This window comes from Molothrus aeneus, chromosome 5 (assembly GCF_037042795.1).
Source record: "Molothrus aeneus isolate 106 chromosome 5, BPBGC_Maene_1.0, whole genome shotgun sequence".
Lineage (NCBI taxonomy): Eukaryota > Metazoa > Chordata > Aves > Passeriformes > Icteridae > Molothrus > Molothrus aeneus.
This window is the reverse complement of record NC_089650.1, coordinates 26,480,163-26,552,251: the sequence shown is the minus strand read 5'-3', so window position 1 is coordinate 26,552,251 and position 72,089 is coordinate 26,480,163. Positions and strand designations below refer to the sequence as shown.

The window sequence follows — 72,089 nt, the reverse complement described above, 5'->3', positions numbered from 1 at the left end:
AATATCCATTGGCCCAAAACACAGCATCCCAAAAAACACATTTCCTGTCAAACCACCACAATTTACTTTTATGATCTGCCCTCATAATCCTTTCAGTCATGGATAAAGGACCAGAAAAATAAAAATGTGCCCCAAAATTTAGAGTATGGCAAAAAATTGGTATCTCAATAAAGACCTTGTTTTCCTCAATACGATATTTTACCTCATAGTGGTAACAGTGAAGTTCAGCTTGGAAAAGCATGGAATGTATCATTGTACAGAGGCTTTGCTAACCTTACTGGGATTGCTTTAGGATAAACTAAATAAGACTTCTAAGAACCCATTTGTCACATATGATAACAGCATCAGAAGAGGAAAAAAGAAAGTGTAGTGCTTCAGTTAGCTGAAAACTTTGTATGTGCATAGACACTGCAAGAAAAAAAAGAATTTATACTCTCACAACATGATAAAAATGCAATTTTTTCCTGGTATAATAAAGACTTACTGGGGTATATTAATATGCTAAAAAATTACAAGAAGGAATATCAATTGATCATTAAAGACAAGTGGAGGAAATGAGGAAGGGTGATTTTAAATCACCACATTAACCTGGTGAAAAAAGGTTAGCAATGGAAAGGGCAACAAATATGGGGACTACAGTGAAGGAGGAGGCAGATCACCATGAATACCTTCATCAAGAGGATGAAGCTTTATGTAAGCAGCCCATCAAAGAGACAGAGTCTGCTTTGGGGATTTTAGTCTCCACTTTGTCATTGGGAAAATAAACCAACATGATACAGAAAGGTGGTAATTCTGGATGTGCTGGAAGAAACGAGAAGGAAGAATTCAAGAAAAGGAAGGATGAGAATAGATGAGAATAAAACCTTGTAGGAAAATTAGGTGAAAATCAATGTGAAATTTTTAAGTTCATAATCTTTCAAAAATAAGTGAAGGAGTAGCAAAAATGCCAATGAAATTCAAAGCACTGACTTCATACATTCAGAGACTGGAAAATAGACCCCAAAAGAGACAAGAAAGAAAAAAAAAACCAAACAAACAAACAAAAAATCACCAAAAAAATCCCCACAAACAAACAATAACAACACCTCAGGAGAAACAGCACTTTACTGAGCAGGAAGGGCTTGGGCATGAGCTGTCTCAGCGTGGAGAGAGAGTGACAAGCCTAGATGGAAACCTGCTGGCTAAAATCACCGTTTTTTCAATAATCTCAAACCTATGAGTGTTACAATAAGAATGTGGAAACTAACCAGAGTAACAAGGATGAGTAGGAAAGAAGAGCACAGGCATGTGGGGACAAGAGAAGAAAGGGCTGTAAGGGGTGAACAGAGAGATGTGAGTCATAGTCATTCAGTAACAAGATCAGGAGTAAGAAGAAGATGAGAAGGTGACAGATGAATTAAGAAAACTGAAATGTTTAATCCCTTCACTGATAAGAGGTCATTGACAATCTTGTAGATACCATCTTTAACCTCAGTAACACAGGAGTGAGATCTCAGGTTAGAACTGGAAAGGAGGAGTAGGGCAGAGTATTTACACAAGTTGAATTGCTTTAGATCAACAAACTTGGATGAAATTTGCCCTAGGGGACTGAGACAACTGACTGAAACCATCCCCAGGGACATTATTTGTTATCTTATGTGATATGAGGAGAGCAGGTGTGGGTCCAGAAGACTGTAAAAGGCAAACTTTGAACCAGTTTTAGCTGGGAAATGAAAATAAATGTGACGCTAGTGGCCACAATGAAACATTGCAACTGTTTCCCTAATATATTGGCACATTTGCTATCATTTAAAATCTAATTTAACTTGGATTCCTTTTTCACAAGGTCTGCTTTAACTCAAACAGAAATTACAGGAAAATCTGTAAAATCAAGTATGTAGAATAGGGAATTCTTTATCTGGGAAACTATCAAATAGTTGGGGTGTTGCAAAAGTGGAGAGAACAAAATCAGGGCAGTAAGTAAAAGCAATGAGCTAGTCATCCTGTCTCCATAGAAACTACAGTGTTGAAGTACAAGGTACATTTTAAGATATTTATTATTGTTTAATGCAAAGAAAAGGGTAGTGAAGGGTGATTCATCAGAGATGGCAATGGAGTGATTGGAATATGTGGGCTCAGAAATGATACCTAGCATTACCTCACCCTTTTAGAGCCCCTCTTGATCTTGCAGTTGGTGACTCCACTCTTCTCCAGATAAAACACAATAACATTTTCTGTATCAGAAAACCTGAAGAAGATGGTAGATAAATAATAAATAACAATTAGGTTTTTGAAGATTAGATTTCTTCAAGTCTTTGGTACTTCTGAAATGCCATGATAAAAATTTAAAAAGTCCTTAGAATAATCTCTGTTCCTGTTTCATTAAAAAATTCTTTTTATTTTCTTTTTCAATTTTCTAAATTAGTTGTATTTTAAAATTGAGTTACTATAAGATTTCCTATTATAAACACTCATGTTTTGAAGTCCTATCTTTTCAGAATTGGCTGATTATTTACTTGTAGTCAACAGAAAATTAAAACCCAGATATCCTGTGAAATTACTTCCATACCACACAAAAAATAGAAATGATTTGGGGTTTCAGATGTAAAAGTAAAGCTTAAGCTGCAGAAATATAACTTGTTTGCTAGCTTGAGCTTTTAGCTACAGGCTACAAGTCCAAACACTCAAGTTCCACTCTTCTAAGAATGAGTCTTTGAAAAAATTAGTATTTCTCTGAAGGAACACATATTGCCTCCTCAGGATTTCCAAAAAGACTGCATTAATGCAGAGGAGTCATAGAAATGAGGAGGGCTTTATGGCAGCTACAACTGATCAGCAGAACATGTTTTCACTTTACAAACATTTCTACTCAAATCACCTTTTTCATATTGTCAAGAAATTCTGAAAGTGTTTTCAGAAAGTAGCTGGATTTTAATAGAAATGGTGTTTTGATTTCAAATTTTGAACATTCATTATAAAATAATATTCATTTTTAGGAGTCCATTTTCCTGGTACTTTTGCCCATTTTATTCAACATGTTTATTTTGTCAGAAAAATATTTTCTTCAAATAAAGACAAATTCTATTCAAGGAACAACCCATTCTTTTTTTGTTTATTCATTTGACATTACCACATTTCTTAAAAAGCAGTATCTGCGTCTTTCTGAATGTTTTAGCATTTCCCTGATCTAAAAGTCATGGAAGCTGATGGTCTTCTAAAAAGTAACTGGCTTCTGAAAGCCAGTGCTGGCAGCACACCAGAGCACCATATAACACATGCCACCAGTGAGTGCAACTGAGAATGGCCCAGAAGTGATCTGCAGCTGGTCTATACCTCTCTCCCACACTGACTTGAAAGTTCCTGTGTGTGTGTAGCCTTTTTCTGCTTGCAAGCAGCAGGACTAACTTGGTCCTCTGAAGCAGAGAAGCAAATGTGGAGGTCAGTCACAACAGCCCCCTGCCCCAGCTGTACATCTTCACCCAGCGTGTCCTCTGACAGCTCTTGGCTGCTCATCACTTGGGAGCTGGAAATGGTGTATAAGAAATTGGAAAGTTTCTTTTTTTTTCAGAAAGTGGCAAATTTTAGCCTTTTTCAAACAAACTTATCAAGTTTCAAATTTTATCCTTTTTCAAACAAACTTTCAACTTATCCTTTTCCAATCATATCTTCCCCCAAACCAGGGTGCTGTTTGTAGTCAAGGCATGGTTTAAATATGCCATCCAAATCCAACAAACCTCTTACTTTATATTTTACCTTTCAACTGCCACCTTTTGTTTCATAAGGTATTTCTCCACAGCAGAGTTCACATAAAATGTTTTATCTGGCTTAAGTAACTTTCCAACGTGTTTTTTTGTTTAGTATTAAAACCTTCTTGTCTGATAAAGGCAAATGAAAAAATCTACATGTTTGTGTGTCTTGCATTTCTTGTATGAATTTCCTTTGACTGATGTTTGTATGGCTTTATCTAATGTAAGCCAAAGGGGACATAACTCCATTATGAGAGAAAACCAACAACTGTGGAAAGAGATAGCAGAGTCCTTCCAGCAGTTTGCTTTGATTCATGAAAAAAAGCTTAAATGCATACATGCTGATCTTGGAGATATTAGCAATATCTTATTTAAGTTCAAGGTACTGCTCCATATTCATAGGAAATAAGTAAAAGAAAAATAACAGAGTTGCAAAACACAAAATCAAATTTGTAACCAGAAGATCAGCTGATCATCCTTTCCCCAACCATAGGCAATTTTCATTCACCTTAAAAAACGATATGCATAAATTCCATATTCTCACAAAATTCCTGATGTCCTTTGTCAGAATGAGATAATCTATTGACAATGGCATTGTTGAAGACTCTGAAATCAGAGTCTGAAATTGCAAGGATTTTCAAGAGATACAGGTATTTGTGACACCCCAGAGTGTTGCATCCTGGGGTGGCTTAGGCAGAAAGAAAAGCCCGAGGCTGTTCATAATACTGAGAGGGGGAAAGAGTGGTTTTAATTCTTCATCTTACCCGACAAGATAACCAGCATCTCAACAGAGCTGACCTGTGTTTTATTACTGAGAACCTGTTGCTAAGCCTCAGTTCCACAGCTCCACGTAGAATATTAGGAACCTTGCTGGTTTCCAGCATAATTTATTATTCATATTCTGAATGCCTTTATCTGTTCATTTGGAGGATTATCCAGTGCGTGGGGGTAGGGAAAGAACAAAGATGACACCTCTGAGTAGTGGGGAAATCATATTTGCCTACAGCAGCAGCACAAGTCCTGTGGGGATGCTCCGCTTAAGGGATGATGAGGGAGATAAAATATGTTTCAGATATATGACTAAGTAGGCTCTATTAGAAGAAGACCAACTCCAGAAACTGGCAGTCTTGTTATGAAGGTCTGCAAGGCCTCCACTCCACACACATGCCACTGTACCTTTTCCCTAAAGAAGGTCATTCGACACCTGTCCTTTACAATGTTCTTTTTCTTGAATAAACTGATGCAAAGGTTGTGGGCTTGTTGGTCACTCACCCATTTAGACACACCATTCCACATGGAGTTTCCAATGGGTTGACAGGCAGCTTGGTTTGCATGGGCACCAAGAGGAAGTTTCCCAGCACAGTAGGTATCACCTGAAGACACTGAATCAGCCCTTGAAGGTGCCTTTCTCCCTGCACAGATCTCTGATATCAGTATAAGAGAGCCAGAGGTCTAATTTAGGCTGCCACAATCAGCTTAATTGGGCCAGGCCCTCATGTCTCAAGCATCACAGTAATGAAATGACACAGCTAAAGTGGCAAAGGAAAATCTGGCCTAAAACCTATTGAGCAGCAACTCAGTACTCGCATACTCTTAATAACCTGTCACTTAATGAGTTGCCCAATTTTCTGGGAAGAGAGACATCCCAGTGCCTTCCCATGAGTTTACACGCTTTATATTCATAGAGTTACTCAGTCTCTTGAACCTCTCTATCCCAACAGCTAGCAAGTCCTCCTTGGAGGGAAAATATTCACCTTCAAATGCTGCCCTTCAGCCACTCTCTAAAACATATTCAGTGCTTAAAATGTAGTGTCAGTCCTCTACCTTTCCATAGATGTATCTGGGGGACATGTCACTGTTCAGAACGGGTGATGAAGCCCTGCCTTCCTGCAGGTGGCTGAACACCTGCCTGCCTCTGGGAGGTGGTGAATGAATTTCTTATTTTGTTTGGCTTGCACTCGTGGATTTTTCTTTACCTATTAAACTGTCTTGATCTCAGCTCATGAGTTTTCTCACTTACTTTTCTGATTTTCTGTTCCATCCCACTGAGGGAAGAGTGAGTGAGAGGCTGCGTGGTGCTCATACTCACCACAATTATGTACAGCTGTTGATGGCTTAAAAATGTTATTTACAAATAATCACACTCCGAATTATAAATAGAGGTAATTACCTACTTTGTAATAAAGTAAAAATGAAAAAAGAAAAATGGAAATCAGCTTTGCTTACATATAACTAAGCAAGGACTCAGACTAACCACTGTGCAATATAATTTTAGCTCATAACATTCACAAGAAGTCAACCACACTATCTTACGTGACCATTTCTTAATTTTAAATATAGAGACAGATAAAGAGTCCAACTTCTTCTTTTTTTGACCAATTAAATGAGTAAAATTCTTCAGCATAGTGTACATACAACCTTTCTGCTAAATGTCTTACACCTATTACAAACTTGGTTTTAAATTGTTGCTTTATTCATTTTCCTGAAATGTCTTTGCAGTTCATTTATGAGTCTGTTTAAATATATGACTATCCATAAAGTCAGCACAAGCATGGTGGGAAAGTGGAACCAAAGTTGTCACTGCATGAATTGACCTTTCACTGACCATTCATTACATGAATTTGTGTTTGGTTTGGAGTTTTTTGTTTTGTTTTCTAACAAATATGCTTTGGGTTTATTTTGTTTGTCTCATAGCTGCTGAGCCTTGAGGATACATGAGTCATATTTTGGTGATTTCTTTATTGCATCTGGGCAAAAATAATACTTTAAAAGAGAAAGGCAAGAAGAAAAAATGAACAAGGGTGGTTGGAAGAATGAAGAAGTGAAAAGACAGATATTGATAGATGTTGCCAAATGATCAGTGGTCCCAGCTGTTCTCAAAGTCCCATTCAAGCAATGGTAACAGAAGGCAACCTTGGACCATAGTACAGACAGGAGCAGAAAGTGTAAAAATCATAATTGCTTTCTGTTCCTTAAGTAGAGGAGCAACAGTAAACAAGGCTGAATATCAGAAGAGATTTAGGGTGGGAAGGAAAGCTGTGGCAGATCTTTCTTGCTTAGCACTATTGCCAAGCCAGGAAATTGCACCTGACATTCACCTCTCTCACCAGGAGGCAGGAAGCTCCCACCTGCCAGGATGAGAGTCCATGAAAGGTCCTTGAGACAAGACAAAGTCAGTGACCTGTTTTGTGCTTTCCCACCAGTCACAGGCAGAGAACTCTTTACCCACTGAGTCCCTGAATGCTCTCTTGTGTGTCCCCTTCTTCTTATTTCAGCATCAGCTTCCAAGGCTGGAGTTCATCTACTCGCTCCTTTTCTTTCCTTTCATTGGCCTCCAGATCCCCTGATGATGGCCTCTTTGCACACCAGGGCAGTTTTAAAATTGCAAGAAATTAAATTTAAATTTCTCACACAATGGCAGGTGCACTCTTTTCTACTCTGCTGGTGGAAGAAGACTAGCAGCTGCCCCACCAGAACAATAAAACTACTTTCCAGCTCTCTGTGACTGGCTGTCAGTGAACAGCCATGCATAAATATAATATATGGAGATCCCTGAGGTGGCATTTGTCATTCTTATCAGCTCTGCTGCACACACCAGAATTTGATAGGACACTTAGAAGGATGATAAAAGCTACTATCAATCTGTCTAAGTAGAACCATTATGAGCAATAGTAACAATATCAATAGAATTATGGAAAATCAGCAGCTATATTATTTTAATGCTCATTTAATTATTCATTTTTAAAATCTTTCCTTCTTCTCCTTAAGATAAGGACAGCTAAGATAGCATATCTGAATCTTTATATTAACCTGGCATATTAATGTCCTTTTTTATGTCTGAAAAAAGCCCAAAATATCTTCTAATTAATTTTTTAAAAAGGAAAATAAAAATGAAATTAAATATAGTCCTCCAAAGTAACCACTTGAGCCCTCTTAAACATCCACACCACAGTGCGCATTCACATCCATATCTGGCCCATCTCATTCCAATTGTTTGCAAAGCAGTAGTATACATAATAATGCTAGAATTATTTTGGGACTTATTACCATTGTAATAGTCTGGTGATCTGCCTAGTTCCATATCTTTTCTCAGGCAGTGCTCTATGGCAGATGTTCCAGAGGAAAACATTAAATTCCCTACAGTGTACTTAACACTTGTGTAATATTACTGCTTCAGGGAAAATTTAAAATTTTTCCAGTTGATAATCAGCTCACATATATTGAAGTATGAGGACAGATAATTGTTATGCTACCCAGTGCGACTGCAAATGATATTTTAATTCCTGAGCCTCCTTTTCTGAATCCTACTGATTACTTCTTTTCAGTAATACCCCGTGATTGTTAGTTCCCAGGGCTAACGTGTTGCATTTGGTTTTGTTCCTGTGGATCTAAATGAGCATGTTTCAGTTTCATCCATTTTTCTTTTCCACGTATTTCTGGGTTTCGCACAAGTAGTCAAGATGAAGATTCTAGCTGTCCTCTATAATATAAATCATAATTATGTCTCCATAATATAAATCATTTAGTATGTCTCCACAGCATCCATTTTTACCTCTTTACTCCTCAAAATAAAATGGTTGTGTAATTAAATAATTCTACTCAGAAATCCTTCTGTTGGATCTTTCCTTTCAAAACCACCAATAACCCAGAAAGGTCTGATCTATCTTTTTGCAACTGAAATGAAAGAACTATATGAGGCATGGTGTTTCATTTCCAGCTGGGCTTAAAACCAGGACATAATCCCATTCAGAGAAGCAGTAGTAGCTGCATGAGCTGGTCATTCCAATATTTTCAGAATTGGCAGTACAGGTATAAGCATCACTGCAAAGTACACAGGGAAATATGGAGTCAGTGGAAGACATCCATGTCATTTGGAAACCACTGGCAGCTGGAGGATCAGCCTCTCTTCTTCACTGTGGTGCTCGTGGAACTATCAGCAGAGACTTTCCTTGCACATCTCTCTGAGACTGTGTGACCACAGTATCTTAAACACTGAAGAGATGTCAGGAGCACTTCCAGTGAGTGTTTCCATACCATAAATATGTAATTGCTGGTCTCAGATTTCCACATGTTGAAATCCATTAACTGGAAGAGATTTCACTTGAATAGACACTTCTGTGAAAAAACTGTGCTTTGTGGACAAGGTCTGGTGGTATTTGTCCAGTAAAAAGAAAGCTTTTTAAAGCTTTGTTATCCAAATTAGTTCCTTTTGTTTAGAAGGAAAAAAAAAAAGACAGAAAAAAAAATCCCACAATATAGTTCGGTTCTTTTTATCACACAGGTTTGATGGGAAACCAAGCACTAATTCTACCTTTCAAAAGGAGAGGAAAAAAATAAGGTCAGCTCTGCAGATCTTCTTGATGTATTGGGCGAGGAAATGCGCATGAGGCTTTAAAGGTAGGAGGCAGAGTGAAGCCCCATGGGGAACAGAAGTCAGTGGGGTGCACGGATGCTTCCTTTCAGAATGCTTCCAAGGGGGTTAATGTCTGGCCTGGTGATAAAAACCTGGCATCTGTTACAGAAAACACAATGAGCATTGTTGTCATTTAGGGAATGGCTCTGTTTTTCCTGGCATGAGTTACTGTTTGGAAGCTGGTCTAAAATAGAAAAGGAAAAAAAATAACCTCACTCTCCAAACTCAAAAATAAAGGGCTATGCCAGAATCATGTTCTCCACTGTATTTCTAGGAAGTGTTATTGCTTCATTGTTCTAACACTATTTACATACCTTAAGTGCACATGCTGCTGCAATGTACAGAAACTGTACAGGCTTTGACACAGGCACCAACTATTGTGCTGATTATGGGTGTGCTCAGAAATACAGGCTAAGTCTTCCCAAAGGCTGGCTTTAGGCACAGGGCACTAGTGCTGCTGGGCTTTCTCCTTTGCCAGTGGAGAGACTGACTTCCCTCGTGCAAAATTCAAAGCACCCAAATGAAGAGCCTCTTCAGACTGTCCCTAGATAAGGTTCTCTTTTTTCCATTGGAGATTAATCCATAAATAAAGTTCATCTTTGTAAATTTCCCTTTCAAAGCATTCCAAGTATTCACATGTGAAATGGGATCACACCCTACCCTCTTCAATGACTTTCCATTTTTATGTGCTTTTTTTTCTCCAATGAAGAGACTTTGTTTGCACCTTCTTGTCTATATACATTAAGAAGATATAATATATTCTGCTATGACACAGCAGCTCAGTTTACACCCAGCTAAACCCTGCACTCACTGTTTTTGGTACCAAATGCAGGGGAAGTAGACAGCAGGCTTTTACTTTTTCCTGCTAACTGCTCCTGTTCTGTTGCTCTATGCTATTTGTTGTCTATCAGCTAAATAAACACAAGCAGGGTGAAAAGGTAAAACCAAACAGTTCTTGACCCTTGGGTAAGAACCCATTGATTTCTATGCTATGAAATTTCAGGCTTAATGAAGAAAATAATCTCTGCAGGTGATGAGCAGAAAAGACAGCATATGTTATTCCCAGGCTGCATCACTTGCTTCAGAACAATGCAGAGGATCCTGCTGGCTATGACCACAGCTTGAAATTAAAACATTGTTTTCCTTTTCATTTCAGACAATGCTGCTAGTCTGACCCAACTACAGAAAGCCTAAACTGTTCAAAAGATGCATCAAACTGCACCCTGTAGATTTTGTCAATAGCCAAGAACATAGCAGCAGCCAGTGCAATCCATGCTCCTTTAACTTCCTGGGAGGTGACAAAGGCACAGAGGAGATAACTGAGATTATGGCGAGATTCAGAGCACCAGAGAGTCTCTGCTACCACTCCTGGGTGCCACAGCAAAGGAAGTGTTGATGCAGGAAAGAGCTACTACAGAGAATCATTGAAGAATGGAATTGTTAAGGTTGGAAAAGGCCTCTAAGGTCATCAGGTCCAACTGTTTGCTCATCACCATATCACTAAACCATGTCCCGGATGCCACACCAAAACGTTTTTCGAACACCTTATCACGCACAATCTCTCCAACTGTAGTCAATGTATGCCCATGCCTCTGGTAAATCTGTCTCTGATTCAGTCAGTTCCTCAGCTCAAACTGTTTACTTTTCAAAATGCTGAGACCCACTCCATGGTTTGTTGAAGCCCTCCTCAAACGCTTTATCTAGCTCCTATATTGCCTCATATGAGAAGCAATGTAGTGATGGGTAAGTCAAGAAAAGTTCAGTGAATCTCTTTGCAACTGGAAAATGCACTTTTAATTTTCTGTAGGGTTAAAACTGAAATTTCAAATAAATTGTGGGAGAAAACAAACAAAAAAATTACAATGACTAAACCAATATAAAAACAAAACAAGTGCAAAAAAAAAAAAAAAAGAAAAACAACCAAAACCACAGAGACACCCTAAATGTTATTTTAGATTTTCTACGATGATTTATATTATAGGTACCAAATTTCATTAAGCTGTAGTGCTCTAGACAGCACAAAGAAGTAACACAGTGGCAAAAAGCCTAGTTTAAATTCATCCGGTTCTTCCAAAATAATTTTTAAATCCAGGAAGTTCAGACTTATGATTAAATATATGGAAAATTTCAAATGTCATCTGTTTCATCCATTTTTAAATGTGCAGAATGCATAAAAAAAAGCCTGGTAACCTCGAGCCACTATGGTTTCACCAGCACAGTGCCAGAGGAGGAACATTTCAATCCTTTATCTGAGCTGTACATAGATGCCTAAAGGTGCTTTGAACAGTTTGGATTCATCTGCAGATTCTCCTCTCTGGGCACCCTAACTTGCCTCTGGAAACCTGGAATCTGTTCCCTCCCACTCCATGCATCCCACAACCTCTGCCAGAAAAGCCCATCCTCATTTCAGTAGTAGTAGAGAGCTGCCAGAAAATCTTAAACTGCAGGATTCATTGGTTTCACAGTAGTGCAGAAGGGATCACAAAGCCTTTGTTGGTAAGCTGTGGAGTATTGGAAGAAAGATGTTGGCATCAGAAGTGCAATGGACTGAGTTATGCTGTCAGCTAAGGGAAGGAGCTCTGCCAGCCACGAAGCAGCCTCAGCACAAAGGTCTGTCTACCCATTACCCACCATAAGTCATGAAAAGCTGGTATCCTCTCACTCTGTACCACCTCAGACACGTCTTTTTTTCCACAGGGAGTACTTTGACTAGACCATTTTGGAAAAGGTATCCCCACGTGAATTTGTTTGTGGATGTACTTCAAGCCGTTCCCTGCCACCTGATCGTGTCTAGTAATGTGGAGCTGTGGTTTCCTGTTTGCAGCAGGTCTCCAAAGCTAGTACAACGTGGTGGAGTTCTCCAGGTAGGTAATCCAACTGATAATCCACAGTCCAAGAATTTACTGCATCCTCTGTGTAAATGACAAGAAAGTGCCAGTGAGCTTAGTGTGAGTAAGGATCTAAGCAATGTTGATTTGTTCAAGGTGTCAGAGGACTGTAACTTGCCCAAAGATATTTGCTAGTCAAACATCTTTTTTGTTTTTGGTTTTTTGATCCTTGCAAGACTCTGATTTTGTTTCTGTAAGACCTCTGTCAGAATAAGAAAAGGTTATTGGTACCCATTGGCCATTACACATGGGTTTCTCTTCACATGGGTGTTTATGGTTCATCAGAGAAAAGGCATTAAACTGCCTCCTTCTCTGGCAGCATCTGGGGCTGCGTTGGGTCTGCCAGCCCAAAAACATTCTTCTTGGCTGTGGGAATGTGCATTATCAAATAGCCATCAAATGCTCTCTTGGGCTGTATCTAACCTCTCATATGAAGCCAAAAACCAGCTTGAAGCCATATTGACATCCCTACAATGGCTCCTACACACTGGGAAGCTCCTTGTGTGAACACAGCCTCCCAGACGTGATGTCGTTAAATTGTGCCTCTAGTGAGATAACCTGGAGGGAATTGTTTAGAAGTGTTCCTATGTTTTTTCAATGCTGTTGTCCTTTATTTCTCTTTTTTTTACTTTTTTTACTTTTTTTTACTTTTTTGTTGTCCTTTTTTTCTCTTTTTCTCCCTCTTGAGGAGGGATTTGTGTGACTCTGTAAATGATTGTAGCACTATTTTCTCAGTCTTACCTGATCATTTCTTTGTGCAGTGTTCCATCCTTTCTTCCTGTGACTCTTCCCTTTGTGACAAAACCACTGTTAATTGCACAGCTTAGCTTCAAATCCAGGATCAAAGGTTTGGTGTTCAGATTTTTTGCTCTTCAGGCATTTTCTTTTCTTTCTCTAATTATGAGAAATTTGCAAAACCATTAACTACCGGATTGAACTGATTTTTTTCTTCTGTAAGTTGAGGGAAAAAGGCTAATTGGGGATATTCTTAATTGACTTTATCTCGTGGTTTGGGAGGTTGATGTGTTTCATTATATCATTAAAAATACAGTGATGGTTTTCTAGAGTGTTTACAGACACCCATGGGTGGAAGCCACACTGCTGAGAAAGAAAAGGCTGCCATTGTGTCACTTTTACCATTCACAAGAGTGATAAAACTGAACCACTCTAGGCACATAGTCTGTTTATACGCATTTGCTAGGTTAAATGAAAAGACATGTTGTGTTCCTTGTCTATCAAAAATCTGTACATGCATTCAGAGTGGACAGCTGGCATTTTGAAAAGCTGTTCTGGGCTTTTAAGAAAAAAATTGTACTTAACTGGCATGAGAGACCTCCATTTCAAACCTTGACAAAGACAGTGCTTGTGTGAATGCTTTGTTCCTCAGGGCAGCAAGGACAAGGAGGTCCATGTGCACTTCCCAACCAAGTTCAGCCCTGTTTTCTCATATTTTATTAGATTTAAAAAGAAAAAAAAAAAGGAGGGGGGAGAGGGAGCTGAGAGATATGTTTTCCTACTTTAAACCTGGATTTACTCATTTGGAAATAAATTTCATCCATGATTCAGTTTTGGCAGTAGAACTTCACAAACTGATTACAGCAACTGTTTAACATTATACCTCACTATGCTGGGCTAAAATAACCCCAGATTATTCCTGGAATAAACAGAGTTACACTGAGAGTCAACCTATGAAGTGAAAACTGTGTACATGAAAGTAGAGATTACTAATGAGGTGCTTAAAACTTTCAGCCAAGGTAAAGAACTTAATGACATGGGGGTGGCAAAGATGAAGCTAGATAAAAGAATACCTTTTCACAGCTTTATATTCAAGTCATTTTTCTTGTGTACAACCACTACAGAGCTCTCCTAGCCCTTAGAGGTAGCCAATCAAAAAAGTGCAAAAATGGCAGATGACTAAAGCATCCTTAAATACAAGCAGCATACCGTGTGCTCAGCGTCTGCATCAGCTAATTAAAACAAAGGCTGAAAGGATCAGCAGCAGATACATTACATGGCTTGCTTTTATGTAAGTTGGATTTATTTGTGTTCATGCTTACAGATAAACAGCTCATGATACAAGAAACCGCCTGTATTTCATCTGTTCATGTGATGTTTTGTTTCTTGAAAGCTTCTCATGAGTAAAAAAAAAAAAAAAAGAAAAAGAAAAAGCCCTTCCTATAGCTACATTTTATCATCAAAGACAATGGGAGTGAAGAATTATGGTTTACTCACCCACACACTGAAGAAAATTGTATTTATGTCATTCCTGCACCCTGATTGGCTGAAGATTGCAAGGAATAGATATATTTTCTTTCTCCTTTCTTTTGTTGCTTGTTTTTAGCAAAATTGAACACCCTCTTTCCTGGGGTTTCCCACTTGTCCATCCAAAACCTTTAATGGGATTTTACCTAAGGAGCTTAGAAACACTCCCAGACCATGGGAATGATTTTTTTGTTCTATTTCTGTTACCAAGATGTTTTTTAAAACACAAAAGAAGCATCTTCTTCTGGTTTTGCTTTTAAGGCAGTGAGGAAGAAAGGCATTGAACAAACACATAGCATAAAAGTAATGAAATATCCAGTGAATTTCCTCTATAAGTTTATTATTTTTTCTACTTCAGTCACACACAGCTAAGAAGCATTTAAATGATGCAAATTATTAAAAAGGATTATTACACACACCACAGTTTCATCTGCCACTTTTCTACCAGACAATGATTTTTCCCCCCTCAACCACCACTTTCAAGTTCTACAGCTTAGTGTAACCATTTTAATTTTTTTCTTTCTGGAAGGCATGAAGATAAACCATGCATGAATCAATACACGAATGAATCAGCCTCTGGTCTAGCTTACTTATGTACTCATCATTCATATCCTTGCATAATTTACAGAAATTGAAACTGTATCTGGGCTTTGCATTCAGCTGAATGTGGCTTGTTTACACAGTCCAATAGGGTTCCATCTTCCAAAAAAGCTAATTTGTAGGAATTGTTAAAGCAGGATAAAAACACCTAAAGCTTTGTGCTAAAGAGTTGTAGTTAAGAACCAAGGTATCCCAGTACTTTAAGACAAAGCTTGGTAGGATTGCCAGTCTCTGGGCTTCACTATATGGTCTGACTTAATTCAAAGGGAATTTTGGCTGCAGGTTCCTGTAAGGCACTGAGAAATCTCCCACATCCAGCTGTTCCCAGCTCCTGGGGTTGTCCCTCGGATAGCCAGGATTCAGTTTCTGGGACCACCACTGCCTAAGTAGCTGACTTTGGATCTTAAACTCAATTGTCTTCTGCCAACAACCTTAAAGAGAACAAGATTTTATGTCACAAAAGCAGTCACAGTTACTATTCTGAACATTTTTTGAAAACTCTATTTTTATCAGTATGTTCCCTTTTCCTTTCTGTATCCTTTCTTGACATGTATCAAAGGGACAAAGACTAATGGGAGCACAAAGCCTGGCAGATTCCCCCAGAGAGCCCCTTGGGGAATGATATTCTTCCTCCATTCACTCCCCTTCCTCACAAATACACCCTACAGTTCTGCCAGGCACCGGTGGAAACCAGGGGCCCTTGCAGGCTACCTGCCTCTACAGCCTGTCTTACTTTGGATTTCACTGGCCTTTGGTAGGGCAACTCTGTTTCTATTGTCTCCTGGTTGCATTCTTCCAGAGATACATATTTTATATTCTGAATTTTAAAAGTTTCCAGGGAAGGATTTGTGTCTCTCTCGAGTATTTGTTTGAAGTGCTCAGATTTAGCAGTTACAATTACAAAACAGTAGAAGCCTGTATGTGAGGAAAGACTTTTCTGGGTTGGAAGGATATTTCCACTTTGATTGTTACTGTCAAAGGGGATTTCACAGCTATCCACATTACATCTCACCTGTGCAGCTGACATCAGAGCAACCTTTGCTGCCTGAGTAAAAGGAAACTTGGGGAGATACATTATTCAGTTTTGTACGGAGAAGGAATGGAAAATGTGTTTTCAGAAGCAGTCTAGAGCTCCACATTTAATAACATCTGTATTTTAAAAGAAACACTGGAGCGTGGCCTTAATGAGTTATTGTTATTTCCTAAAGGCACAGCTTAAACCCTTGGTTCTGTGAAAGTCAGAAATCTCCAAACAGCCGTGTCCCATTAGCACAGCACATCAAACATCACAGGCTGATTTTAGTTCAGCTGAAGGCTGGGGATTTACATCACTGACAGCAGCCATGCATATGGTCACATACAGTCAGGAAATGAATAACTCTGCTTGAACCAAAGTGAGCAAGGGTACAATAAAAACATATCCTGCAAAGGGATCTGTGAAGGGAAATGGGAGGAAAGCTGAGCTCACACGAGAATAACAAAGCCTGTCTCATTCTAGACCCCACTCCTCTGCAAAACACAGCACAGGAAAGGGCCCAAAGCTCAAAATATTACCAGGGAAATATTTCCAGGCCAGTAACTCAGCCTGCATGACAGTCTGTACCCAGGGTGTCAAGAGGGCACCGAAAGGTCCTCCTTGTTCTGAGAAGCCTGACTTCTGAGCAGAGCCCACTCCTGGGGTGCAGGATACTGATGAATATATTTGGCTTGTCACTGAGGAATAAGTTTTGCTTGTCAGTCACCCAAATGGCAATGGTAACAAAGAGGTCAAGACTGCTTGCTCTATATCTGCTTATGAAGTAAGAAACTGCATATTTTATTTGGCTAAGTCAAGCACAGTTTTAATATTTGTTTCTGTAACCACAGATGGATTTTGGAGGCAGTTAAACAGCAACCATGCACAGACAGTCTGGGAGACAGTACAAGAGCATGTATTCTCTTGGTATTTCTGATGTTCCCAAAGAGAAACAAACACAAGGGAAAAAAGGTGTGAGTCCTTTATGACACACTATAATACAGTGAGAAGAAGAATAAATTCTGGTTTGGTTTGGTGTGCATTGTGTGGTATTTTGCCCTCAGTGACTTCAGTCTGTCACCTCAGGCAGAAAGGAACTCTATTGACCTTCCTGGAAAGTGTGTTGCCAGAAAGGAAGTAGTACCAGTCAGTCACTGAGGGGTCAAAAAGAAAATATACCTACTCTTGCTTAAAAATTAAGCAGCTTTGCATCATGACGCTTTGGTGACTTTTTCTGTTTCAGTGACATAGAACATGCCCCACTTGTTTGCAGGGAGATGTTTGTGTAGGACAGACATATGCCTTATTGATATCTTTGGCCACCTACTTTCTTGCATTGTCTGTTCTGGCATTAGTGTTTTATTGATTGTTTGCATAATCAGCATATCCATTCATACAGTAATTAAAATCAGAAGTATTTCATTGTGTGGATATCTGCACTGGGTTGTGACACCTGACCTAGGCAGCGCACATGAACATCTTTTATTCATAAATTCTGTGATCTGGAAGTAGAATTATTTTGAAGTAATTAGCCATCACAGATAAGAACTAAATCAGATAACAATGAAATGAAATGAAATATAAAATTAATTGTTTCTTCTCTCAGACTGCCATTAAATGGCAAAAACTTCAGTGTGTTTGGCAGAGTACTTCACTTCCTCTTCTGAATATTTGTGTGAAATGAAAGGTACATTTTGTATTGATGTAACTACATGACATCTAAAAATAAATACTTTGTGATCTCACCTTCAACCAGAAGTAAATGTGAGCAAAGCTAAACTTACTTCTTCAGAGGAATGTAGATGGATGCTAAAGGCATGCAGACAAAAGAGATGCTTGGGCCACATGGGCTAATGGTGCTATTTGCAGCACTAATTCAAAGTACTCTGAAGTCAGTAACCACATACTTGGCCTCGATGCACATCAAACCTTTGGTTCCTGTGACAAAAATAAGAATTTGCTTGAACTGGTATGAGAATTTCAGTTTGCACTTGAATTTCAGTAAAGCAAATGATGTAATCTGTACTTTCTTTAGGTTATCGTAATTTCTTTGTTGACAGCTGAGGAGGGTTTGTTCCTCAGATGTAGATGAGATGTGCACTTGTACATTTTGTTAAAGAAAACAGATATCAAGGTAGAATTAAGTGCTTGAAGACTACTGACAGTAAAAGACAAATGGAGGCAACACACACTGCACACTGCAGCAAAACCAGGTTGGACATTATTTAAAGCTTTTTATGGTACCTGTTCAAGAAGAAATTCTCAAAATTACTTTCAAGAAACTAAACCTTGCAGCTAAATTAATGGCTCACTATTCCAGCTTTCTTTGGGGACCCTAGATAAACGAACATTTGCTTTTCATATTTGGAGTTACCCTTTTTTGTGTGTCACCACACTTGTGTGATCCTACCTGCTGATCCTGTCTTCCCAAGGGATGCATAGCTCTGGCTGCCAGCCACCATCAGGACACAGTGTTTCTCAGCTTGGAGCTTTGTTTGCAAAATCTGGAAAGAAGGGAACCAGTCTGAGCCATGAAACATCTTTATGCTGCCACTCAGGGTCACACTGCAACAGGGACCCTCTGCCAGCCATGGGTCTGATGACTCCACACAGCCCCTGTCTTCCCCACGAGTGCCTGAGGCCACCCAGGTACCCTGAGCTTCACATAGGTGGGACTCCTGGGTCAGCCACAGCTGCAGCCTCCCACAGCCCAAATGGTGATGGCAGCTCCCCAAGGTGGCCATGACCAAAGTCACGGATGCAGGCAGGAGCAGCCTCCCTCCCAGAGCATCTCCCTGCTGTGGGCAGTGGTGCCTACAGCACTTCCCACACTCTGGAAAGTACGGCAGACACTGGTTTTCTGAGCTAGCCTCTCTGACCTTGCAATTATGAGAATATGGAGTCATCACATTGCCATGCCAGTGGCAAAGAGGCTTAAAATCTGCCCCCAACTGTTTCCCAGAGGGTGTTTACTTCCTCCCAGCTGACAGGCATGACTGACTGTACAAACACTCCTTGCACCTGTGAGGACAAAACAAAAAAAAAAGGAAACCTTCAGCAGCAATTTAAGTTTGTGTGAGAGTAAGTTTGTGTGACTTTACTCTCAGAAACACTAAGAGTGATTATATGGCAGGTAGCTGCCTCTTAGCTGGGAGATGGTAACAAACAGCTGCAAGTTCAAAGACCAGCTGGAGTCACCTCTACAGTTATGATAATAAATAGGGTACAAATGATAACAGCGTGTGAAACAGAATTGCCATTAGACTTAACAACAAATGGGCAATTGCTCCCAAATCCCTTCAATATTGAAAAGTGCAAATCAACTATTTTAGCCCCATGTTAAGTAAACAGACTTGGGCTCTTCCAGGCAGGGAGCATCAGCTATGAATTCAAAGAGAAGAGCAGCAAAACAGGGACCCACCCTGAGCAAAGGTCCTACAGGGTGGCAGCAGCATCTGTCTGGTGCTCATTCCCCTCAGCACGTCCTTTGCCTACATGAAGGATGAACCCTGGCTGGAGAATCACAGCTAAAAAAATGAGATAGTGGGCTAGCCATGAAAAAGGGATCATTAAACCTGAAAGTGGGAAAAACTCAAAAGAACAGAAAAGGGAAGACCAGAGGGATGTGGAAAAGAAAATTGTCCAGAAGAAAAAAATCACCTCTGACTGGTGATTGTCAGAGGATGGCCATTTCACTCCTGCCAACCCATTCCCCACAGGAGGTGGGAGTGCTGCAGGAAGGAGCAGGGTGGCTCTGAGCACCCCATTCTGCCTCTGAGCCAGGACTGGAGAAAAGGCTGTGCTGGACCCTGATGGGTGACTGACTGCATGGCATGAAGTGTTGGTGCCTGGGTGAGACAGAAAGCCAAAGCCTTCTTTACTGTCTATGCATCAAAGCTCTTCTCATTTTCACTTCAGCAGAGCAGGATGTAACACCTGTTTTTCTGCCCAAATTTCAAGCAGGGCAGCATTTTCTTCCCCTTCAGTGTACACAGTGTTTTGCTTTATGGTGGCATTTCGTGCTGCTGAGTGTCCTTAATACACTGTTGTTCTCCCTGATAGAATTCTTGGTTGAGGAAAATTATTTTAGCAAAACCAACTATTTTTTCAATAATATTTTGGATGAAAATTCTTATCTACCCTTATATTTCTAATACCTATGTCTCAGCTTCAATTCTGCAGCAAGACTTCCAGTAATCTCTCCAGTGAAACTTCACTACATACAAATCAAATCAAGAGAAGCTTTCATTGATGTGAATACAACAGAGAGAGCATTTCCCAGGCCATATATCCTAATCAAATGGATTTTCCTTTCAAATTTCCAACATGATTTAGATTTTTCATGTGTTACTCTGCTGCAAAAATTGTTGTCATGCATGACCAAACTGCATTATGCTTCCAAAATGGTCGCTGTGTTGAAAGGAATATGTCAAAGGTAATTCAGCTGCAGATTATTCTCCCTTGTGGGAAGAATTGGGTTTTGGCCAGCAGGACCAATCATCCGTCTCTGCAATAAAATGCAAAGCAGCACATTAATGTATTTGGAGGATTTTGAACAACCAGTTCCACTTTATAGCTGCTCTTGGTGGCCTGATGTTCTTAGACCTGTTATTCCACATTTATTAACCATCAATTTATAGGCCAGATCTTTAGCTGGCTTACAGGTGAACTGCTCTGTTGAGGCTGCTCCCCTGTATTACACAAGTTGCAATCTGACCTTAATATACTGCTCATTTCCTAACGCTTCCATACTTATAAACAAGGTATTTGGAACAGACAAGAGCACTCTTTAATGCTTTGCTTAGAAAGAGGACACTGTCTTTATTTTGACATGAGTGCATGAGAGTGGCAGGGATTGAGGACAGATAGGCACCAGTGGGAAATACAGCATTTGGTTCTCTTGCATCTGTGCACAACTCATCCAAGGATTTTAGATTTTTAAACTTAAAGTACTACTTAGCACTGACAAAAGCTCCCTGACAAAAAGGGATTGATTCAGAGCCGCAGAAACAAGACATATCAAATTCCTTTAGGTGTCCTCCCTTGAAATAAAACACCTATGATGGGATACCAAGATTGACAAATTAACAAAATATCTAATTGAAGAAGATGCTTTTGACCCAGAAGGCCTTAGTGCTTGTCTGAGGTCACAGACAGCTGTATCACCCAGCACTCTCAGTGCAGGAATGAGCCACAGACACCTCACATGAGTCAGCCCTGGATGACTCTCTTTGTGACTTCAGATGAGATTTTCACAGACACACCAGCTAGGACCTGTGGGGCCAATCATTGGTCCCCTAAGCTGAGCATGGATTGCAGAGCAGGACCTGATAGGCCTGATGGACCAGCCTTGGTGCTGATGAAACATCACTGATGATGCTGGTTGTGAGCAGAGGCAACGGAGCAGCTGCCTGCCAGAGGGCTCTGATCTGAGTCAGGAAGGCATTCAGCAGGAATCCTAAGCAACAAGCAAGGGCTGACTGTGCTCCAAGCTAAAGAAAAGGAAGAAAAATTAATGCAGCTGCAATTGTTTTGGTTTCAAAATGTGTGCCATTAAATGCAAATTTAGTTATGCCTCTTTTTTTCCCCCCAGAGAAATCAATTTTTAAATAAACCACAGTCCTCCCCCCCTCACAGTGCTGTTGGATTATTTGTCACAGACTGTGCTGGTCACCTGGTCCACTTCCAGCCCCTATGCATGCTACTTTTCCTCACATTTCTGGATGCCCTGATCAGATGTGAGAAAAGGAGCGTAACAATATTTCTGGGCTTTCCACCAGGTCAGTGGTTTGTTAGTGCTTCAGCCATGCCAGGGTGTGCTGAAATGTTCTGTACCCTCTTTGAAAGAAACCCCATCATAAATTCAATTAGCATGAAAAATGAACAAAAGCATAATATTTTATAATCATCTACAAAGACCCTTTGGTTCCAAACCAAACCCTGAGCTTCTTTGCAAGAGAATGTTAATGGTATGAGCAAACACAGATATCTCCACAGCTCCTGTTGCCACCTGCTCTCCAGCTTTGGAGAGGGCAAGAATGCAAATTCCTTCACGCTCCCATTGGCTGGGTGACAACAGCACCCACGAGGGCAGTGTTGGCAAGGCAGGGCCATTTGTCACTCTCCTGCCTGACCTCATTCAGAGCTCAGCTAGAGAGAACTTGATGGCACCAGGCACTGTCACCTGCCAGCTCAGAACCCCTGCAGACCCTCCAATGCTCTTCAGAGGGGCAGAGTTCTTTCCATTTGCCAGGCACATCAATTTGGGTTGAATTTGGATCACCCAGGCATGGGTTGCATCCAGCATCATTTCATCCCACTTCAACCCCACCTAGTCCTCACTTTAGTGGGGTGGGAAGCCCACCCTCCTTGGTGAGCTGAAAGGAACTGAGGTCCCTGTGCTGCTGCTTATGTGGCCTTACCTCTGGCAGCACAAAGGGGTGCACATCAAATGTGGTCTTCAGGGAGCTGTGTAAAGTTAAACTAAAGGAGAAAATGCAGGTGGACCTATAAGTGCCATTGAGGTATGTGGCAGTACCTGATCCTTCTCATCATAAAACCCTTTTTTTCAGCTAGAAATTTGTCATGCTCTGGGAAAGGCAAGAGGAAGTTTCTGATGTTATTTGTCTCTCCACAACTGAACCTTTTATTTAATTATTTGATAGAGTTTCAGCAAAGTGGTTTAGCCATTTCCAAGAATGAAACTGGGTGCAGGGGAAAGAGAGAGAAATGTTGTCAAGGCAACAGTAATCCCATTATTTTTTAACTTCTGAGTGCCTGAGTAGGCAACCTCTATCTTCTTTTTAAGCCATTTTTATGCATAATAGTAATAATGGTGGAGACAATTGTTCTCATCTCTTTTAAGAAAAGAGCATGCCAGGGTAGTAAAGGGACAATAGGACATGCATTTGCAAACAAAACAAGCTGGCACCTTCACATTGCTGGCTGCTGCATCTGCTGCTGCTATTTTGAAAGCAGGCTTTCAGGGCCTCAGTACTCTGTTAGCAACATCTCTTTAAATTGCCCTCCACCAGACAAGATCAAGACCCTCATTTCCCTGGCCTGAAGTGCAGCTGACAGCCTCCACGTGTTTGGGGCATATGTTAGTGCTCAGCAATCATTTCCCTCCAGATTTTATGGCTCATTGTCATTTCTCACACAACAAAATGCTTTAAATGTGGAGAAAGGCTCTGCTTTATGCTTTGAGGAATGTCCCTGGAGAGAGGATTTTAATTTCTGCATGATGGGGGAGACTTTTAAATCATATTGCATCAGTTACTATTTGTCAGATAAGATGTGTTCTTACTATGAACTGAGCCTACAGCACATTTGTAAAGTGCACTGAGCGAAGGGAAAACAACAACAAAAAAGAAAATAAAACCCCTAAAACAACTGGCCTTTCAGGAGTCCTGCTGTATTTTCATGTTTTCCTTCCACTCTGCTAGAGCAAGTGAAGTTAGTCAAAAATTTCAAGGGTTTGGTTTTAGGTTTGGGTTTTTTTAAAATTAGAAAAATAGGAGTCTCACTGGAAGTACACACAAGAATGTAGATCAGATATTGTTTTAGGAAAAACAAGTACCATGGAAAGTGACAGTAACAATTAAATACATCATTTGTGTGTCCACTTAGAAAATGTCTTATTTCCAATTTTTTTACATTTGTCTATTACTTTTCTTTTAGTTCTTCTTGGTATTTTAATACCATTCCTCTGTATTTTTACATTTTCATGCTGCAAAAATTGGAGGCAACAATTCCTAGCAAACAGACTACAGAACTACAGCAAATGTTTTTTCTGTGAACCTCTGGCCTCTACATCAAGCCATTTTATTTCTGCTTCTCCATTCCCCAGGCCATGAAATGGGAATGATGTGTGATCTCACTGATTAAGGAAGTTGTTATCTATTACAAAGGCATTGTGGAAAAAATGGGGTATACTATTTGTATGGTATATATAAAATATATAGTATTTTATATATGTATTTTTATACATATGTATTTTTAATATATTTTATATATGTATTATATATATATGTATTTTATATATAAGTGTTTACCAGTGCATAAGGTATTGGATAGGCATGAGGAGATACCAGACATGTTATAGGAGATGTCAATATTATTGGTTTTGTTCTTATTCAGATTGAATGGTCTCCAAAAGCAGGACTCTTTCCACTGCAAAGACATCTTCCCTGGCTTCTGCCCGTGTTTTGCAGCACCCAGCAGGGCCTGTGTGTTTGATTTGCCCTGGGTATTATTTCCCTGCAGTGCTACCTCCCACATCAGCAGAGCTTGTCACCTTTCTGCTACAGGGAGCTGAGCTGAGCTCCCATTTCATTTTCAAGCATGTTCTGACAACCTGTGCAGCTTTGTACCTTGCTAATAGATGCGTGGGTACTGAATCTGATCCAGCAATGTACACCAATTAAGTAACTGCACTTTGAGAACAGATGTGACATTTTAAAAAAATCGCAGCAAAACCAATTCCAGCAAAACATCAGTCAAAACATTAACAGTGCTATGAGGAATTTCTGAGAATATCAGGGATAATTTTACTACTGCAACAGCAACAAAAATAAAGCCATGGCAGGAAGAGGAAAACAACCTTGTTAAATAACAACCAGCGTGAAAATCTGTTGAGAAGTTTCTTGCTGCAAAGGAGTACGTGTGCATACACCACACCAGCACACAGATACAGGATGTTATCAGTACTGTGCAAACCTTCACTCAGCTGTCATTAAACCACAGGCTGTGCTTGTCTGGGGTTGTTAAACTCATTTTGAGATGCATTTCATGGAATCAGCTGTTCTGCTGTATAACTTACACCACCTGCTCTCCACCTGACAGGATGAACTAAGCCACTTCTTGTCATGTGGCAGCACTGAAGAAACAAAGCCACACGTGCTTTCTCCTCCTCCCCAGCCTTCTCAAAACCAGGGTGTTTCACTTGTGCACCAAGAACTTCGACCCCATACCTGAAAATGCTTAAATGTGTATTGAATTTTACTACTGAATTTCATATTTTGACCTAGTGCAGGGTTTAACCCTGCCTGTAATTCTAAAAATGTCAGGATTGCCACCATGAGGAAACCATGTTCTTGTGCTTTTGAAGGAATAGGAGTAGGGTTTTATGCCAACAGATGTACACGTGACTTTCATTACTAACCATGCATTGATCAAACCCTCTGTTCCAAACAATAATAATAATTAAGTACACTGCATTTCCAAGTGGTGCAGGCAAGGGTCAACAGAGTTCACACACTTATAAAATGGTCAGTACTGAGTTTGCTCAATGCTAGAAAAACAAACATGGATGCTCTATATCTGTCATTTTAATTATTACCATAGCACTGGCATGGTGGAGAAATCCACAGCTGTGAAACAGCAGCTGGCAGCTGCACTATTCCTACTGTCAGAAGTGTACCACCTGATTGTTTTTTAGCTCTTCCAGAGAAAGGAAGAAATATAAAATTTCTTTGCAAAGAGTGATTTAAGTTTAGTGATAGACACGCACAGGTACAGTGGCATCTCATTAATTAAGCAGAAACTGAGAGTCAGACACAAGGAAATCAGAGGTCTTTCTAAATGAGACAGTAACCAAAACCAGAAATGGGTTACAGATGTCCTCTCTCACAGCCTTCCTTAGGACATTGGGACACAGTTTAAACAACAAAAACAGCAAGTGTGGCAGCATCAAGTAATCCTCAAATGGGTTTGATGAGTGGGTCTCCCCAGGAATCCTGTGCAGTTTTTGGTCTGGTAAGCATTTGCAACATGCTGAAATGCCCCAGAGTTGCTCTCTTCTCAGCTCTGCAATGTATCTGACCTTTCCATATCAATTCTTGAGCAACATGGATAACATGAGAGCTTTAACCAGGCAAGGTAAATACCAATATACATGATTGCAGTCACGTCATCTGTCCTGGGTGCTTTTGCTCAGGGATTGCTCCAGCCTCATTTGCTGTATAGCCAGTGAATGACACTTTTGCAGATTTAACGTTTGCTTTATGTTACTTCTCATTTCTCTGAGTCACAAGGAGTTTATTTTCTGTTCCTGGGCTCACTTGCAGAGAGCACAATTTCCTTTATCTGCCACAAAGCATGCACACACAGAGTAGAGACACAAGAAACACTCTTATGATTTCTCCTTGGGTGATTTCAAGAGATCAAGATGCGAAAAAGAGCAGAGTCTCTGTCTTGTTTACATTCCTGCTGAGCAGGTACAGGCAGGGCACAGATCCATATGTGTCTACCAGGGAACCACCATGCTCACACAAAAACTCCTCTAGAAATTGAAGCTCTGCCAAAGGGAAACCCAAGGGTCTTTTCAGTGTCTAAGGTAGGGATTAGCACTTGCAATTGTATACAGCTTTTAATTTCCTTGGAGCAACATTTCTCATGCTATACAAGCATAATTCTTTGGTTTATTTTTCTTCTACCTACTCATCATACCTCTCATAAAAAGTGATGTAGAATATTATCTTGATTTGCTCTTGCTGCTTTGTAGGTCACATTTTATCAGCAATGCCTTGTCCAGGACACTTTCAAAGCATTAGCCAAAAAGGACTGTTTTCCACACTTTTGTACATCTGACAAAAAACCAGATTTTTTTAGAGACTGAATATGAGGACTTTTGGAAAATCAGGAGTCTTAAGGCATTGCTCACACTAGACATTAGATTTAGACAGAACTGTGAAATCCCAAATAAGTAGGCATTTTTGAAAATATTAGCAATTTTTTTTATCTTTCTAGGGAGTTTTTTACAGTGCCAAATGCTTAAAAAGTGACCTTTTTCCCCATCAATGGATCAGTGGTGGCGCATGCAGTAAGTTTCAAAAGAACTCTGGTATTCTCCATCCTTGTTCATAGAGATCTCCCTACATATAAATTTTCACAAACTCATTTGTGGAGTGATTTGGAATCCATTATAGGAAAGTTTCCCTCAAAATTGAGATGTTAGAAATATTTCGTTAGGTATAAATCCTCACTCATTCCCTCCACCAAAAGTATTCAAACCAAGATGTTGCTTTATATCTTGAAGACTGTGTGTTTTCCTCCAGATCAGCTATCTGTGGATCAGAAAAAGTCACCATGGTCCAAACCCTCCAAGTTCCATATGGAGACACAAAGGCTTGAGTAAGATGGGCCCTGTTTTCTTTCCAGAAAGGCCAGAGATTGGCTTGATGCTGGTGTTCATGAGCAGGATTTTGCACTGCATCCCACAAAGGGCACCAGGGCCCAAAGGTGTAATTAATAAGTGGGGATTTTTGAGCCAGGAATTCCACTTGAAGCCCATGTCTGTATGCTCCTCATCCTTTCTCTGGCCATGCACACTTGGTTGCTCCACACTTGATTGCTCCCTTTGCTGCAGATCTAACAGGAGGATGCACTTTGGGTGGCATTGCTGAGGGCCAAAAATTTCCGTGTTGCCAGCTGCAGAGGGACAAACCATCTCTGTCTTGTGGGCAGCATGTGCCAAGAGAATGGGCTTCACTGCTGGGGAAGGGAAGAGACGGGGAAAGCCAGATCCATCCAGCAAGGAGGAAAAGTAAACGAAGTGAGAAGGAAACAGGGCATCTTGGCAAATTGCAAATATCTTATCTCTCAGATTCAACACCACCAGTGTGGCACATTGCCACAGACATTTCTTCCAGTGGCTCACAGTGTCATATGGCCCAAAATACCTGCCTTCTCCTACTACATTGCCACATGCCTGCATTGCCATGGCACTTAAAAAAGCCCCAGCTGCATCTGTGCAATTCTTGTGAACCCCTGCTTAGTGCCAACATGTTAATTCTCTTGGAAATGCTTGTGATATTTGAATCTAATTGGTCTTGGCAAGGAGGGACAGACACATTATTGCTATTCTGTCAGCAGCTTGCGTTGCAGTGACTGGTTCAAACTTCTAGGGTTGAACTGGGAAAGAGGCTGAGGGACAAACACACTGGAGCTGTAACAGTTTCCAGTGATGCAATTAGTGCTTGCACAAAGCCTGCACCCAGGGCTGCACTCTGACCTTTGCTGTTCAACTGCTTGAAATTTTACACAGTCATTACCCAGAACATTGTTTTTCAAACAGTAATTTGAGTAACCAGGGGGTCATGATTTCTGCTGTTACATACTCACAGCTAAGTTGAGATGCTCTATCAATCTCCACTGAAGTGGAAAGATACATGCAAGTGGGGAAGTGATGCCTGGATGACCTGAAGTAACATCCTAAACTTATGCATAAAATCTGTGGCTTCACCAGGAAATGAGCTCAGAAATTGCAAGTTGTGGTCCTGTCCTTGTACCCACACAGACAGTGGTCGTGAATCATTTTGCCAAATGACAAAACTAAAGAGAAAAGAACACTTCTGAGAAACAATGAAAACCAAGCTCAAAAAGGCAAACAAACCACAGTGCTGTAAAAACCTTCCATGGATGACGTGGAATGAGGACCTGTACATAGCCAGGATTTAACAGACCCTAGAAAGAATTTTTGTTTCTAAGCCAGAGCACCCCAGTGAATTCTGACTATGAACAAAGCCTCACAATACTGTGGGCAACAACAAAACATCCTTGGCATCTTCAGCTGTGCCAGAGACAGCTGTGCCTGCTCCCTTTGCAAAGCAAGAGAGGAAGACTGGGAGGATGTCAGTCAGAAGCAGGTACAGCCATCCCGAGTCCTCCTGGCAGCATTGAGACCAGCAGGCTGACCCTCCACAGTTCTCCCCACCTGTCTCCATTCCACCTTCATTCTGCCTCTAATTTTACTTTCTGTCAGGAAGAAAATGTTTTTGCATTATTATTATTATTATTATATTTCGGGCATCACTTCCAAGAGGCCTGGAGCTGGCTTTGCAAAGGCCCAGTGAAATTCCAAGGAAAAGCATAAGTCTGAGATTTCGGTTAGCTTTGGCTTAGGGATAAATCTCACCTGAAGCATCCAGGTGGCCAGTTTCTGCATTCATTAGATCTACTGCAGTTTAAGATAGCAAGTCCAAAGATATGTCTCAAGGTAGGTGTTGTCCAAGCAGAAAGCAAGTTCATGCACAAGCAGGGACCGTATCACATTCTCAACTACCTCCATGTGACATGAAAAGCATTCTGTGCCTGGAAAGCAAAGGGCTGCAGCAGATGTCCCACTTCAACCTAGAGATCCTTCCTCTGAGGTCAGTGTCTTGCACTGCTCCAAGAATCAGAGATTTATCTCCTCAGTGTGCCAGCTCTTGGCAGACCTACCTAACAAATATGGAAAACAGAGTGTGACACTGTGACAGCTGCTCTGCATGGACATACCTAAGAGTCCTGCTCCTATTCTCCTTTTCAGCAGCAGCAGGGAAGCCTGAAGAACAGTGTCAGTAATGCTGGTGGGCATGAGCTCTGCTAAGAGCCTCCAGAAGACAGAGTAACTGTGTCTGTTAATCTGTCAACATTTAATATATTACAAAAAACCCAAACAATTTAATGGGCAATTAAAACAATGAACAAAACCAAACCAAACAAAAAAGCCAGCCAAACAACTCTCTAGTGGGTTGTAGACCACCTTATTTTCATTTGTATGTCACCTGCAGTCTTCCCTTAGAGGAGTGAATACTTTGAGAAATTTCATATATGAAAGTCCAGCCTTAATGAATATGACTTTTATTTTTTGTGACAGTTTTGGGTCACAAGTGTGAAATGTTTTATTTCAAACTTAATTTCTCAAATATTTCTTTATCACATAGTCATAGACCACAGACTACAACTTCTGCAGCAGTGAACTATAGACTGTGTAAGGCTATTTGCAACTGGGAGGAAGAGCATGCAGATTCATAGCTCTGAGTTTCTGCTGCAAGAGAAAGGTTGAATAGTAGTTGTCATCAGGCTGGAAATACAAATTTGCAAAATCTAGAGCCCTTGGCAAAAGTCTGAAACAACACAGCAAATGTTAAGAATCCAGGTCATCTGCACTAGTAGCTCATTGTCCTGCCTTCAGCTGGTTTCAATCTTCAACCCACATGCATCCCACCTGAACTGAGCTTGGTGTTCCCCACATATATGTGAACAAACATACATAGTAGCCAACAAGACAACCATAAAATTTACCTGCCAAAATGCACAACAACTGGCAGGAGATATCTGGCTGCTGCTTGAAAGATAAATGGCAAACCACCAATATCCTTCATTCCTAGCTTCACACATCTTTGTTTATTATTTATTATTTATGGGGCAGCACAGAGAAAATTCTACAATGATCCTCCTCCATTTAATAAGTGGTACAATATGCATGAGAGGAAAAAATGGAAATTACTGTGGGCACCTCCTGCATGAAAAAGGGCCTGAGAGCAAACAATTCACACTCCAGAAGCTCTCGTGCTGCCTACAGGACTCACACTACAGGATAGTGTGAATTTCTTTGCCCATAAACGAAGAGTTATTGTCTCTTCGTATTTTCAATATTAAATTCAAGGATAAAGGTCTGGAAATTCTTCCAGGAGACATATTTGAGCAATGAGGATTTTAACAGGTGCTTGTGTGCTGGGCTTCTTCACTCTTCAAGCTCCACTCCTCATCTCGTATCAAGGGTAGGCAACAACCTTCCAGCAGGCTGCTTTGAGACTCAGGGAGACGAGACTGAATGGCTTTTACAAAAGATGGCAAATGAAAAACTAAGGACTTAGAGAGTACTGTTAACCTGCTAAAACTGGGACAGGGACATGAAATGTTAGAAGAGAACAGGAAGGAAAATACTCCACAAGGACTTGTCTACTCATACAGGTTACACTTGTATCTGCATTTTATGGACATGTACGGTATTGTGACACTTCTTTCCTTACATTTGCACGGTTTGTGTGTCACTCCTTATTGTTTCAAAACAATGGTGAGAAAATGGGGGAAAATATGTTGTTAGTAAAAATTTCTAAGCGTTTCCAGGAATGCTCGCCTTTCCTGGAGGGAAAAGTTCCAGCTCCTATTTCAGTAACCCATCCTGTCACACTGTCAGCTTGTTTGCTCTCGTTTTTAGAAAAGCATTGTACAACAAGCACTAAAATCCTCTCCAGCACAGGGAGCAGCTGTACAGCATAAAACTGCAACCAGTGCCTATTGAGTCAGACCACTGGCCCATGCTGCATGGTTCTTTTTCAATAGAGGGAAAACAGATGCAATTTGGGAAGTGCATGTGAGCGAGGACACATTCTTCACTCCTTTACCCTTGCTGGGGTGCTAGAGAGCATCTCCTTGCCTATTACCTCTAGTATTCACAGATGTGTCTTACCCCTTCCTGATCTGCTGGCAACATCTGCAGCAAGTTCCAGAAGTTTGATGCCCAATGGAAAAGAAATCTTTCCTTTTACTAATTTTAGGTTGATCTTCTACTAATTTGATCAAGTAGCATTGGCCCACAGTTCCTCACTCAATGTATCCAATATCTTCCTTTTATCATGAAACCTCCCATTTTCCAAACTAAACAATCCCAGATATTTAATCTCTTCTCTAAAGGCAGCTGCTTTAACCTCTTGAACATTGTAACTGCCCTTTTTCACCTTCACTAAATCCTCCTTGAGACGAGAGAGCAGGATTTCAGACAACGCTCAAGATGAAGACACATCAGATTTCAAATAGCAGAAAATAAACCATCTCCTGTTCTCAACATCCTTCCTGATGATGCCCAAGGTGTTTTGGGCTTATTTTTCCATGCTGCACACTGAGTTTATTTTGGCAACAGCAACTCCAAGATCTTTTTCCTCACTTGTAATGACGATTTTCTAGGTCAGCATCATGTAAGCATGATTTAGATTATTAAATTACTTGTGCAAATACAGAACTCAAGCATATTTTGGTATCTTGCCTAAAATTAAAATGCAGCCCTTTTTCTAGTCCTTGGAATATGGATTTATTTAATTCTTTTACAGACTAAAATCTGGTAACAGTTTTCAGGAAAAAAGTTTAAAAAGGGTCTTAGAAAACTTGATTTTGTAGCATATTCTTGGTTGTCTGAAGCCCAGCACATTACTATAAAAAAGATCTGCTCACTTTTCAAGACTAAAATTTAGAGCAGATATCCTTCTACGTTGGTGAAAACTTAGTCTTATGTTTTTATGTCTATTTGTATAAAGATCATACATTAATTAGAAAATTAAACTTATTGATTTGTTGAGAATTGATTGCATTAGGCATTGCACTTCTTGTTACTAATGAGCTGTCACCCCACATAATATATAAATAAGTTATATACCATATAACTATTTCCAAATATATTCTATCCAAATATTGGATGTAATAGCTAAGTCTGGCAGATAATTTTAAAGGATAAGGACAAAACCAAAGCAGGTCATAGGATGAAGTTTCCTTATATGCTGAAGATTGCTGTCGTTGTAAAATAGGTCCCACTTTTAAACTCTGGCCTTGGAGAAAATTGTAACTATTCTAAACTGGAGTTATATATTTGTTTTGCAGATATTTTTAGCAGTTCCCTGGACTACTTCTTATGTGTATCATCACCTGCCTCAGAGGACTGCTTTTGCTCTACGTGGACTTGACTGTTTTGCTAAATCTGTTCCTTGTTTTCTGTCAGGATGTTTTGGAAGTGGACTAGACAGCAGTCCCAACGATTGCTACAAAAACAGCATTTGCCAGACAGAGGAACTGATGCTTATGGATTTGTGCCAAAAACAATTGACCTGGTTATCCTGACTGGGTAAATACCAGTATATCACTTGTAAGGGTCTGAGAGAAGTGTATTCATGCCTGGTTCTAAAAATTCTGTTCATTGATACTTTTGCTAAAGGGAATGAAAAATAAACACACAGAATACTTACTGAAAAAAACAAACCAGAAAATACCAAAACCAAAAACACTGGATGCTTGTTCTACAGTGTGTAAACTGCTGCAATATTCTTGGTCCTTGCCTCTTTATATGACTTCAGTCTACTAAAACCTGTATGAGCTAAAGTCGCCTGTTTGAAAGTGCTATTCAGGGTGGAGAGAAGATTACCCACTTTAAATCAGCACAGTTCTGTTTCATAGCCCCAAAAAGAAACACCTAATCATTTTAGGTTTGTTATTTCCTTTCCTACCTCATGTCACATAACAGCTTGCCTGTTACCTTCCCTACTGAGACCCTGAACAAGCCCAGGATATATAAATGAAATCTTGCAGGGAAATCTTTTTCCCACTTCTGTGCTGGGACCTTGGACCTTTGTTGTTTCCACACTCAATGCTCTACATCTGGCAGAGAACTCTTGCCAGCTCTCATGCTAGAGGACTGTGTCATTCTTTTCACATGAAGACAGCAGTGAGAAAAAAAAAAAAAAAAACAAATGTGGGGAGATGGCGTCTCCCAGTTTGGTTTACAAGTCTGCCTGGGCCAGCAGGTCTGTGCTTTTCCCCTTCTTGTGGCTCAGATAAGGCCACTGTCTACTGTGTAAACTGTACAAGCTTTGGCTTGTGCTGTGTGAAGATAAAGAGAAACTCTGCCAGAGTATCCAGAAAATCCACTTGAAAATCCCATATTTGGGAACATTGCAGACAATTCCATTGCCAAGATAATGCCTGTTGAAGGAATATCCTTGACCTTAAGTAAAAAGTTGTACAAGTCTCTCTGTTGGGTGAGTCTGCTTCTGAAAGAGTTGTATGTGAGGGTGACAAGGAGGTAGAATTATAAAATCAGAAAATAATAGAATTTCTTATGTTGGAAAAGACCTTAAAACTACCAAGGACAACTGTTAAACTCACACTGCCAAGTGCACCAATAAACCATGCCCTAAGCACCACATCTACCACGTCTCCTAAGTACCTCCAGAGATGGTGACTCAACCACTCCCCTGGGAGCCTGTTCCAGTGCTTGACAGCCCTTTTGGTGAAGAGGTTTTTCCTAATTTCCAATCCAAACCTCCTCTGGTGCAATCTGAGCCCATTTCCTCTTGCTCTGTTGCTTGTCCCTTGCAAGAAGAGACTGACACCCACCTGGCTATGACCTTGTTTCAGGTAATTGTAGAGAGTGATAAGGTCTCTCCTGATTCTCCCCTTCTCCAGGATAAACGCCCCCAGCTCCCTCACTCGCTCCTCACAGGATTTGTGCTCTACATCTTCATGCAATCATTCTGATTCCCCATACCTCTCAACATGGATGGAGGATTTCAGCAGGGGTCTCCCATGGTTTTCTCCAACCCAGCAGAGTCTGTGGGGGCACCTTTGTGGTGAGAGGAAAGTGCAGCTCTTTTAAGCTAGGATGTGATGCTTCAGGGAATCCAGAAGGTCATGTTCTATAACTGGAAACAAATTTCAAAAGCAGACTGATTCTTGTTTGATGTTTTCAGACATGTCAGCTTAAAGCTAATCAAGCAAAGTAATTTTTTCTAGTCCTCTGAGTTTTGAGCTAATGTGTTTTGCTGGATAAAGGATTTGATATTAGCCCTACTATAAACAGCCATGAAATCTGAGATGCCTTTTGTCTCCTTATGATTCATGCAGAGACCTATAGCATTTTAAGCCCAGCATTCAGTGCAGAAAGTTGAGTTGATTGAGATAAAAATAATGTTTTATTTATTGAAAATTAACTAGCTGTCAAAAAGCTGAGTAAAGTTGAAGAGTTAAAGAAAAGCTGTGCTAAAAGAAAGGCAAAGAACAAAATGTAATTGCCATTCTCTCTTGTGTAAGAAGAGAAAATGTGACTTCTTCCTGATTTCTGTATCATCTGATGAGAAGTAGCCAGCCTCACTGCTGCTTTCATAACAACATCAATTCCATTGATTCTGCTGGGAGCAACTCTGAGCACGAATGGCCTGAAACAACAAACACTGTGTGCACTTTCTTCCCACTCAGAACCTGGAACAAAGAGTTGCCCCAGTGCTAGCAGTCAAACTTGTGTGAGTGAAGGGGAAAAGATTTTGCTGGATATTCACATGCTTCAAATGAGCTTTTTCCCCCACATCTACATGCATAGAAAGTAAAGTTCCTCCCTCTTCCCCAGGAAATTAGCATCTGTGTTCATCGGTTTCCGCTTCTTGGTTTTCAGGAAGAACCATAATCCAGGTACAGTCATAGCCCATCAACTTCTAATTTCCAGAGCAGTGCAGACCTTCAGATCCTCACAGCATTCCTTCTAACATATCCTCACTGCCCATGAACACAGACCTGGCATGGCTCTCTGTAGCTGCACACTTGGCAGGAGGAGAGGAAGGAGGAGGGCTCAGCAGACTGTACCAATAAAAAACCCTGAAATATGCATCCCTCCTAGACTATGATGGGAAGATTGTCTCTTTTGAGCTCAGGGGTGTCTTTGTCTTGAATTTAAAATTTAGAAAACATAATATCAGATCAGTTTAAGAAAACAGTTAAAATCTTAAATGTCATGTGTATTTTAAATATCATGAAGGTACATATGCTATTCCCCTCTCTGCCCAGCCCCAAGACAACATCTGAGAGTGATTTCTATGGATTGCATCATGCCAGGTTACCTGATTGTTACTGCTCCAGCTGATGTTTTACTGGAAGTCAGACTGCTGACTGTCAGCTTGTGTTTCTACCCTGCTCAACAATGAAAGCAGACAGTTTGTGGGAATAAACCAGTGGGAAGGGCACTGTTAGAAAAATAGCTGTTTAAACATTAAGTATCCCAATAGTTCCTGACTGGAAGTTGATTTTTAAAAATCTTATGGATGTGGGGGCACACAAGCAAAATGTGGGAGTTATCCATTTATTATTTTCCAGTCTGCAAGAAGAAATGTTGGCCAGAAAATGTCTTTTGATAGGAAAAAGTCTTTGAGTCAAAGAACAGGTCTAAAAAGTGCTGACCCACTCCTGAGTAAGGGTCAAGTCTTGCTTCAGCCAAGGAAACATTGGAAGGGGCTGCAAAAGTGACTGCTACATGTGCTGGTCCAGGGCAAAGAGAAATAAATATTTCTCCTCAGGGTCAGGTAAGGCGTACTTCCAAGAGGGAATGGTGAATGTTCATTCTGCAGCCAAAAAGAAAAACAGGCTTTAAGCAGCCTCTCCCCTTCTCAGCAACAGCCTTTTCAGGAAAACTGTGGACTTCTTACATGAAGGTGTGAGGCAGATGATTTTGTGTAGCTAAACATTAACTATCTTCTTTTTGGCAAAGCATCCCTCCTCTCCTTCTTTTCCCTTCTACCAGCAGCACCTGCCTTGTGGATTTGAGAGCAAAGAGCAGCCCCTCAGCAAGCCCAGCTGTTGCTAGGGAGAGGCAGAGCATCCATGCAAGGAGAGGCAGAGCACAGCTGCCACTCCCAGCCACACTGCACAGCCCCGCAGATGGGGACACTCACAGCACACAGGGCATGCCCCAGGGGCAGCACAGCCAAGCCACACACTGTGGAGATCCCTCTTTTGTTTTTTCTAAGTGATCTGAAATCATGGACTGTGGATTAATTCAGTTCCATCTTTAAAGCTGAGCTAAAATAACTAATTCAGAAAGATACCTGCACGGCAGTATGGGTATTACACCAATCCAAAAGAGGAGGAAATTACTGGTCACAGAGAGAAGGAATTAAAGGGGACAGGAAGGAGAACAGGGAAATCTTAGATCAGCCTTGCTCCCTCCCTCCTCAGCCTCCTGCTGCTTCTGAGCATCCACAGTCCCAGCTCCAGCTCAGATGTTGCCCTGCAACCTTCTTTCTGTACATGGTAGTTTCCTGCTGCAGGAAGTTACATTTCCCCTTTGACTCCACCAAAATAAATCACCTCTTGTCTTTCACCTGTGTTTTCAACAAAATAGATGAGTTACAGTCTTGTGGGTATTTTGCATAACAAAATGGTAGACAGAGATGCTGCCCTTTCATTGGGCTGTTTTATCTCCCATGCCATGTAAGTAGCTAAAAGAAGAAAGCCCAGAAACTCACCAAAAGCAGAGCAGAGTTTTCCTCTTTACCATCTGTTGTGCTCTGCAGTGAGATGGCAGCTGCTGCCCCACTGCCACAGAGAACAAACCCTCTTGGTATGATGAAATGCCATAAGGGACTGAAGCAGCCTAATCCACCCCAAGTGTACAATCCCTTTTTTTTTTGTGTGTGTGTGTTTGGTTGGTTTTATTTTAATTTCATAGTCTCACAATACACAAGTTTAAGCTTAAGCTTTACATTCAGATAATCCCTCAGATCCTTTTAATGAAATTTGCTGTTAGATGATAAAATTTATACACTTTCTTCTCATCCAGTTTTATTAGTCACTCCATGCCTCCAGTTTTAACAAAATGTCTTGCAAGATTTGAGAAAATCTAGATTTTATGTCTAGTGAACTGGCCTGGCTTTCAGTTTGATGAGGGGAGATGCACATACTGTAAGCTGAGATTTCCTCACTGCTGTGCCCAGGGCAAATTTGCACCCTGAGAATGGCACCCAGGGGCGGGTCCAAGCTCATACTTGTTGACAGTGGGAGAAGGCAATTTTTAGAAGTTCAACAGAATAGCCCAATCTGAAGCATTAGATTTCCTCTACAGAACTGAAAGCAAGAGCAGTCATAAGAACTAGAAAAAGAACCAGTACCATATTTTGTACATTTTAGCCTTATTATATACAAAAATTAATATCTTAAGATCAATCAAGTGCCCCAAAAATGACTAAGTAAAATTATGTCAGATAGCAGAGGTCTTCTTAGCCTGATGTTGCCTCAAAATCATTCAGAGAGCCCAAAAGAGGAAATCCCTTTCAAAAGCACCGAGGTTTACTGGTCAGCCATGTCTTCTGTCAGAAAGAAACTGGCATGAGCAGATAGGTAATGCCTTTGGTGTCCCTCTGGATGCAGCAGTTTTGTCCTGGTGGAAAGTGGTTCTCAGCTGTTTCCCTTCAGTAGACCAATGTTAGTCTATGCCAGGAGTCTCCAACCACATTCCAACCACACTCCAACCACATGTCAGTGTAAGGAAATGTGACATCTAAGGTGGGGAGAGGGGAAAGGGAAAGCATTGCACAGCAGTACAGAATTGTGGCTATTCGGTTGAAACACGTGACAGCTTTGGCAGTTTCATTTAGCTGTTAAAGGGAAGGGAAAAAGGAAGCAAAAGAAATAAAAATACAAACGCTATTGATAACCTGTATCATGGACATTGTGTAAGAAAACTATTAAATGTAAAACACTGTAAAACACTGTGCTCTGAAGAGTACAAAGCAATGGCAATCACAACAAACTGGAGTGCTCTAAGGGCAGCAAAGGTGCCAAGCAGACAAGAACAAGGGAACTCCTCCACAGCTATGCATCTAAAGAGCTGTTAGCAAAAGTGCAGGGATGTTTCCTTGAAAAAACAAATTTCAAATATCGCCCAAAATGAAAGCATCTTCCCATACCATGACTGCATTTTTCATTCTCACTAGCATGAAAACAAAGGGGCTGGGAATGGGACAGTCATAGGGAGATGCTTCACAGCCCTGTGATAGAGGAAGGGCTGCAGAGAGGTGAGGTGTGGACAAAAAAGAGCACAACACTGTTGGATTTCTGCTCTGCTCCCAGACTGCTCTCAGTGTGTTGTGAGGAGCCGATGTGTTTATACTGCATGCATTTGGCAGGATGCAAGCGTAAATGTTTGGCTTCCAAAAAGAGATACACACTAATTTTGATATAGACATCTAAGTTAAACAGTATGAGGTGGGTATTGGTTTTATGGGGGCACAAAGGACAGTACTAAAGCCACTGGTCCCATTTTTAGATTGTTAAATTTAAATTTGGTGAATCCATCTTTAGGAGATCCTATATCTGTCCTATTACATCAGTGTACATACTTGCAACATGTTAGCACACCTTCGGGGCATCTCACACAAGGTTTTCAGCTCAGACATGGGGTATCTCAGCTCATGCTGATGCCTTGTGAAGGCTTACCTGGAACAGAGACTAGATGGAGCTAAATAATAAAGTAGGTATTTATTAAAAGGCCTCAGTGAATACACCTTGGGCAGCACAAGAGCCCAGCCAGGGCTACACCCAAGATGAACCCAATATGTTCACAAAAGGGATGACTGGTCATGGGGTCTCACACTTTTAAAAGTTCTGGTCCATTTGCATATTGGAGTTAATTGTCCAATTGTCCAATTATAGCTAGTCCCATCCTTCTTGTTTTCTCTCTTCAGTCCACCGTTGTTTATGCTCTTGCGCCTGAAATTTGGATCATTTGTCCTTGGTCCTCAGCTAGAGAAGGAATTGTTTTCTCTACCTACACTGTGAAAAGAGATTACTATCCCCTAATATGAAGCTCAGAATTACACACCAAAGCAGTACAGAATCTGAAAAATATAAAAACTAAAGCCTGAGGCATCAATGCATTTCTTCGAGTGTCCTCCTCTGCAGCTGCCCACATCCTTGAAATGCTCAAATTGAACATTATCTTGGGCCTGGCACAAGCAGGTGGTGGTTTCAGCAAGTAAACTTACATGGATTCACAAGACTAGGAGGAGCCTACACCAAGCTCATCAGTGTTTCTGTGCACCCTAAATGCTGTGGGCTCCCTGGCTGTGCTGCCAGCCCTTCCTTCACTGCACCTCTCCCCAACTGCTCTTCCTGCAGCAGGAGCTGCCAAGCCCTGTGGTGGAGCACACGAGAAAGGCAGGAAAGAAGAGAGTCCACTGGACATGGGGATCTCAGCCAGGACAATATGGTGCATGAAATTACATTATTCCCCAAACATGTGACATAATGATATCAGCATTCATCCCATTGCAACAATCCCTTCTGGTCCTTACAGCTCTTCATGCTGCCAGCACTGAATGCCGGTTTATGGCTGCTGTGATAAACACCTGCGGAAGAACTTGTGATGGAACAGTGGTATTCACCCACCAGAAATGGGAAGGAGGCTTGCTCCCTTTTAAGCTGTAGTTATTTCTTCATCATCCTCTACCCTATTCTTCCTTGTCAGTTGAATAGGAATTTAAAAGCAGAACTAAATTTTTTTATACGTAAACATTTGTGGTAAGCAATGAGCCACAATAGTGTCGCAACCAAAACACAGTTGCTCAACGGCACCTGCTAGTGCAATTACTTTGACACAAAATGTGTTCTTTGCTGTTGTCTGCAGGGAAAACCAGCAGCAGCCTGTTACCCTGCAGCTCCAGCTGGAAATAAAATTTGTTACCTTGATCTTGCATCTTATTGCAGCTGAAAATAACAGAATTCCAGTGATTGAACTTGTTTTTCACTTATTATGAAGTGCATGCTATACCCTGCAACCAGATAACCTTGAGAGACAACACTAAACCAAGCTGCTAATTTACAGATAAATATTTTCATGGGATGTGAGTGTATGCATAAGGGAAAGCATGCCTGAGGGCATATTTTTCCTTTATTTTTCTTTATGGCTGAATTAGTTCTAGAGAGAAGGCACAGTCTTAACAACAGTCAACAGTTTCTTTGAATTTCTTTCTTTTCTTCACAAACCCTTCCACAGTCCTAAGTGGGAGGAAACTTCAAAGTGGCTAAAGACAAAAGAACAACCACAAAATTAGAATGTAATCAGAAGTTCTGACAAGTTTCACCTAAAATAGCTGTCATTGTAGAATGCACAGTGCAGATGCTACCTACATATTCAGGGTTAAGGGTTATTTTAAAGAGGTTTGTGAAAAATAACAGAAGCAAGAAAGAGCATTCCAGGGAGGTTCTAATGCAATGCAACAGGACATGTTGTTTTGGTGGAAAAGGTGTACAGGACTATAAATTTACAAAATAGACAGTTTTGAGCTGGTCACTGTGGAAGATCAAAATCACCCATCTTCTTAGCACATCTACAGGGAGCTTGATCCATAGGGACCGTGTGAAATTGGGACATTTCTTCACAGTGGGCTATTGGAGCAGATTTTCATATATCTATGTACAAGAAGCAACGCAAGGAAATAGTCTGGTAGGCATGGACTGTCCATCTGCTGTGTAGAAATGTAGCATAAGTATATAATTTGGCTCTGAAGGTGTCTCCACAGTTTTTACACCATTGCAGCAATGTATAGTGCCTTACAGTCTATGCAGTCATGCTAAAGCCAACTTTGTCGGAATAAAAACACAGAAAAAAGTTAGGAAACAATCAAATGGAAGGATAAAAAATTTCTTCTATGTGGGAAAGGAAAAAGAATGAAAGAGATTCTAAAGCTATAATGGACAGTTTTCATTATCAAGTTATGACCTCAGAGTGATGGACCAAATACTGAAAGTCAATATTCAAAATAAGCATGGTTTAAATGTTCTTCTCATAGGACATGCTCAGTGGCCCACAAGATAAGGTCGTATTATATGAATTATGATGGAGTGAGGTCTGCAGAGAAAGGGCTCATCCTACCATTTAACAGAAATGCTGGGGCTGGTACCATTTAGGTTGCATGCCACAAAACCAAGGAAAATAGCATGAAAGCAGTAACACTGCTGTAACAGATCTAAAGGAGACTCAAAAGAAATGGCATCTAAGAAGACTGAAAGTGGGCACACAAATCTATGTTTAACATCTATTCACAGCAGTGAGTAGCAGACTGGGAAAGGCCTCTAAGCTTGTTAATTTTTCTATTTTTGTCTATTCTTTTTACCTTTAAAATTGGAAAATAATCTAAAAAAAAAAAAAAAAAAGAGCAAAATGCAGTAAAAATGACACCTGAGGGGAAAGGATTGCTCTTTGCAACTTGCAAAGCTAACATTGTCTAACAACAGGAGGGATAAATGTCAAAAAACCTAAAAACATTGTGTACAATGCTAGCAAAAGGGCATTACTCACAGCCTGACATAAACAAGTAACAACTCCCATCTGGCAGCAGAAGTCTTTGCAAAGGGAAATACACTGAAACTCCTGCCGTTGATAACTGAGGCCTGTTATGGGAAGTGCCTGCAGGATCCAATTGTGATTGCAGCAGAAGGAAGGGAAATGACATGCTCACGTCCGAAATAGTTTGGAGTCTGAGAGTATTTGAGGCACTTGAAAATAGCACACACTCAGAAATGAAAAGTGAGTAAAAGTGGACAGTGGGTACTGAGCAGTTCAGCCAGCTGAGCTCTGAGACTGCTCCTTACCCCTGACATTTTCAGGATGAAGCATCCACGTTAGCATCAAACCTAACACCCCTTTCAGAGCAGGGAAGAGCAGAACCAGGCAGTGGTGGCTCAAACTGAAAAAACATAGGTGAAACACTTTGGCAAAATGAAGTCAGAAACTAAAAATCACAAGATTTTTTTGATAATTCCAGGAAAGAAACTGTCATTCATACAGAGCTTAAGCCCCAGCCTACCAAGGCCAAAAACAGCCTTGCTGTGAGATTCAGTGGGCTTGGCTCATGTCCATCAGCTAAACGCTTTCTCTGGCAAGTCTACAGAGTGATTCAGCCCCAAACTGCTCAGCACAGCCAATTTCAAATGTCCTATTCATATTCTAAAAAAGGCAACTGGACGTCATTCCATGGTCCCAGTTGCACAATTGTCTCCAAACAGGTGGCAGAAACAACATCCCTCACTGGCCAGAAAAGCAGAGAAAGTCTGGAGTCTGTGCTAGACCAAGAGTTTACATCTAACACTCATACTATAGAACCAGTTTAATGTTTTCCACTGAGATTACTCTCTTTAAAGCACTGGTCAGGCTTTTCTCTTTCTTTTTTTCCCTGATTTCACTGCAGAACAAACATACTCATCTCCTCTTACAGGAAATCACATTAGCACATGGAACTGATACAGCAAACAGTAGCAGGGTTGGTAATATACTTGAGGGGCTTTCCATTAGAGCAGGAAGAAAGATGCACAGAAATTAAATTAGCATTTTTAGATAAAGCAGTAGTATTTTGGATAAAGGAGATTGGAATGCTTCTCACGGAATAGGAATTTCTGGGAAAAAAAAAGCAGATATTTTTACAGCTTACCCAGGAAGGATGAAAATCATTAGGCTTAAAAATATATTATTTGGCCCATCTTTTGCAAACAGAACTTTTTAAAAAGATTCTCTCCCCACAAGTTCCAGGCAATTTAAGAGAAGGAAAGAAATTCATATTTTACCGATCTGACAGGGGAAGAGATCAAAAATCAACAGGAAAACATTTAAATAGTGACTATCGACATTAGTATTAAGATCCTTTTAAAATTGAAAGACTTGTGTTTGAAAAGGTGTTTATTTCAATATTTTCCTGAATGAAATTTTTACTGTTTCTTTACAAATAACATTTTTATGCTTTAAAACAATCCAGCTGACCAGGAAAAGATGTTGAACATCCCACAAATTTAACTCTAGGTTTTGAATTTAGCTTAAAATTTGAGTGGCTTCCCTTCTACTGGACTCACCTCTCACCTCCCCTCTAGCTTTTCAGATTTGGGCCAATGAACAAAATTATCTGTTGCTCAGGCATGTTGTTTGAACAATGGCATAGGGTGAGTCTGCAATGTGGTGGCACTGCAAGAGAACAGGAAATATCTTGGCAAAGGAAGAGCTCTACTGATGAGAACACTGCTGAGTTCCCTGTTGCCTTGTGCTTGCTGTAAACAGTCCATGCAGGGTCAATGCCTGCAGCACACCTTCTCTCTCTCCCAGGGCAATGTTCCTTAGGCATTTGCAGCTGCTGAAAATACTACAGGACAAAACATCATCAGGCCACATGGGCCCACAGCACAGGAAAATGTTCCATAACATTGCGGCACACAGCTGTTCTAGAAGCCCCTTGATGAGATAAAGCAAAGACTAAAACTGACTTTCCAAAGAAATAGAAGGCCAAGTTTCCCTTGTCAGTGAAGAAAGTGTGGCCATGCTTTATAGCATCAAAAATTTCAGAGAGACTTCAGTAGGAACAGGATTTTAAGAGTGTATGCACCAGTCTCCCTACAGACAACTTATTTCCTTTTTTCTTGAACCTAATGTGGGAAGTTTTTTTGCTTGCCTTTTTTTGGTCTTTTTTTAATGTCTTGGGCAAAGCATGAGAAGGAACTCTCTGTTCAGTAGTAATAGGTACATGTAGGATCTTGTTGAGGAAGAAGAAATAAAGTGCATTCCTACTGGAATATTGCAGCTTCAATTTCACTGTTCACGTCCTTCAAGCATGAAAACATAAAGGATCATATAAGCGTTCCCATTGGCACTCTTTGTCATTTCTTACCAAGAAAAGCATCTTGAAGAACTTGTCTCATGTTTGATGAAAAAAATGCAAAATTCATTATGTGATAAACATTCATATTTAATAGTTTACTACAACCCTTTCAAAAGGAAGAGAAAAAAAAAACTAATAAAAAACCCAAACCAAAACAAACCAAAAACTAAACCAAAACTAACCAAAACCAAACAAATCCCCTCACAAAAAAAAACAAAGCAAAACAAACAGGCAGGGAATATGTCACTCAGCAATGCTCCAGATACTCCCAACTTGAGCTCTGCTACAATTAAAACGATTGGTTAGAGTTGAGAATTACTTCCTTTTTCCATTCCTCTTCCCTCCCCCTTTTTTGGGAGGAGAACAGACAAACAGAAAAATTTCCCCTGGTGAACTGTAACCTGTGTTTGATATTGAGGCCAAATTATACAAATGAATCAACACACTTTGATCTCTAACTACCACTTTTCTATCTTTTCATCACACATAAGCCATTCAGCTTTCCTCTCTGATTTCTCCCCCTCCCCTTGGAACACACCCATTTGCAAGCTGCTGTGCAGTGCTGACCTTGTCTTCAAGATCCCCCTACATGACAAAAGCTACATTAACCTTGCCAAGGAAGAAGGACAAGGGCAGGTTGTGCAGGTTTGCTTTCCCAGGAGAATCTAGACGTACAAGACATTTATAACTGAGAAGTTTAAACATGTTGTAAGAATATAAATATGCTGTACATATATAATGTAGTATATACGCTCAGGTAATATGTCCTAACAGGAATGCTTGCAAAATGTCTGGCAAACAACCAAATGGTATTAAAAGGCTGTCTTTCCTCACTCCACATTGTAATGTTTCAGTTCCTTGTTGTTAAATTAAATGAACACAGCAATAACAAACGTTGAAAGGGAAAGGTGTACTGCAGAGCCTCCCTAAGCAGGAGCTATATCTGTAGAAAATTAATATCTGAGCAATAGAATGCTGTGGTTTTTTAATCAAAGCAGATTATTCATTTTCGCTCCAAAATGAGTGGGTTTTCTGTGTTTTTCTCACAAGTGAGAACTTCTTTTTCCTCTTGAAAATTTAGTTACTGGAAAAGAATAATTCACTAGAAAGCACTTTAGTTAACTCAAATAGAATCATGTGTATCCATCACAATCCTGATACTCAGGAGCAGCAGAGAAATCTGAGGAAGATGCACTTCAGGAACCCCTCTATGCAAGTCTGAACACAATGGTTTGGAAATCTTCCCTGATTCCTCCTGCAGTTTACTTTTGCTGATGCGAAAAAAAAAAAAAAAAAACCAAACAAAACAAAACAAAAAAAAAAAACAAAAAAGCCCACATCTTTTTCATGCAGAGATTGACCTAAATGCCTAATTTCACCATTTGTAAAGTCAGAAGATTAAATATGTGCACAAGTTTTGAAGAGGTGGGGCCTAGCAACCTCTTGTTGGAATAACAGAGCAATATACGTGGTGGTGGATTACATCTTTTTCTCTCTAGACACTATAAAAGCTAAGTGGAGACTGCAGCACCTTACAGATTAATTATCAAGTACACACTCAGCTTTTCATTCCTTTTCTCAGTTATTCCTTCTAGCTGACAGCTGGTAGTTTTACTTTGTTCTTGCTTTGAGTGTCTACATTCTACTGGTAATAAGTCCTTTGAAAGGAGTTCCTTGCAGAACAGAGTGTCTTCCAATCAATCCCATTTCATCTGTCAGAGAGTCCAGAGATTTTAAGCAGCTCATTTTGAGTGAATTAGAGTAACAGAAATACCCTTGAAGATTTCTTTTGGAAAGGCCAGGTCTGCTCTGGAGCACTTATAGCTCAAAGGCAATTACCACATAAATTTGCAGAAGAAATTCTGACTTGGTGGCACAAAGGTACACTACCACACTAGTGTGAAAAGGCATTCAGCATAATTTAAAAAGTAAAATGAAAAAAAAAATCCAAAAAATCATTCTGTGCTGTTGGTTTGGGTTTAGATTGGATTTTTTTTACTGGACACTAGAAGTTATGCTTTTCAGATTTTATTTCCCTTTAAAAATGAACCACCTAAATGTGTTGTTTGTGAAGAAGACTATCACATTCTTTATGGACTCCAGCAGCTAATACTGTAATATAGTGACTCATAGATCTCCTGGTGTAAGTAGGCTAAATTTCCATAGAGGCTGCACTTTGAAGTCAGCCCTACAGTGGATGTTGAGTCTCACTCCTAGAGAAAGAAATTACATATCAAATGCCATGCATCTCTGACAGACTCAGGCTAGGAGACAAAACTCAAAATGCATGTGGAGAATTGAAGCAAGTCTGTGCACATCTTAGGAAACTTTATTTAAGGTAGTCACATCAAAACAACACAAAATCCTAAAGTAGAATTAGCATCAAAAGCACATGAAGGACCAAAAACCAGCTATGCTTACAATCCAGTTATTAATATAAGAGCTGCAGTGGTTGAAAGAAACCTGCGTCAGAATGAAGTGGAGCTTGGAATGAGCTCAGGCTGCAGTTCAGACCTCAAGAGACCATCACTATATCACCCTAAAAAGATAGTTGGACCCACCCTGTGCATCACTTCAGCAACCCCAAGTGTCAAAAGAATCACTTAAAACATTATAAAAGGTAAAGGTGAGAGGACTAATAAAAGTGCAAATGGAAGTGGCAAAAAATTCACAAAACACGAGCAATGGAAATGAATCCAGAAAGCCATTCAGTCAGAAGGTTAGAAAGCATGACTCAGAAGAATTATGAATGCTAACATGCCATTGAAAAATGTGAGGCAAATGCTTTTATACATAACTGGACAGAAATGAAGCTAAAAGAGCCCAATTAGAACTGGGGGAACCACCTAAGCTCTCACTGCAAGGAAAAAAAGGAGCAAGGTTAATCCACTGCAGGTAGCTGAAATGTGAAGAAGCAACAGAAATTCTAACTTGGATTAGTTTATCAGGGATCACTCAGGAGATGAACACAATCACCACACACATTTGCTGTCTGTTATGAAACATGTCATAATTAGAAAAACAAAATTCAAGAACCAGGGTCCTACCAGGGGGTACTCAACCATTCAAAATGTTATACAAAGAAAGAGCAATGGTTAACAGGAAAAACAGTTTATTTGTCTTCTTTATCAGCCTCAGCACACATTATGTGGACACAGACTTGGGTAAATTCAATATTGGCTAGCATATTCTACCATTACCGTTCTTTGCCAAGAAATACATTTTAAAATAACCCACTAACTATGCATCAGTTAATTTGGGATCACATATTTTAGGCACTTAAGCTTTTAAGTCAGCAGTGTTCCGCACTTAAACCCATCCCCACTGAAGCTTCTGTTTTGAACATCTTGTCCTATTCCCAAAAAAATAAAATACTTGCAGAGACCATTGGCTTTAGCTGTCTCTGTGGCCATTCAGCTTCTTGTGTGGCCAAGGTCTTGAAGCCTCAGGTATGAGAAAAATTGAAATGCAGTACCCTAAACTTTGTAAAATAACTGAAATTTGCTATGAATAATTGGTCTTTGGGGAACCTAGCTTAATCTGTGGCATATTACATCCTTCTCCCTTCTTCTCACTGACCCTGAGCCCTAAAGAGAAGTAAAACATATCTTTGAAATGTATTAATAGGAAGAAAGGCCCACATCAAAGATTATTATGTATAAACTGTAGGAAAGCTAGCTCTCCATTAAGGTTAAGGCACTGACAAAGCTAGTAAATGTAAAAAGGCAGAATACTCAATCACTGAGAAAGAGTAAAACTTTGTAAATCACCCAAATCAAGACAGAAACCGCTTTATTAACAGATATAAAAAGGATCAAACTACATTTTGTGGTAGATAAAATGTAAAGAATCAGAGAGCTAAGAACCAAAATGCCTTGGAAGGCAGAATGCTCAGGAAGAACTGGGTGTATTGTATTCATGCCACTGAGCTCCCAGCATTGCAGGGATGAGGCCTAAATATGAACTTAAATTTCATGCTCTAACTCTTGCAAAAAGAATGTTAGACAAATTTTCAGAAAGGCCAAGCTAATTTCATGTATTCTGATACTTTAACTTATTTTGTCCTTATAGCAGATATATCTACACATACACACACACACACACAAAAGGCCTGGGTGAAGTGACAGTCAAAGAATAAAAATTTTTTTTTCTGAACTGTGGAGGCAAAAGTTCTATTGTAATTCACTTGAGGTTTTGGGAGAGCAGTTCATGGGTGGTTAATATTTTGCCTGACTCACTGAGAAGAACTAATAAAAGTAAAAGCTATGCAGCTGCTCCTTCTAATCTGAACATAAATCACAAAGGCAGGCACAAACAAAAGGCAGGTGAGTTCTCAACTGAACGATTAGAAGGAGGAAAAACGAGAGGGGAAAATAGGTAAAGAAATCCACCAACTTCTTCAACAAAATTTAATCAGAAAAGTGGTTTAGAAAGGGGGCACAAATCTACTGAAAACAAAGTTTCAAATAACAAACATCAATAAAAGCACAAAATAAATAATAGCCTCAAGGCCAAAGTCTAGAGATTAGCAGAGCAATCAAAATGAGCCAGAAACAAACAATCATAAGTCTGTGAAGCAGTCTGTCAAGCAAACAGCTCTCAAAACCAGATTTAGAAAGCAAGCTCAGTGGAGGGAACGGTCAAAGGCTGACTGATAGAGCCAATATTTCCACCCCAGCTGGGATTTCTTGAAATGAAACAAAAAGACTTTTCCTAAAAAGCAAGTACACTTTGTGAGAATAAGGGATCATAAGGAACAAATCAAAAGTTTGCTGCCATAATCTTAGCATTAAACAGAGCTATTCCCTCTTGGCACTGAAAAATGTTGCTAACATTGACTTAGGTTTACTGTTAGGAAATGTATTGAAGTTGTACTGCAGGATGCAGTATCTAGTAGCCCAAGTGACAATAATTAATACACCTGTGATATACAGTCAATCAAAATACACACAGAGCAGCCTTGCCCTGACTGTGGATCTGGGCACTTATCTGAGACAAAGTATGCAAAATATCCCCTTCTTAATCTTCTGCATCCTCCTAAACCAATGAGATTTGCAGGCTACTGCAGCTCTCAGACAATTGTGGGCTTATATATTGAGGATTAGAGTGCCACAATGTGATCATTTGGTCATGCAAGACCCTTGCCTGCAAGATCATAACACCAACACTAGTAATATTTCAGAATATTTCAGGCCTTGAATCTAGACTGTTGGCAAGTTGAATTTTAGTGTGTGAATGTGTGTAAATTCCAAAATTTAACTATAAAAAAATAACAATTTCCTGCCACATATTAAAAAAAAAAAAGCCCTGATCTCTTTTTTTGCCTAAATATTTATTCTGGTAAATGTGACTTTCACCACTGACTCTTTTTACAATGAGACCCTGTTGCAAATCTCCTGTTGCACCCCTCCTGCTGAGACAGGCTGTTGCCACATTTGGCAGGGGCAAGCCCAAACTTGCAAAGTCTGTGCATATTCTGAACTTTCTGGTGACAAACCTTGGCACTGAGGTTAGCAGAACTAATGACATGCATGAAGATGAGTGCACATCTAATCAAGTATTTGCAGGGTCAGACCCCATTATAATATTATTAACACAGGATCATTTAACGGAGAGACCAGAAACTTTCCTTTGTGTCAGAGGAATAAATCCCCTACTGTTTTAAAGCTCCTGAACAAATAGGGTTTTCATATTTGTCTGTGTCTGCTGTCTATTTTGGATCTTTGTCATTTACCCTGGCCCACATTTTGGCCTGGAGCAGCTGAGAGAAAAGTCTGGACATGTTTATTTTTTTATTGCCCATGGAACCGAGCCACGAGATAGTCCTGCTTGAAAGGAAACTAACCCTGATTGCATGACTGATGGGATTGTAGTGTAAAAAAAAAAAAAAAAGTCCATTTTAAAGTTTACCCAAGAGCGGTATCTCTTCAAGTAGTGTGACCCTATGGCTTCATTTAACATTTCTAGGACAGAGTTTGCAAGGTTAATGTGTTAAGAAAGTAAAAACTTTCCCTTTGCCTTGGGCACATCACTTCTATTCAGCAAGGCAAATAACACCCCACCAACAGCAGCCTGCCCAGAAGCCCAAATGCTGCACAGCAACAAGCCTCTGTTTCTTCCCGTCTCCTTGTCTCCTTGAGACTGACATTGCCTGGGCGCTGAATAGCCTGGTGGGAAGAGTTCAATGCAGGGTTTGCACTTTCCCAGCCATTAGCCAGCTGCCACCGCATTTCATTATCTTAGGGGGTGCTTTTATACATCAAAGGCACTTCCAAACAGTGAGATGAAGTGGAAGTAACTGAGCTTGGTCCACGTTGTAAGTTGCAGTATTATTTATTGTCGTTATTTTTTGCGCCCGTCTCATGCCATCTGGCCCGCTAACTGTAAAGGCTGCTGATGGAAAAAAGACTCAACACACCCCTCTCAATTTCTTGGAGTGAATCCTGCTGAACAACTAGGCCTCGGAGCAACTGCCTGTTGTTATCAGGACTCCTCATTGTTTTGCACAAGGAGCCCTCTAAAAAGCAGGGGGAAAATACAAAGGTAGCAGACAGGATCTCATGTGAAAACAAAGTAAGCAGAGCATGAAAAGCGTCACTGAGATGGCTTTTACTTTGCTTTCTTTCTGAGGTAGCCAAGAAATAAAGAGTTGAAAAAGATTTTCTTTCAGTCTTCTAAAGAAGTTTCCTGTGAATAAACCGAGGTAGTGAGTTTTGCATAAGAGCGCCTAAAATCACTGTTCAGCTGTTTTAACTTACTTCAGCTTTTGTCTTATTATGACTTTCTTTTAATGACAAAAGCCCATATGGCTGGTGATTTATTGTGCTTCTCCAGCATTTGAAACCTGCTTTCCATTGCTGGAAATCTCTAATTGATATATTCACAAAATCTTTAGAATTACATTAAAAGGTGAGAAAAAGTGAAATCTCTCTATGTGTCACAGACTGCTTCTGAGGGGCTTAAACAAGAGCTGTCAGTGGATGTATAAGTTGCACTCTTACATAGTGGCTTGGGTTTACAGGCCACAGAATAAACTACAGCAGATTTCTACTTTGTGCCTGTCTGCCACCCAAATGTCCTGCTGCCAGAAAAATAAGCTCCATAAGAAATGCTCAGATTTTCATACTGACATTTTATGACATAGATATTTTGTCTGATGATTTCTTTTACTTTCCTTTAACCATTAACTTGAGACTTTAGAAATACAGTAGTTTGACTGTGAATGAGTAAGGGCAATTGTGCAATGTCAAGGTACTATGGCTTGAAAAATGTCCACTTGCAGAACATTAGTTCTTTTCTTTATAAAATCACAACATTGTTTTCTATTTTTATTTGCTTACCATGAAAATAAGTATTTGCTATAGTGAATTCTCATGTGAAAGGCTCTGATTCTGTAAACCAAGTCACACAGATAAAGTTTTTGCTCACACTGTTTCTAAAGGTGAGTGTGCATAAAGAAGAGTTTGCAGCATCAGGGTCAGAAATTTGCATGTCCTTTAGTAGGCTAAATTATCTTAATTTGATATTGGCATGAATAGGAGCTGAGTACAAGACATTTAATTTGATCCACAAATCTCTTTCTAGTTTGCACTCACGGCAGATGACCTGTAACTGTGAAATATCTCCCTGTAAGCTAGCAACTAGATTGCTATCCAAACTGACTTGGAAACAGTAGTCAGAGAAAGCAAGCTACTGGCAGCCAACATCAAAAACAAAAATCCCTGACCTTGACTGTTCTTAACACAAAAGCCCTTTTCCTGCTGTTTTTCAATGAATGAACAAACGAGAGCCAGCAAATTATATAGCAGACACTTTCTTCTGAAAAGATAAAGTAAATCTGTTTTATTTCTATATACAATCTGCTTCACAAGCACAAAGACAGGAAGCAATATTGGGAAATCCTTAAAAATATGATTTGTGCTGGATAGAGTCTCTTCCTTCTCCTTTAGATCACTTAGAACAAATAGTGAGCCAAGAATTTCCTGAACTTTCGCAATTTGCTTGGAAAATATATTCTCCCTTCCCTGCAACTGCTTTATGAAGAAAGAGTTTATTCCTAGTGGTACGTTTTGAATTTCACTTAAAATAAAACTGCATCTTATATAGTCTGCTCCAGCTCTACTCCTGCCATCCTGGCTTTCATTGTAATGGGATTGAACAGGTGCTGTGACACAGCTTTATTTTCAAGCTGCACACAGATAATCGTCCCCATTTTAGAGCGTGGCAGGAATGCCTTCTTGGGTAACCAACCCTGCACCACACAAATGGAGAGAACAGTCACAAATAAATAAGTCCTTTGCTCAGTCTTAGAAATATGAGCAAGCCAGATCTATTCAGTAAGTCTTCACCAGACAGATTTGTGTGGTAGCCCAAATGAGTTGCCCACAGGAGGTCTAAGGCTCACGGGACAGACATTTTTATGTGGATGAACTAGGAACCGCTCAAAAGCAATATGGCCAATGCAAGTAGGTTTCCCATCTGTTTCAGGCAATAGGATGGCACTTCTTTTGTCATTTCAATGAACATTTATTCCCCATTCAGGACCAAATGGGTAAAATAAGGCCCCTTGATAGGCTGGATGGGCAGCATTTTACCCTAGTGGCCTCACAAGCTGTTGTTCGGGCTATGGCACCTGGACGAGACACCGCTCAGGGAGGCAGCATGCGGTGTCTTCTGCAGGGAGGTGGGCAGCCAGCACAACCCCACTCTACCAAGGTTTGGGGCAGGGAAACAGTGGAGCAGCATGAAGCTGCAGGGCACAGGGCACTGAGCAGTTCGGGGAGTAGAGGGAAAGGCTCCAGGAGGGGCTTGATCTCTGGAGAGGTGAGTAGTTGGTCTTGGCATTACATTCGTCTGGAGGGAGAGGCTAATTTCACCCTCTGATAAATTGGATCAGGGATAAAATCCTTAATTAGCCTTCAGGCTCAGTTGCTCACCTGATGAAAGCAGGACCATGTTTCACTGTCCCAGTGGAGCAGAGCAGCAGCTGAGGATGTGGCCCCCAGTGCTTTCTGCCCTCCTGCAGGGAGAGTCTCCCCAGCAGCGAAGCCTTCAGACCCTCACTGCGGGCAGGTGCACTGAGGGCAGCCTGCAGCTTGCCCAGAAACTGCTCCCCTGGAGAGGGGTTGGCTCCAGCCTCCACCTCCCCTTTGCCACTTTGCCTGGCTGTCACATGGATGCTTTTCCCTGCCAGCTGGTTTGGAGCAACCCAAACTGCCAGTACAGAAAGGCTCTGGGGCAGCAGGAAGGAGAAAGGCAGCTGGACCCGGTACTTCCTTGCTGCTATCGGGAAAATGGGAAAAATTAGAAAGAGAAAATGCAAATGGCACTGCATTCATAGGTTACCCATAGACTTTCCCTTCCAGGAGAAAAAGGAATGTGCAAGCATGCTGCAGCTCTTAGAATTCCCTGTAAAACATGCAGGAGCAATGGATGAGAACTGGTCAACCAGCTCCTAAATCTGATGGCCAGCGGAAAATGGGAGTTTAAGTGATGTATCCCATTCACCAAAACAATGATAGTAGTAGGGTCCCATGAGAAAATGTATTTCCTCTACTTCAGAGTCTCTTTAAATACTATGACAGCAAAGTCCAAAGATAATAATAGTTCTCACTTTTTTAGATATGGTAAAGTAAAAGCAGCTTTCTTCAGATTTACATTTCATTAAAGGTCACCATGAATTATGACTCTATTCTGAACTGCTCAGCTGTTACCATGCAGGGTCACTGTCTGGACAGCCCTCCCAACACAACAACAGCTAATGAGCAATGACAATAAGTTATGAGGCACAATTCAAGGAAACAAAAAACAAAAATGGAAGGATATGAATTCTACAGAGCATACAAAGAAAAAATGGGTGGGATGCTCGTTTCCTCAAATTGTGTACCAACTTCATAGGTTAGCTACAAATTTTCCCCCACTAAAGGATGAGGGCATCATCTTACATCCCACCTTTGTGTTCTTCGTCCAGCATTCCACTGTGAATCCATATCTCTGCTTCTTCTGTTTGAAGAACTGTAACATTTTTACATGTTTTTGAAACATGGAGTATAGTTGCTGGCATGATTCACATGCCGATCTTGCAGCACAGAAAATCAACAGATGATTTCAAAATATCTGCAAAAAGAAAAGAATCACAGTGCAGACGTACACTAACTTATGCTCAAATGATAGTGCTTGAACTATATTTAGCAAGGCAACAAATAAAGGATGGATTACAACATCATGAAAACAAAACAGATTTTTCATACAAAATCTTGCAGCAGCTTTCAGACAGGATTCATATGCATTTCTAAAGGAGATATTTTTAACATATATTTTTAAAAGCTCTGGGTTTAGTTTCTTGTTATTTCATTGTCTCTTGTTTCCCCTCAAAAAGCAACACTTCTTTTTTTCTTTCTATTTTCTTTCTATTTTTTTTTTGTAACTTAATAAATATATTTTAATCCAGTTGTTTAGTTTCTGTGTTATCATTGCTGTCTTCTGCTTTCAATATGATACACACAGTAGCTAAAAATGCTGTTGTACTGTTACACTGTATGCAGTACACAGTGTACCAAGTGCGTGTTTATTCTTAATCCTTAGCAGTTCTCAGTCATGAAATAACAAAACAGAGCTCTTTTTTTGTTTTGGTTTTTTGTTGTTGTTGTTTTTTGTTTTGGGTTTTTTTTGCTTGTTTGCTTCTTTGGTTTTTTTAAGGGAAAAATATGGAAAATCCTGTATCCATTTGAAGTATTTTCTCCTCTGGTATCTAGAGGTTGGAAACATTGGTGAGATGCAGGATTTCCATAAAACAATGAGAAGTGATTCCATATAAAAATACTGATTTTTACATATCCAATTCATACATCTTTTGCTTCACAAATATGGAACTGCAAGGAAAATAAATGTGCTATATTTGTAAGGTGGCTTTTTCTAAGGAAATATTTATGTGTTTAGGAGACAGTAAATTTATATTACTGTAAAGCAGATTACTTAAACATCTAATGACCATTCCAGCAAAGAACATATTTGTTTTTTGGGGTTTTTTTTGCACTCTTTATATGAGGAAGAGTTGCACGGACAGGCATGGGTTTATATTAAAAGACAAATAGCAGAACATGTAGCTTAGTATTTTTCAAGACAAAGCAAAACAAATGAATATTTTTACCATTGTTAGAATGTCACAGATTAGATGCAAATCCAGAGTTAATCAAATCTAAAAAGAAACTAAACTGAAAAAGGATGCTCTTCAGCAAAGAAAACTTGGTTTGACAGTGTTAAACAGATAGCTGGGATCTGCTGGGAATACATACCTTGCTTTCATCTCATTGACCTCATATCATTGCTATGGTGCATAACCACACCTGACAGGTCATTGATTGTCAGAATGTAAAGCAGATCCTTGGGGAAATAACTTGGCAGAGAGCAGCTTCCAGTGTTTTTCACATTCCCACAGCAAAAATTCAAGTCCCTACTCCAGTATTCACCACATATAGAGAAGAAAGAAAAACAGCGCCCTTACAAAAGGCTTTATAAATGACAAAGATGGTTAGCAACTGCCTCACATGTCAATTAACAGATTTCAAGCTCAGATCACAAATATGACAAAATAATGTTGATTTCAAATTTCAGAATGAAAAAAGCAATTCTTTTTTTCTCTCTTCAGCCCAGCTTTCACTTCACAACTCCAATAACTTTAACACTTTTCATGTTCAGTCCTGCTTGATAATTTTGCCAAAAATATGCAGTGCACACACACGTGCACAAGAAAAAACCCCCACAGATTAGAATGCTGTTTATTCTGCTGCCACAAAAGCAATTTTACTCTACTTTGTGTGACCAAATGTACCATAATGTTTTCATCACCAAGTTAAAGAGAGTATGCCTAATGGCTTATACAGTCCTACTACACAAGAACCCTATTCAAACATTTGCTTAAGTCATGCATGGCTTTAGTCACATGCATAATAGCCTACAGACAAAAGACACAAGGACAAGGAGGGCTTTATGTATCAAACTGAAAGTAGTATTTCCCTGTGCTGATACTATGTAAACATCAGAGAGCTGCAGGATGTCATATTAATATGACTTTTTATCAGAGAAAAAGAAAGATAAATCAATGAGTATAACTACAGCACCTGTGTCTGGAAAGAATGGACACATAGTCAAAAATGATAATGAGAAATTTAGATATTGACCAAAAAAAAGAAAAGAAATCCCCCAAAAACAAAACAACAAACCGAACCAGTGATTTTTACATGTGTACATGTCTACAATAAACTAAATGATATTACTTAATATAGATGAATCAAAAAGCCTTTTTGTCAGGATATAAAGAGCTGTTCTTTGGGGGTTTTATTAGCTGGATGGACATGCTCACAAATTCAGGTAGAGACACAAATAGGTAAAAAATCTTTATGTATTGAGAGTGTACAGTAATAGCATCCTTCAATGCCCAGTGTCTGCATAAAGCCATGCACAGGAGCATGGGACTACTGCTCTGCAGTCAGCACCACTCAGAGGGTGTCACCCCAAGAGACAAGGGTAGGCACAGGGAAACTGTTGGGAAAAATCATCAATTAATGGAAACTGATAGGACAACCCCTCACCTCCACAGCAGCCACAGCTGCACTTCACAGCAGCAAACAAATACAACCACAAAGCTATGAGTGAAATCAGAGCAATCCCTCACAGGTCAGACATACAGACACACAGACAGACAACTCTTCTATGAACCTGGTCAGTCAGCAGAGTTGCCTCAAATCAGATGCCCACTCTGTAACACAGAACTGGCTTCAGGATAAACTATGCCACTGTCCAAGCAAAACCCAAAGGACCTGTAAAGGATGCAGTACTATGGATCAAGTTCTTGTTTCCAGCTAGACAGCTAAATGTACCTCTTCTACATGGATCAATTATTTAAGAATGCAAGTAAAATGAAATATTTAGAAAAGTTCAATCTTTGAATCTCTTTAATAGACAATCTTGCCTTGCAATATACATTTCATATAAATAGAATACATCTGTAGCATTTCCATCTGTACATTCTGAAGTATGTTATGAATGAGAGCAGTATCAATATTCCCATTTTCAAATGGAAGTCAGGATATAAGAAAAAGCTAACTAGCCCCAGTCAGTTACCTGAAAATGAACCAAATGCTTTCTAGACCAAAAATTTCTGAGTCCATATATCAAATCTACAGGATTGTGCTGTCTTCCTTAATACCATACTGGGGAACCAGCTGACAAAGACCTCACTATGGCCAAGAGTTGCATAATTCTGTAAATAAATGTGAAATGGAAGTTCATTCCACAATGGGAAAAAAAAGTTAATTTATAGTAATTGAAACTTTGATGGAAATGGTTTTACTTTTGCTAAAACATTGAGGAAAAAATAGGGTCAGAGTAAAATTTTTAGTCAAAAGTAAATAAAAATAAAATTTTTAGTCAAAAGGAATAAGCGAGCTGCCTGAAATAGTGTTGTAGCTCCAATCCCCAGGTACATTGTATTTCCCAGTTAATATTCCATACTCAGACAGCCCAAAAAGACAGACTGGTTATGTGAGGTTAATGGAAGAACTGTTTTGGCATATTTATATCTAGTGTGCTTGTGGCCCACAGTGTCAGGAGGACTGAATTTCTGAGGTGATGTTTGTCAAATATTCTTCCAAGTGTTAATTCCAGGTGATCTTATTCACTGCATGGTAATAAGAGGTGAACAAAATCCTTCCTCCAAAAATAAAAACTCAAATAAGCACCAAAAGAAGGCACAAGGTATTATTGGGCGGACTGCAGGAGGATGCAGCCTTGGGAGGAAGCAGAGCTGCTGATCTGGCAGTCAGATACTCTGCCCTGTGTTTTGCAGGATGGCAATCAGGCTGCTGCACACAGATACAGATCCACCCACAGCTGTGGGAACATAGCTGTTCCTACACAATACACATTTTGCTTCTCATATCTTGTACATATGGCCACAAAAACTGAGCCTTGTTAAGAGACTATCTCCATTTAGCACTACATGTAGCATGCTGTATTGTCAACATATTTTTTCAGACTTTGTACACTGGCATTTCTAAAATTCCATGTGAAATGGCAGTACCTACAGATTAACTATACCCTCAGGAATTTAAAATATTAGAAAAGATTGAGCAATATTTACCTGTGATGTCAAATAATTACTGCTCCCCTCCTGAGACCTACCTCTTGTCAATATTATCTGCAAGACACTCCCAACAGCCAGCACTAGGTCACAGCTCAGGCGCTGTGGTTGGGCTGAGACACGTTTAAGCTCACACCACAGCCACAAAGAAAACCTGGCATTCCCCAGTGCCTGTCCTGCCCACAGTCTTTTTTTTTTTTCCAATTTCTAATTGAGAACAGTTGATCAGTGGTGCCCTGGCCAGGTATCAGGAGTAAATATGAAGCGAAGGAAAGAAACTTTGACAGAATTGCAGATTTCTGCTCTTTTGCCCTGAGTCAGTTTGAGGAAGGGTTATGCCATGTGTAGACATGAATCCTAACTAACTCACCAGGACTGACCCTTGGACGAGCCTCACACCACCATCTGCAGGATATAAGCCTATAGACAGTGTTTGAACAAGGCAAATGGAAGTGTGTTAAGGCTCGAAATTAAGGTTTTGACCTTGGCTTAAGATTTGTGACAACATATGCAGATACAGCAGGCAGCTCCTTTATTTACCACATACAAGCTGTGCAGGTATATTAACCTTAAGTTTGCCCTTTTAGTACTGACAGAAACAAATCACTTATGAATAAGTGAAATTTCCCATTAGTTTTTAACATTAAGCTCTATGGTGTGAAAATAAAGTCTCTTAAGGCGAGCAAATAAACTATTATAAGCTTTACTGAACTGATCTTCAGGTTATCAGAATTATGAAGTACTAGAAATAGCTTTTTATTTTCTTAAGGGACTTTGAAAAATAATGAGAAGACAGGTAAAATACAACTGAGGTTTAGTTGTTGGGATTCCTTTTCCCTGCTTTTTTTGCAAAAGAAAATATAAACCATTTAAAAACATCTTCCAGAGACAAAAAAAAAAAAAAAAAAAAAAGTCTTTTGCAAATTTGGATTAAATTGAGTGAATGAATTTGACAGGTGGAAATGAGGGGAATAAATGAGAAACATTGAAAACTTTGCTTTCTATATTTGTTCATCAAACCATGTAGGGTTCTGATTGTAGGATGCTTTCATTCAAAATGCTGCTGAAGCTTTGTACAAGCAGCAAGAATTTTAATGGATTTTGCTTTTGAGCAATTTGAACGATTTTCTTTCATTGTGTGGTTTGCTCTCTAAATATGTAATTCCCATAACTTTGATTTTTTTAGATTATTTATTAGGCCATAACATGTATGTAACCCTGGATAGCCAGCAAATTCATCTTTACTGTGAGCCTCATGCAGGGGCAGGATGTACAAGCTGGTTGCTCTCTCTGGCACTCACACCTCTTTCAGAGGTTCCTCACCACTGTGCAAAACACTAAACTGTGCACAGAAGGAGTATTCTCATGAGCCTGGGCTCTCTGGTGATGCAAATCTGGTGCAAGACTTGTGCTGCTGCTCCCCAGAGCTGCTCCCAAGGCACATTTCTTTGGAAAGAGCCAGAAAATGGCACAGGATCATGGCTGCTAAGAGGACAAAGCTGCTTCTTTCACCACCAATATCACAGTGCACAGGGTTTCAGGTCTCCAAAGTGCCTTCAGTCAAGCATGTCAAATTCTTTCAGGATTACAGTTATAATGCAATTTTTATTTGTAAATGGCTGCTTTCAGTGTTACAGCAGCAGGACAGACATGAACATAGGCAAAGATATTTTGTATCAAGGAGCACAGACAGGACAGGACGTCCAGGACCTTTAGCTCCAGCCCCTTTTCCCTCACTGTCTTGCAGGAACTATTTCATATAGTTTCTTTCACAAAAAGTGGTGGAAATCTCTATGGGTCTTTTATTTAAGAAAAAATAATTAAAAGCAATATTCCTGGCAAAGCAAAACAAGGTAATTCTTAGCCACCCAAAGTCCTAAACATAATGTCAATGTTAAGCCAAAATGCAGCTGTAAGCTTCCAAAATTAACTGCTTTCCAATTACAACAATAAAATACAGGGAAAACCATCCTGTGTTTATTAGTGCAGTACCTGCATGTCTGACCACAGGGATTACTTCCATGGATCCGACTGACTCACAAAAATGCAAAGGTTACAAGAAATTAGGTTTGTTTAATAATGATTGACAGAGTATACAGCAAAAGACAAAAGTTCCTTGTTCATTTAGGCTTCTTGTCTGAACTTGTGTTTGTTTAAGCAAAAAGAAATTAAAGATGAGTTCTGTAACTGCTTAAATAAGAAACACACCCCACAGTCAGACAGCTGGATAACCTGTGTTCTCTTGTCCCCTACAGCACATCACATGATGTACACAATCATGTTCTACCATGTTCTGGTCAATGTGCCCAGAATGCTGCTGCTTTTCAATCACATTTATTGAGCTTTTATGCTCCTTACTTGGGGACTCTCTCCTCCTAGAAAACAGAGTACAATCTGTGTTTTAGTTTCTAGTCACTAGTGTACTTATTAAAATAAAACACAAGATCAATCAAACTTCTGTCTTTCAACATGTGGTCCATCCTGAAATATCTTACTTAACACAGAGTCAGCTCAAAGCCATGAGGAATCTGATGCAGGTAACTGATTTGCCATATGAAATGGCAGCTGATGCACTGCACTTCTGAGATGTAGTTGGGGCTCTAATATGTGTTTAAACATGCATTGAAACATCTGTTTCTTTTAGTCATTCAGCCACTTTCTGATAGAAACTCTGGGTATGTTTTTGTTTCCCTTTTCTGTTTATCTTATCTGCTACCCACTAAACTGTGAGCTCAAAATGAGGACATAACCTGAGTTAAAAACAAGCATCAAAACAATGAAAATATTACTTTTGAAAGGTCACAATTTCAACAGTATAAAAAGAGCAGTAAAAACGCCTTTGCCTTTCAAGATTCTTTGTCAACCTCTCCCCTTACTCCAGGTTTCACCAGTTCAGGTGAACATATTAGGCTTCATTTTCAGGGCTGCTGCATACTCCTTTTTGTCTCCCAGTGCAAAAGTTTTCTTACCTTTCTTCACTTTCATAGTGACAGAGGAGTTGAGTACATTCAGAAAAGTAGACTAAGACCAAGTATTTGAAAAGGCATTGTTTATTGGTACATACAGATTGTTTAATCATGCAAGTCTTTTAAAGAATCAGAGCTTAAACCAATTTAGTGAGCCTTGAAAACAAAAGAAGTGTCTCTAAAAGTGTATGTATAATTGATAGTATTGGAAGAAGGGTCCTTCCTCTCTAAGAAAAAGCTGATCCCTAAATACTTATATGAAATATTTATGAGGAGTTTTTCTTTTTTTGTTGTCAGGACAGCTGCATAAGGCAGAGCTTGGGAATAAAGTACAAAAAAACCTGCATACCTTTAATGAACCTTATATCCACATGCAAAGAATTACTAACTACACAGCATGGTATGCCCACTTACTGTTCAAGGAATGCAGGGAAAATGAGAAAATGGCCAAAATATAAAAGCTTAGATATTTGTAAACTCAGTCTAAGGGCAAAAAAGAAAAGGATAATTTAATATGTTCCTAATTTTTCTATCTTTCTACATCTCAGGATATCCAGGTCTCCACATTTCATACATTTTCAAATAACAAAATACTAACTTATGTTTAACTTGGATATATTTTCCAGAAAGTCACATGGCCTTGATATGCAGCCATCAGGAAATGGGGGTCTTGATTCCTTTGGTGGGCTGCTCAAAGGATTAAACTCATTGTGAAAAATGTCTTTTCTTCTTCCCCAAAATGCCTCGATTCAGGCATTTCCCAGACTTTTCTTTATCTCCTCTCCATAAGGCTGTAGGATTCTTCCTCACCCAGTCCTTGATGCCAGGAAGGTTCTTTCAGGTTGTTAAGTGGCTCCTCAGAGCTGTCCTTTTGATATGCTAACCAGGATAGAGAGCTCTTTCAACCCCCTGTCACTCTGGTGGCACTGCTCAGCCCTCTCCCCAGTTCCTCAAGTCCTTACACCAACATTGACACCAAGGTGAGAAGCAGTTTCCCAGCATCTGTCATGTCACATTTCAAAGTAAAATCACACCTTTCCTTTGCCCAGTTGTTACACACCCAAGGGTCTCTCACTTTCTGCCCTAACATTGCGTTGTTAGCCGCTACTCTTGCTCATCTGCCAAGCTGCAAATTCATCTCAGCCACTGCACAGTTTCCCATTGCATGGACAGAGGACCTGTATTTCTTACACCTAAGTGACTTTGAATAAGTTTCAATAAAGTCAAATATAACATAAACAGGCTGCTTATAAGCAATATAGAGCACTCAGTACCAGCACTTTATTGCCCTTGTTTGTGTTCCTCCAAATGGCGGCACACAGGCATTTTAAGAGCAGAGATTTTATATGAACTTTCAAAACACTATTGAAAATCCTTAACAGCACTTTTCCAGTGCTGGTCCCTGTAGAGCCTGACTGGAAGCATTTCCATTCAGTGATGAGTCTCCACTGACAGTCTTTCTGAGAACTGGCAGTTCAGCTCCATTTATGGTGTCCTATGATACATTACACAGCTCTTAACAAAGCTATTAAGACTGGAAAAAATATCCAAAGAAATGAAAACTCTGTATGTTAGAGCACCAAGGGACAAATCCTCTTCTCTCTGAAATCAAGTAGAGCCTGGGAATGTTTTTTTGCTGAGAGTAAGACCAGATACAATCTAAAAAATTAAACCACAACACACTCCTATATTGCCACGTTCACAGAGGAAATTAAATTGCAGCAATCAACATCTTTCCCTCTAATCCAAGGTAACAATAATCAGTGTAATCTATGTAAAATATTTGCAATCTGAATATTTATCAAATATATGAAAATAAATCAAAATATTGGCTGAATCTATATAATTTAAACAAAAATCTACTTAAGATGGATGATATTAGTCAGATGAGAAAGTTTTTAGTGGATTTAACTAAATCAACCATTAGTATTCACAAGTATAGACAAAAAGCCAATAATCAATAGCAACTTACTTTGAAAAATCAAACTAAGCAAAAGAAGGTGAGCTGCACTTATTTATTTCTAAGCCTATTACTTTACAGGTGGGATAAATTCATTCCATGACCCTATCAACACATCATCATGCAAAACCTGTGATATTAAGCTGATAGGGGATGTATAAATATCCTTGTGCAATAAAACACACAGCATAAGATAAAAACAAGAGACTGCCTCATACCTTTTAAAGGAAACACAAGTGAAAATATAATGAGAAACAATGAAAGTGAAAGGGCTCCTGTGCTGCTGGGAGGATGAGCCCACTGCCTGGCCCTTCTCACCCTCGCTCAGCTTGGAGCTTTAGCTGAACAGGCAAACAGGACTAGGAGGCAGCTTTATTTACACCGCATTCAATGAGAGATAAGGTGGAGCTCAGTGCACCACCTAAAACAAGGAAGGTCTAAGAGGCTGTCTGCTGCTCTCTGCTCCTCTAGTGACCCTTCCCTGTGATGTCCAAGCATCCTCCAAGCCATGAGAAAGCCCTGTTTCACGTGCCAATTTGACATGAACCTCACCCTAGTTTCATGGAGCAAAAAAACCCCAAACGCTGTGCTAGCAGTCTGCTAAAGTAGGAGAAGAGGGCAGCCACTGTTGTTTCCAAAATTTATTTCATATTTCATAAGGATGATGTTAGAGTTGCCTTGGCTCCCTAGCTGCCCTTCTGGACTTTAGAGCTTCAAAGCTTGGCAGCAGCACACCCCTCTTGTGCAAAATGGGTGTGTGAGAAGACAGCAATAATCTGGTCCTATGTAAGAAAAATCAGTTTTAATCTTATTCTGACTGTTTATGGTTAACTGCTGATACCTCCATCAGTAGGTTAGAACAAAAAAGGTGAACAAGTATGTGATCTCTAGGTATTACAGAAAAGTAGTACGATTTAAGTGCCTTAAGCTCCCCCAAGAAACCAGGAGCAGTACTGGGGAGGGCAGACACAATTTTTGTGAGACTGCAGAGTACTACAGACAGCATCTATCCCCCAGTGGGTTTGACTCTAGCAAACAATCATGTTAAACTGTCAGGAGAGTCCCTTCACCAGGCACTTTCCAGGATGCACTGAGCATACCTCCCCTGCACTTTGGTAGCCACTATCACATACTGCTTTTCTACTCCTCTGGGCTTGCAACACCCATGTCCTACCCTGTCTATCTCCAAACTGTTTATATACAGGAGCCTGCTACTCCTGTCACAACCCCACACAACTGAACTAAGGGTTCAGTTTATCTGACAGGGAGGGTTACAGCTCCAACAGCCACCATCCATGAGCAGGAGACCAGCTAAATTCCCTGTACATAACACAGGACTGCTGCCTGGCAGCTGGGAAAAAAAAAAAAAAAAAGCTGGTCCCGTGTATTTTACATGTAAAGTCAGTGTAGCTTATATTAAAAATTAAAAAAAAAAAAAAAAACAACAAACAAAATAAAACAAAACAAAACAAACAAAAAACCAAACAAACAAAAAAACCCCAACAAACCAACCAGGAGTGTGTTTAAGTCCTATTAGAATTCTCTTCTTTCAAGGAAGCTGTATCTAAAATGTCCAGTGAACTTAACTTGATTGGCAATTAACTTTAACATCAATCCAAAGTGAATCCAATAATTTCCAGTTTACTTTGAAGAACAACAGCAGAATTGTGCCTCTTGTGCTTGGTAACTGACTTTTTAAAACCAAAAGAAGCATGAGATGAGGACTAACATAAATACTTATTTCTTCCTTACATCAAGAAAATAATACATATATGTTAGAGCATAGTACACTATTCCCTGGCAAAAAGTGTGCATGCCCACAGGCACAGAGCACAGGAAGATGCCATGGGCTGAGCCAAACCCTGCAATTTCTCAGAAATAAATTTCCACCATTCCAACTACTTGGGAACATGTTCCCGAAATTCAGGAAACACACTGCTAATTATTTCCTCTAAGCTACTGCAGTTCCAGTGCATTTCAAAATGAACATGTGAGCAGAGTTAGCTGTTCTTCACTTGGGGCACTGGGAGTTAGTAAAATAGGTACAGGTACCTTAATCAATACACTGCAAGTTAGGGTACGTTAAATGTGGGATCATGCAGAAGGAGAGGGTGAGATAGAGTCAGTGATATCTGAGCAAGCTCCCACTCACTTCATCTGAGCAGAAACCAGTACTCACTCTAGAGTGCATCCCTTCTAGCCTGTGACCCTGAAATCCATTGGAGGGTTTTCCTATGAAGGGTCTGTGTCTTCTCTTCATGGACCATCAGGAGAGTCGAGGGAACAGGTCTCAGACTCAGGCATGGAAATTACCAGAGAGATTAATATTGTGAGAGAGGAGACAACAGGCCAGGGAGGGAGAGGCATTCTCAGCTGGATGCTGAGGACTAATAAGAGAGGTGAAAAACCTCACTGAAATTATTTTCTTCCCCTGTGGATCACTCTCTCCAACTCCTGATAAAAACCAATGAAATTACGTCAATTCAAATGACACCTATGTCACAGACAGTTCATAAATGGGCATTGATTCATGGCTCAACCATTTTGCAATGACATTTAATATGACCTAACTTTAGACTTTCATTTGACTTTCCACCCTCCAGTTTCTCCTATTCCCTGCTCTCACTGCCATTTCTCCAAAAGGAAGAACATCAGATGAAAAAAGAATTTTGGCCACATTTCCAGGGAGAAAGACACAGGACAATTCTTGCTCTTGGTTGTGCCCACCAAATATTTTGCAACAATAATTGCTTAACCATATCATAGTATTTACAGAAACTTCTCACACATTTTATGCCATTCCAGCACCTTCTCTCACAGCAATAATTTAGGTTCTTGTATACTTGCATGGGTGTACCTCTACATACACGCAGCTTGTAAGTGACAGAACTGTTAAATATTTTGAGCAATGTGACCATTCTTGAAAACAGAGGGTGGTGTGCAGACCCACCACAGGAACAGCCACTCAACCACAATTACCTCCCTCCAAATAACTTCCACTTTAAAGGGTTCTTTCTTTAGGAATCATTAGCCAAAAAGATCTTTTTGCAGTTTATATCATACCCCACCACCAGCAGCAGCAGAATAACTGCCTTGTACCCCACTGCAGCTGCCCTGGCTGCTGGCTGTATCTGCAACACAAGCAGAATGCACTCTGCCCACAGCTCTGTCCGGAAAGCAGCTGCAGAGAAAACAATCACTTGAGAATCTAGCTACAGCAAATCAGCACTGCCATTTATCTTGGACTACAGTAACAGTGGAGGCAGCCAAACACACACCAAACTCAGGGACCATGAGGATGAAGGATGGGTTTATCCACTGAGTAGTGAATGTGCACAGCCAGCTCCCCAGAGCAGGGCTGCTGTGCTTCCTAGTGAGCAGGTAACACAAACACTGAGCAGCACCCCATGTTCCCATAGGTGTCCCAAACTCTGCTCTACAATGCTTGTGAGATTTCTAGCAAGCACACTTATTAGTTCACAGGCAAAATTTGCCAGGCTTATTAGTGCAGGAGCCTGGGGTGATGAGAGTTAGAACAAATAGAAATTTTCAAATGCACACAAGAAAGAGGTTAGCTAAAATTGAAAGCTTGTTGGGTTTTTCTCCCTTGTAAATTCCCTCATTTGTCCTCAAGGACAGCATATAAACATGTACATTGCAGCCCATGTGATCAGACACTCTCTCAAGAACTATAAACAGCGTAGCTAGGAATCATTACTAGGCTGGAATTGCATTCAGTTCTTTCCCACTGACTCACCATATGGATCATTTGTCTGGTCTTTCACCTTCCCCACTTCTCTCCCTCCCCCAGAGATCACACATGACCCCTTCCCGAAATTCCAGCACGGGGGGAGGCTTGCTGGGCCCATGCTGTCTCTGGCAGGCAGGTGAGAGGAGCAGCTCTCAGTGCAGGTGCGGAGCTCAGCCCCGGCTGTCTGCGAGGCTCCCAGCACTGCGCCACCGCCGCAGCTCAGGCGCTCCAGTCCGACAGGACACAAGTCTAGCGACCCCCACAACTTCAGCTCATTTTCAGCAAGAGTCAGAAAAGCCATTTCTGCCACCCCACCTACCAGAATGGTGATTTCTCACAAAGTGAAGGAAGAAATGGGTTTGGGTAGTTACACATCTTAACCCACTGCAGCTAGGTCAGACTGAGCAATACATCAATCAAAGCTTTCATCTTTCATTTAAAAGAGAAAGGTAAAGCCTGTTCCTAGCCTTCATGGTCGTAGAAAAAAAAAGTGTTGAAGTTATGACTTCCAAATCTTCAAAGGCAGGTCGTAAATAAAAGTGCTGACATTTATTGCTTTTAAGCAAATCACATACTGGAGTGTGACTCATGAACGTTGGAACTGGCAAGCACCAAGGCAATCATGTTGAGGATGAGATCATGATGCAGTAGGTGTGCAGCATTCTCTTTTCAGCCTATTCACTATCTCTATTCTACAGTAATAAAGAAGAAAGTTTCTTTTCAGTCAATAATAAAGACCTTAATGTGCCTTCCAGGGCCTGTGGAAATAATAAAAAGTACATTTCTGCTTCACTAAGAAAGCTTTTGATACATACTTGATCTCATAAAATACTGAAGGGCATATGACGTATTCACATGGATAAGTCAAAAGGCTCCACGGTACTCACACCAGTAAAATTAGGAATGTGCAGAGGCTGAGGTCTTATATTTTAAAACATTGGAGCACCAATCTTCATTTTATTATTTGTAAACCGCTTGCAAAGGGATGTTCCTGTAGAGAGGAGGGTGTACAAAAGGGGCAAGAAAAAGAAATTACATATCTGTACTGCAGAATTAGTCATGGGGTTACATCAGTTTAATAATTCAGGAGACATTCTGTACACATATCAGGTTGGCTAGGAATTAACTTAAACTTCAGTAAATTCTATGAAAAGTGATTTCAAATTTGAATGACATGCACGTATTTTTCTAGTGAATAATTGCAGAAACTATCGCTTTCAGTATTCAGAGCCAGGGTTCTGCTGCTCACGATGCAGGGCTTGTCAATTCTGCAAGCAACAAGCTTTGAAGATAGTCACAGGAACATTTGGATAAACAATCAGGAAGATATATTTGTTCAGCTGTCCCTTCTAAAAAGTTCTTACATATCTGCAACATGTTTTTCCTCAATTATATTACAAAAGTCTCACCTATGTTAAATGTATCTAGACAACAAAGAAAGTATGATAAATACCATCAAAATTTACAATCTAGTACCTTCATCACACAGACACAGGTCCTTTACAAACATGGAACTAAATTTATCATTTTCCTTAATGTCATCATGATTCAGGCTGATACTGCCACTTGTACTGCCTTCTTTTTTTCCCTACTGATCCACAAACAGAATGACCTCATGCTGCCTGCAAGCAAAGGAGTTAAGACAATAGGCTGCAAATGACAAAGGATGCAGGAAGATAGGAGTTAAAAACTAAATTATTATAACAAAGGCTACATCTAGAGGTGGAACTGCAAAGTTGGTTAATATCACTAGAATAACTTCATAGCATTAGATGTGCCACACGAGCACCTCGATTTTATTTTGTAGTATTCTGAGGATATAGAGCTTTTCACACCTGTAAACAAATACCTTACACACTATAGAATGTGAATGTTACCATATAGAAGCAACTGCTCTGTTGCAGCCATCTAGGGAAGTGTGCTAGGCTCAACCAAAACAGACCTTTGGTTGATTCTTCACCCGTCTGCTTACCAGAAACCAGAGAAATCTGCCTCCTATGTTACAAACTATTGGCATGAATATACAAAGTAAAAAATCCCTTTGCTTTATTTCCTGTCAGCCCAGTATCACACTGATTAAACTGTTGCAAACATTCCCTTAGACAGATACAATTTGCTCCAGAACACAAAAAATCCTGAAAATCTACTCAGCTAAATAGCAAATTGAGTCAAGCTGCAAATTCACATACCGAAAAATTAAAGAGAAAAATAGGAATACATGTTCCTGTTAATACCAAGGTCTTAAGGCATAAAAAGTGAATAAGGTGGATAATTGCCCCCCACCTATGCAAAATTACAATCTTCAGAACACCTGCAGTGACTTGAATTAAATCACAGCCAGCAGGGACTTCAGGATGACCCACTGAAAAATAGTCTAATAATTAAATGCGTGCATATATATACATTTATACAATAAATTTATATATGTACCCATATATACATAAAAAAACCCTCTGTTTAAATTTCAGTGCAGAGAAGAAATATTGTCTTTAGATATTCTTTTTAACATACAAGAAACTCAGTAATTTGTGCCCAGCAAACCACCAATTAGTACATGTTCTTACATTACAAAAAGCAAAAAATGAACATAGGAAAGCAAGGGCACACTGTTGGAAACTCTTAATTGCAGCCAATGTCATCAGATGACTCACTGGTACTAGAAATCTGTCTTTAAGCTGATCTGTGAGTTAGATGTAGCCAAGCCTTAGCTCCATGTTAGAGCTCCTTAGGTAAGTGTTGCTGCCTGGAACCCAACTGTGAATGCTGGACAGCATCTCCAGCCCTGACACTGTCCTTGGGCATTCCAGACACTGCTGCTCTTTGCCTACATTCAAGGCTGCTCCAAAAAGACTGAAGTTCTCCTCCCTTGCATCCTTACCATGCCTACAGGCCCACGTTTATCATTTTATTCAGTTACATAATCAGCACATAGAACAATCACGTTGGATTTTACAGTGCCCCAGAGAATGTGAAAGCTTGAGGTTTCCTGGTATCTAAAAGGTAAAAGCTACACCTCTCAAGAAAGCATTAGAAGACTGTTGCAAGCCATGATGAGACACTGAGCAGCTGACCACAGGAATCACTTCGCTCTGCAAAAACATAATCAACATTCCCTCAGCCTGGGATATTTCTCATCCTGTATGATCCTGTTTCCCCTCCTCATATGTTGTCACCAGTCACTTTCAGTAAAGGAAACCTGGAAACCTGAATATGCAGCATTTCACTTGTTTTCCTTGGTTGCGAGTCAATTTTCCTTGCCAGCTTTGCAGTCATGGAATTGCAATACTACAAGGGCAAACATCTGCATTGTCAGGCATGCAGCACTACTGCTTGTGTGGATTTCTTCCCAGCAGCTGGGAGGAAACGCTCCTTCTTGTTTAGACAAAAATATCAAACGGTTAGGAAATAAGGAGTTAGGAAAAGATGTATACAAGGTTCACGCTTGAGAAACACAAGAGCACAGCCTTAGCCACTAAGAGAATTCCACTAGACATGAAGTTAACAATAATTTAGATCTGTTCATTTCTGGTAAGTCAGCCATTTTACTGTTGACCTACTTTGTATCAGCAATAATTTGTCACAGTGCATTCTCCAACTGCTACTGAAAGAAAGGTTGAAACCATACATTAAGAGCAGAGTGTCAAAGCAACTGATGTTAATTATACCCCGCAATTCCTATGTTGATGAAATTGTCACTGCTAACTATTAATACAGCATTTATTGTCTAAGCCCAGCTTGCTCTACAACCCCTGAAAGCCACTGAATTAACATCCTGCTTCTCAGTGTTCACATTGGAATGTAAATCTGAAACATGTAAAAATAACCTCTGCTATTACACCAAGAATGTGTAAATACACATTCCTTTTTTGGGAGAACTATTTATCTCCAGTCTATACATGTTTCACTCTTTAAACTAAAAACAGCTTTAATGTTCTTCAGTCAAGTGGCAGCTTTTGCCAATATAAACTATTTTCTCTTAAAATTATGGCATTAAGTAGAGGAATCTTTGTAAAATGTAGAGCACTACTTGATTTATAGAAATTCAGAAATCAGCTTTACCTAGACACACAAAAAAGAAAACAGCAATGTTCTTTGCTGTATTCATTGCTAACCTGCACAAAAACAAGAGATCATATTCTCCCAGCATAAACGAGGTTAATTAGAAGGACACCTTATGTGTATTGAGTGTTCATGTTCCATGACATCTGCTTAATTTGGTGACAGAAATGTTTACAAGCATCAGCACAAACCAAGCACTCCAGAAGCACTAACTGGATTCTTTATGGTTTGCACATCAGTAAACTGTTTTGTAAGGTTCTACTGCTGCAGTATAGTTCCCCCTGCTTCTAAATAATCTCTCAAACTTTTCCTTTACCCATTTAAATTGAAGGCAATAAAAAACATACAGGCTTAACAATATTTAGCCTTCAAAATTGTCATCTCTAAACCATGGCATGAGACATACAACTTGGTATGATCCAAGAAGACTCATTTTGTGATAAATATAGAAGACTTTCTTATCCTATGAATACGGAATGAAGACTTTCATAGCCTATGATCCAATACGAGATACAAAAAAAGTATAAGCCTGTGCTGGCATTTTCACATCAGAAAAGCACCTCATGTTATTTCCAAATTCTTGTGTAGATTGATAGAACAAACCAATAATATCCTGTGGCATAGTGGCCTGTCATATACAGATCTACTTGAAAATCTTTGCAGAGTCAGCAGAAAAAAGTGGAAAACTAAAATCAGCATTATTAGCAATCGAATGAGAATCCTCACATCTCTATTCAAACCAAAAAATGACACTAAGGTCTACAGGAAGAAGAAAATTATGGTCCAAATGGCTGCTCTCCTGAATAAGCAGGAGAAAAACACAACTGCAAAGAGAACAAAAGAGAAAAAGCAGAGCTTCTTACAGGAAACATGTATACAACTCTGTATAGGAGGAGCATCATTACCAAACATAAATACAAAAGTAGCATTGAGTGGTAGGATCTGATACCACACAGTAGCACAGTGGGGGAACACTGTCAGAAAAAAAAAAAAAATTTGCTCACCTGGCATAAACTAGAAAGCAACTGTACACTTTTTATAAAGACATTCACTGAATGGTCAACAAGTCTGAGCAGACTGATCCATCACTCTGAGAAGAGCTGCAGCATCAGAGCCTCCTACAGCTGAGACTGCCCTCAGAACAACTACAGGACTATTCAGGGCTCCTCAAGGAAAGTCAGCTAATTTAACTAACGTGCACTGATCAAGCAGGTCTTGAATGTGTTCTCATCGCTAACATTTGCATTAAAATAACAGCCTTGCCTGTTTCGTAATGGCACCTCAAATGAAATTCAAAAGTGACAAGCATTTAGCT

The 72,089-nt window shown here is 40.0% G+C and overlaps 2 long non-coding RNA genes across 2 annotated transcripts; both read right to left on the bottom strand.

Annotated features, from left to right (window-relative positions):
* Nucleotides 1–15,131: 15,131 nt before the first annotated feature.
* On the bottom strand, nt 15,132–18,409 carry LOC136557383 (uncharacterized). Its single transcript, XR_010783760.1, has 3 exons — nt 18,314–18,409; nt 17,688–17,841; nt 15,132–15,319 (listed from the first exon to the last, which is right to left on the bottom strand). It is a non-coding gene; the product is annotated as an uncharacterized lncRNA (long non-coding RNA).
* An 18,554-nt stretch (nt 18,410–36,963) lies between these two features.
* On the bottom strand, nt 36,964–53,995 carry LOC136556832 (uncharacterized). The gene is made up of 2 exons (XR_010783706.1): nt 53,850–53,995; nt 36,964–37,853 (listed from the first exon to the last, which is right to left on the bottom strand). It is a non-coding gene; the product is annotated as an uncharacterized lncRNA (long non-coding RNA).
* Between the last annotated feature and the right edge of the window lie 18,094 nt (nt 53,996–72,089).